Raw genomic sequence first — 72089 nt, forward strand, 5'->3', positions numbered from 1 at the left:
TATTCGAAAATTATTACATTGGTTTCTCATCCGTATCTGTTTAGGGATACCCATATTCGAACATGGAATATCCGGATTCGATCATATCCAATCTATTTATATCTCTATAGGGTATAGCAACCGACGTAAGAAGATATTCGGCATGGAATAATCCGAGAAAAAATTCATCATAAATCTTGGCTGGATGTAGGTCTTGGTTACAAGTCATGGATGTAAATAAAAATATTCAAAAATCACTACATTGGTTTCTCATCGACGTAAGTAGATATCCGACGTGGAATAATCTGGAAAAAAAATTCATTAGATAACAATAGATATCCAACTAATAATAAAAAATTACATAATAAGGAGACATGCCAAAAGGATAAAGTTAGATTAATACACCAAAATGTGCATTTTACATGATCCATTTAAAAGATATCCAATAATACTCATTAATTCCATGTAGGAGGTATCCAAATTACAACTTCATTGCTATATATACGAGGATACATATCAAAAAGATAAACCAAAGATAAATGCCACAAACTGCAATGGACCCAAAAAATACATAAAAGATATTGAGATGTGAATTCATGTTCTTGTTCTCCTTCCAATCATTGGTGTCTTGACGTGAAGTTTGTGGTTCATAAACACCACTTGCAAGCCTTACCAACCCCTCACGAGTAACATCTGGTTGATATTCATCAATCCAAATGAAACAGTTACGGTGATTGGCATTTGCAAGACAGCGGTAAAACCATCGACCAAAGTTCTTCTTTGTCTTAGCCATATAAAGTTGCATTGTTCCTTGCCCAGATGCACAATTTGGTCTTCGACTTTCTATCATTTGGTTTGCAACCTACACATTAAAACAAAAGATCAGGCATAAATAAGGGTAAAATACAAAGAGTCAGGTAGATTAAAATGTACAAGGGAAACCTCAAATAACAGTATGAAAATAGATTCCAACAAATTCAAATCATTGAAAGGGAAGCAGATGATTATTCCCATTAAGTTGATAAGTAATTCATTCATTCAGCAAAACACAACCCAAGACAAGCCTTATCCCAACAGTTTCTTCTTTGGGTAGATATAGATTTTCATCTATTTGACAGGGACTCTGTAAACCTCCAGAAAAACACATACATGCACATAAGAAGATTACTTAACAAAGTAAAAAACAGTTTGAACAAATTCAATCCTGGAATAATAACACAAATTCATACAGAATGGGTAAGATGAGAGCGAGTGAGAATGAGAATTTTTAGCTAAAAGATCAGACATAACTAAGGGCTTAATCATCAAATAGAGCATGATATGAATCAAGGAGTAAACCCATTAGAACAATTATATGTGAGAAGAACACTATGATTTGATGCTCCAAGGGGCAAATAACAGCTCCTAGTGAATCCCAAATGTGAAAAAAGTGAATACTATAGCCTATAGGTCAAACATTAACTCCTCAAATTGGAGGTCTGTTCCTTCCAATATAGGTACAAATTTCTATTTTCTAAGTGCTCTATTTCTATATTGTTTCCTTCTATTAGGTTTTATCAGGTTTGCTTAGATGCAGCAAGATTTGCAATCTTAGATGCGCTACTTACCTAATACCATCATCCAAAATGTCCATATTGTTGCGTGTGAAAACCTCCGGTACTTGGTTCGCCCGTGGATGAACCTGCAAAAACCTCCGGTACTTGGTTCGCCCATGGATGAACCTGTAAAAACCAAGCAATGAGCGCAAGAGGGCCGGTGTGGCTCCGGCCTAGGACTCTCCGATGCTCAAGTCAGGTCTTCAACGCGACAGCGTAACTGCGTAGTAAAAAGCAAGATGTGGAATAGAGCTCCATACCTGGGTATTTATAGAGTAAGGAGGAGATGAGACGGCTGGGAGAGTCCTAGTATGGTAGGAGTCCTTCTTTCGGAAGGTTCTCTCGCGTAGAGCGGAATGGAGAGTTATTTTCGGGGTCGGACTCTTATTAAGGTAAGAGTCCATGTAGAGTGTGATTCTGTGTTGCGCTGGGATCGTGGCTCGGTCCTTATCCCGTGATTCTCGGGATGTGCTGACGTGGCCCGGAGATCCCCGGTGGGGTGCTATGAGAGCCTCAATGGAGGAGGGGTCGGCCCGTGGGGTCGGTAATGGAGGTCAGCCCGGGAGGAGGTTGGTCTTGGCCATGAGGTTGGCTAGGAGTCTATGGCTGACCCGTATAATCCCGGCCTCAGCCACCGACCAGCTCGCTCAAACCAGGCTTTGTCAGGTGACTTATCGGATATGGGGTCGGCCCAATTTCCTGCTCGGCCCAACTCGGTTCTCGGACTGAGGTCGGGTCGGCCACGTGGCAGCCTCTGATAGGTGGGGTGTTTTATGCCTCATCACAGGCCCCCCCACTCATCAGGTGTCGGCTCGGCGTTGATGAGTGAAATTTCCTGGGCGCTTGTCTGGAAGATTCCTGCGGTTGGGCCGAGATTATTTATTGCTGCGGATTTGACGTTGCACGATCTGACGGTTGGGTGTCCGTGCCACGTCAGCAGAGTCATTATGGCGGGCTCGGGAATTCGAAACGTCCTTTGATCTGGGCCGTTGGATCATGCTGAGCTCTGGTCGGCCGTTGGATCAGTGAAACCCAAGGATTATAAATAGGCGACTCCTAACTATTCATTCTTCACTGCTCTAAGTTATTGACTTCTCGGCAAGTTTGGAACCGTCAACTCGGTAGATCTCGTCGTTTGCCTGCTCGTGATCGACTCGGCCGAAGCTTCGTTCGTGATCGACTCGGCAGTCGTTTCGTTCCCGCTCAGCTCTTCTTCAACCAGTAAGTCTTCTCCGCCCAGTATGTCAGTTGGTAGTAGTCCTATGGGCGAACTGCTCGCCAGGGCGGCAGAGGGCGCGAGTCCGAGCCGAGAACTCCCCGTCCGCTCTCCCACCATAGACCTATTGGGCTCGACCTCAGACGAGCCCGATGTAGTGGAGCTTCGTCAGGCTGAGGTGGCCGAGCCCCCGTTACCCATGGAGTTTGACCACGCGGCCCAATCCATTGCCGCAGACTGGGCCGAGAACTCCGGGTCGTCCTCATCCGATGAGGAATCAAGCGAGGGAGATTTGTCCGAGATGGGGGTTGGCTCGGTAAGCTCGTCCACCGACGCCCCTGAGCCCGAGGAAGGCAGTGTCGGCACCGTTCCGAGCACAATCACGGAGGCCGACCTCGACTATCTGAGGACGACCTACGCCATCCCCGAGGACATTCAGCTCCGAGTTCCTAATCCCGGGGAGATGGCCTGCTTCATCAGGCCCGGTGAGGTGGCTCTGTACGAGACGCCCTTTAAGTATGCGTTTTGGCTCCCCGTTCTCAGCCTGGTGGACCAGATCTTGGACCACTTCCACCTGTCTCCTGGTCAGCTGGTGCCGAACTCTTGGCTGGCTGTGTATGGCTTCTACGCCCTGTTCTGCGAGATGGGCCGAGGTGCGAGCGTGGCGCTTTTCTCTCGGCTCTTCTTCCTGAAGAAGTCTCCCGAGAAGAGGTGGTATTATTTCTGCCGCCGATCAGGGAAGAGTGCGGCTCTAGGCGGTCACAAGTTTCTGGTCGGCACGCCGACCTTCAACAAGTATTAGAAGCCCCGTTTTTTCTTCGCTTCCATTCCCAACAGCCCTCTCCGAACCGAGTGGAAGGAGATGAATCTGAACTATGTAAATAGAGTACTACCCCTGACCGAGAATGAGATGACCTCGCTCGACCTGATCCCCCAGCGTCCGCCCTTCGATGTTCTCCAGCTTCAGGACGAGGGGTTTCTTCAGAGTTGGCATATGACCCCTAGTAGGAACCCTTGCCGAGCTTATCTCAGTTGTCCGAGCCGACCCCTTTACTTAGTTTTCTTTTCCTTTTCTGACTTGTTTCCTATGTTTTCGGTTTCTCTTGCAGTGGTCGGCCACATTCCTCCAATGGACACAGCTCGGCTGAGGGCCGAGATTATCGCGCATAGGAAGAAGAAGAATGCCGAGAAGAGACCCCGGGGCGAGTCCTCCAAGGCCTCCAAGGGAAAGGGGGTGATGCCGGGACCATCGAACGCGGTGGTCGGTCTGGAGGCCGAGAAGAACACGGGTCAAGCCGGGTCTCCGAGGAAGGGGAAAGGCCGAAAAGGCGAGAGGAGCCCGCTGAGAGACATCAAACGCCAAAAGCTCTCGGTAAACCTGACGAGTGGCGGCCTTCCGCCCGTGGCCTCTCCCACCAACATCTCCCGATACATCCTGGGGAGGGCTTCGGCCAACAACGTCCCTGTGAGGCCGACCTGGCGCCTCTTCCCTAGGGACTCGGCCTTGACGTCGGCCGCTCACGCCAAGGAATGGCTGGATGCAGGTCGGCTCCCAGCCGACAAGGAGAAGCTCGAGGCGCTGTCCGACCCTGAGCTCCTCTCCACCCTATTTCAAGACTTCAATATGGTAAGTTTCCTTGTCGGCTCTTGCCTATGATCTGATATGTGTAGTTTATCCTGATTTTTTGTTCTCATGCTTTTTTGTAGGGGTTCGCCAAAGCAGTGGAGACCATGCTCCGCTTCGAGCGGCTCCTGACCGAGAACTATTCCTTGGACGTCCAGTGCAAGAAGGCTTATCAGGACGCCCAGGATGCCGTTCAGAGGCGTCGGGAGACCCAAGAGAAGCTCACCGCTGCTGAGGCCGAAGTGGAGAGCTCTCAGGCCGAGGTGGCCAGGCAGAGAGAGAAGGTCCGGGCTCTGCAGGCTCGGCTCGCCGAGGTGAAGGAGAAGGCCAAGGAAGATCTGGCCACGGCTCGGAGCACGGCGATCAGCGACTATCTCCAATCGGAGGAGTACGCCGATATCTGCCATGAGATCAGGAAGCCTCCCTTCGCCGAAGGTTTTGAAGCAGGCCGAGCTGAGCTTTTGGCCGAGATCAAGGCAGCGTATCTTGATCTCAATCTCTCCCGCTTTGACGATGATGCGACTACTTTTGCAGGGGAGATGGGAGATGAGGAGGGAGCCGAGGTCACCCAAGCTCAGCCCCTTGAGGCACTCCGCTCCACCGACGTCTTCCCCGGGAGCCGGACCTCAAGACCCTGCTGCCGAGCCCAATATCGTGGACGCCTCCGAGGGCGCCTCCAAGTCCCACGCCGAGGAGACGGAGATGTAATTTTTTTTTTTTTTTTTTTTTTTTTGTGGGTGTGGGGCCGAGCTGCCCCTTTTGTAACCGTGCCGATCAGTCGGCTTACAATGAATAAAACAACTTATTTTTGTCAGAATTTGTCTGAGTATTTGAACTCGGCGCCCTCAGCATTCTTTTCCTTGCGTATTCTGTTTTGTTTGTGGCCAAGCTGCCGAGTCGTTTCACTAACCGAGCTTAGGAATTCGTCTCTTTTTTATCCATGCCCAACGTTGTCGGCGGTTTCGGCCATTCAACGCCCGAGGTCAATGTGATCTTCGCTTTGGTTGGTTAATTGGCCTTTCCCTTCAGTCCGATTGGAGAGACTATCATATAAGCGGATGCGTGGCCAAATATCCTTCTTGGCCGAGCCTAATGCCTTAGCTTGGTTTTTGTACTTTGTTAGGCTCGGCCAAATAGGGATGTCGGCCCCTGAGAGGTCGGCCATGTCTATGTGGACAGGTCTTACGACTCGACTGCCGACCTATGAGGGTCGGTCTTTGATGTCGGCCTGGTCTATGAGGACCGGTCTTATGACTTGGCTGCCGACCTATGAGGGTCGGTCTTTGATGTCGGCCTGGTCTATGAGGACCGGTCTTATGACTTGGCTGCCGACCTATGAGGGTCAGTCTTTGATGTCGGCCTGGTCTATGAGGACCGGTCTTATGACTTGGCTGCCGACCTATGAGGGTCGGTCTTTGATGTCGGCCTGGTCTATGAGGACCGGTCTTATGACTTGGCTGCCGACCTATGAGGGTCGGTCTGTGATGTCGGCCTGGTCTATGAGGACCGGTCTTATGACTTGGGAGCTTGCCAATATGTTGAGTGTTGGAGAAAAGACTTTATTGAATCAAATGTCGGAACTGAAGCCGAATACAAGTATGCTCAATTATTGAAAAAACTTTTTCAAATTTTCCGAGTTCCAAGGTCTCGGTACCTTCTTGCCCCCCGGAGTCTGCAAGCGATATGTGCCAGGGCAAATTTGCTTGGAGACTATGTATGGGCCTTCCCAATTTGGTGCTAATTTTCCTTGTTGCCTCGGCTGGGATGCGCTGAGTTTTCTGAGAACAAGGTCCCCTTGACGAAAATGCCGCTCTTTGACCCTTGAATCATAGTAGCTTGCCGTCTTCTGTTGGTACGCCGCGTTTCGGAGTAGGGCATTTTCTCGGACTTCATCGAGGAAGTCAAGATTGGCTCTCAGCCCATCTTCATAGGTCTTCTCATTGAAGTTGAGCACTCGGTACGATGAAGCCATAACTTCAACCGGTGCGAGGGCTTCGGTCCCATAAGCGAGGCGAAATGGACTCTCCCCGGTTGGAGTTCTTACAGTCGTCCGATATGCCCATAGGACGCTTGGGAGTTCTTCCACCCATCTCCCCTTGGCCTCATCCAACCTCCTCTTAATGCCGGCAAGTAATGTTCGGTTGGACACTTCTACTTGTCCATTTGCTTGTGGATGAGCTACCGAGATGGGTCGGAAGTCAATGTGGAAATGCTCGCAGAATTCTCGAAAGGCCAGGTTGTTAAATTGCGCGCCATTATCAGTGATGAGAACTTTCGGTAGCCCGAACCGGTAGATGACCTTATCTCGGAAAAATTTTTCCATGTTCTTCTCACTGATGGTGGCAAGGGGCTCGGCCTCGACCCACTTGGTGAAGTAATCGATCGCCACTACTACGTATTTTCTGTTTCCCGATGCTGGGGTGAAATCTCCGAGAATGTCCATTCCCCACATAGCGAATGGGATTGGGCTCAGCATTGAGGTTAATTTTATTGCTGGTCGGCTTGGGATTGGCGCGAACAGTTGGCACTTCTCACATGTCTTCACGTATTTCATGGCCTCTTCTTGCATTCTTGGCCAATAGAATCCTTACCGAAGTATCTTGTATGGAAGAGCTTGGCCGCCCATGTGACTCCCGCATATTCCCTCATGTACCTCGGCTAATGCATACTCGGCCCCCTTCGGTCCCAGACATCGGAGAAGAGGGGCCGAGATTGCCCTTTTGTAGAGTACTCCGTCGATCATCGAGTACTTGGAAGATCGGATCTTGACCTTCCTTGCTTCGTCTCGGTTCCCCGGGAGCAGGTCATTCTCCAAGTAGTTGACAATGGGGACCAACCAGGTCGGCCCATCCTCTTCAATGTGCTTTATGCTTTCTTCTTGTAAGGATGGCTTCTCCAATATTTCTATGTATACCGACCGGCTCAAATATTGGAGGTCGGCCTCGGCCAACCTAGATAAGGAGTCCGCCGCGGCATTCTCTTTTCTCGGTATTCGAGTCATCTCAAAGTGTTCGAGCTCGGAGATCAGATCTCGGGCTCGACCCAGGTATGCTATCATCCTTTCGTCTTTTGCCTCGTAGTCTCCGTTGACCTGGTTGACCACGAGTTGGGAGTCTCCTCGCACCTTCAACTGCTTTATGCCCATAGCTTTGCTGACCCGAAGTCCAGCTAGAAGGGCTTCATACTCAGCCTCGTTGTTTCTTGAACCTTAGGGCATATTGGACCAGAAAGCCTTCGGGGCTTACAAGTATTAGGCCGGCCCCGCTCCCTCCGGAATTGCTTAAGCCGTCAACATTCATGGTCCAAATTGGGTCGGCCGTAGCCCTGACCTCCTCGACTGTCTTTTCTTCTCCAACCTCATGCTTGGGCCCCGTGCATTCGGCGATGAAGTCGGCCAGGGCTTATCCTTTTATCGCCGTCCTCGGTCGATAGCTTATATCGTATTCACTTAGCTCAACTGCCCAGGAAATCAGCCGTCCCGAAACGTCGGGTTTGTGTAATATCTTTTTGAGTGGCTGGTCGGTCAGTACCACGATCGGGTGAGCTTGGAAGTACGGCCTTAGTTTCCTTGCAGCCGTGATTAGAGCGAATGCTACTTTCTCGAACCCGGAGTACCTTGTCTCGGCATCAACAAGAACGTGGCTGATATAGTATATCGGCCTTTGAGTTCGACTCTCTTCCCTGATCAACACCGCACTGACTGCTACGGGAGTGGCGGCTAAGTAGACTTGAAGCTCCTCTTTTGGTGCAGGTCGGCTGAGCAGAGGCGGGTTCTCCAAATATTTCTTCAGCTCTTCAAAAGCTTCTTGGCATTCGGATGACCAGATAAAATCTTTTGGGTTCCGGATATTCTTTAGGGCCTTAAAGAACGGCAGGCATTTATCGCCCGATCTCGACATGAATCGCGCCAACGTCGCCACACGTCCGTTTAGCCTTTGTACTTCTCGGATCGTCCTTGGAGGACTCATCTCTTGGATGGCTTTGATTTTTGCCGGATTGGCTTCGATGCCTCTGATAGAGACCATGAAGCCGAGGAATTTTCCCGAGGTTACGCCGAATGCACACTTGGCGGGATTCAGCTTCATCTGGTTCTTCCTCAATACGCCGAAGGCTTCTTCCAGGTCGGCCAAATGGTGCTCGGCCTTCAAACTTTTCACCAACATGTCGTCCACGTAGACTTCCATGTTCTTTCCGATCTGCTCGCGGAATATATAGTTCACGAGGCGCTGGTATGTCGCTCCGGCGTTCTTCAATCCGAATGGTATGACCTTGTAGCAGAAATTCTCTTGGTCAGTTCGGAAGGCCGTGTACAACTCGTCCTCCTCATGCATCATGATTTGGTTGTAGCTGGAGTACGCATCCATGAAACTCAGCATCTCGTGACCTGCCGTGGCGTCGATCAAGAGGTCGATCCGAGGTAGTGGGTACTCATCTTTTGGGCAGGCCTTGTTGAGGTCGGTGTAGTCGACACACATTCTCCACTTCCCGTTCGGTTTAGGGACCATGACGACGTTAGCCAACCAGGTCGGGAATTTCTCTTCTCGGATGAATCCTGATCGGCGAAGCTTCTCCACCTCTTCTTTGATTGCAGTTTGTCGATCAAGTGCGTAGTTCCTTCTCTTCTGCCGGATTGGTTTCCGACCCGGATCCACATGGAGTCGGTGCTCAGCTATATGTCTGGGTATGCCCGACATGTCAGCGGCCGACCAGGCGAAGACATCGGCGTTCGCTTTTAAGAAAACTCCGAGCCGCCTCCTTTGATCTTCATTTAGTAGTGATCCGAGCTGGACCACCTTGGCTGGGTCGTCTTCGCTGAGATGAAGTGGGGTCAGGTCTTCCACGGGTCGCCCTCTTCTCTCGATAAGCTCATCCTGCTGATTCCTCGAACATTACCCTTATTTTGCTTGACGAAAGTAGCGTAGCACTCTCGTGCCTTCTTTTGGTCACCTCGGACCTCGCCGACACCATTCTCGGTGGGGAACTTTATCTTCAAGTGAGTCGGGGAGATGATGGCTTGGAGGGCGGTCAATGAAGGACGGCCGAGTATGGCGTTGAAAGCCACTACCGACCGTACCACCATGAATTTGACTTGGATCGTCGCCTGGCATGGAGCTTGCCCAATTGTGACTAGTAGATCGATCGAGCCCTTGATGGTCGCGGCCGCTCCCGAGAACCCGTGAAGCGAGGTGCCTTCGGGCTTGAGCGCTTCGTCGCCGAAGCCAAATTGTCGGTACGCTTCCAGTGACATAAGGTCCACGGATGCGCCGGTATCGACCAATACACGGTGTACGGGTCTGTTCGCAATTTCTACCTGCACCACTAAAGCGTCGTCATGAGGTAAACTTATACCTTCAAGGTCGGTTTCCGTGAAGGAGATCGTCACCGCCTGCTTTAGTTTCTTGGCGGGCATCTCGGCTACTCCGACGAAGCGAGCGTTTGCCTTAGCCTTTCGAGTACTCTCTTGCCCGGGCCCTCCAAGGATAGTGTATATGGGGGCTCCCTTGTCATTGTTCGGCCCGGATCCGTCCTCCTTCTTCTCGGCTCGGACTTTGTCATCATCTCTTTCAACTCGCCTATTTTCGGCCCTAGGCTCGGCTCTTCTTTGATCTCGGTCATCAGGCCGCCGACCTCCACGATCTTCTCGGCCTCCTTTGACATATCGCTTCAAGTGGCCCGCTTTTATCAGCTCTTCGATTTCTCTTTTCAGCTGATAACAATCTTCGGTGTCGTGACCGATGTCCTTGTGGAATTGGCAATACTTGTTGGGATTCCGAGATGACCCCGCTTGCATCGGTCGGGGTCGGCGGATGTACCCCCCATCTTGTATTTGCATCAGGATCTCCTTGCGAGATGCATTCAATGGCGTGTAGTCGGGGCTCCGAGCTCGATCCGACCTATCAGCTTGGCGATCCGTCCTTGGCCTTTTGTCTTCTCTTCGGTCGTCTGTTGTCGGCCTTTTCTTGTCAGTACGACCCTCGTTGCCCTTTCGGGCTTGGAGGACCTCGGCCATATTTGCGAACTCGTTGCACCTCTCCAAGAGCTCGGCCAGGTTTCTTGTCGGCTTCCGGGCCAAGTCCTTGATAAGGTCCATGTCAGCCAATCCGTTGCTCATAGCCGTATGGGCCGTGGCCTCATCCAAATCCTTGATATCTAAGGATTCCTTGTTGAAGCGGGAGACGAAAGCTCGGATCGATTCATCGGGCCTTTGCTTCACGCTGAGGAGGTTGACCGTGGTCTTCTTATGTTTCATACTACTCTGAAAGCGCTTGACAAAGGCTCGACAGAGTTGAGCGAAGCTTTTTATGGAATTCGGCGGCAACCAGGAAAACCATGAGGTCGCCGCGCCCTTGAGGGCTGCAGGAAAGGCTCGGCAAGAAACGATCTCGGTTCCCCCGTACATGGTCATCATCGCATTAAAGTAGTTGATGTGATCTGTCGGGTCGGTCGTCCCGTCATACCTGTCGAACGGGGGAGGTTTGAAACCGTGTGGTAGCGGCGCGGTCATAATCTCGGGAGGATAAGGGTGACGCCCGACCAAAGAGTAGGCATCCGGGATCGCCTGTTTCTTCAACCCCTCCACCTGTTCGGCCAAGTCTCGTAGTCGCTTCTCCAGCTCGGTTTCAGGTGCTTGGCCAACCAGCTCCTCGGCCAGGGGCCGATAGGGTCGGTCATCCCGTTGTAGTCGGCCATTCTGGTCAGCTCGGTCCTCCCCGCCCTTCTTTGTTCTTTTTTCTTCTTGGAAGTTGGACCCTCGGGGGCTCCCCTGTTGTTCTTCTCAGGGAGGTGAGCTCTGACCCCGGGGGGTATGACGCGATCCTTCTCCTTGTCTCGGCGCACGCCTTTCAACCGGGTCTTTTCTTTGTTCTCAGAATCTCCTCGGCGGTTCGTCCTCTCCGATCCGTCCAGAAAATACCGACCTCCTCGCTACCGAGCCGGCCGGCTCAATTTCCTGCCCTGTTCGCGGGCTTGGGCGATGCTCTTGTTCACCCCGCCGAGCGCCTCTACTGGGGCGCGGAGGTGGAGTCTTCTGACGAGACGGGTGCGAGGACGCAGCCCGACTCGGCTCGGCCCTACGCCGGCCGCCATTTTGCTGCCGGTTTCTTTCAGCGTGAACCGGAGCTGGAGGGGGCGCGGCCAGCGGCTGGCCCATCAGCCCGCCTCGGGCCATCTGGTTCATGAAGGCGCGCAGCATCTCGTTGGTGTGGAGCATCTGCAGCTGCAAATCCATAACCTGTCGATTATTGGCCGGGGCTTCTGGGTCCAAACTCTCCGGCAAGGGTGGCGGTGCAGGTAGGACATTCCCGTCCAAACTTGGCTCGGCCTGTACCCGGCTAGCCGCGGCCGTGGTTAGTGCACCTCCCCATTCCCGCTCTCGGAGGTGGAATGGTGCCGTGATGGGTTGCGCACCACCGCCCTAGGGGGTCTTGTTTATCCTCGCCGAGAGGCTTCGGGGCGGTGATCGTCTCGTCGGCACAACGGGTTGCGGCTCCTCCGACGGGAAGTAGAGCCGTGTGGCCCCGACCTCGTATGCACCATTATTATTGTTCGGGAATTGGCGTAAACGACGATGCTTGCCGATGTCGTTCCCACGACGGCGCCAAATCATTGCGTGTGAAAACCTCCGATACTTGGTTCGCCCGTGGATGAACCGCAAAACCAAGCAATGAGCGCAAGAGGGCCGGTGTGGCTCCGGCCTAGGACTCTCCGATGCTCAAGTCAGGTCTTCAACGCGACAGCGTAACTGCGTAGTAAAAAGCAAGATGTGGAATAGAGCTCCATACCTGGGTATTTATAGAGTAAGGAGGAGATGAGACGGCTGGGAGAGTCCTAGTATGGTAGGAGTCCTTCTTTCGGAAGGTTCTCTCGCGTAGAGCGGAGTGGAGAGTTATTTTCGGGTTCGGACTCTTATTAAGGTAAGAGTCCATGTAGAGTGTGATTCTGTGTTGCGCTGGGATCGTGGCTCGGTCCTTATCCCGTGATTCTCGGGATGTGCTGACGTGGCCCGGAGATCCCCGGTGGGGTGCTATGAGAGCCTCAATGGAGGAGGGCTCAGCCTACGAGGTCGGCCCATGGGGTCGGCAATGGAGGTCTGCCCGGGAGGAGGTTGGTCTCGGCCATGAGGTCGGCTAGGAGTCTATGGCTGACCCGTATAATCCCGGCCTCAACCACCGGCCAGCTCGCTCAAACCAGGCTTTGTCAGGTGACTTTTCGGATATGGGGTCAGCCCAATTTCCTGCTCGGCCCAACTCGGTTCTCGGACTGAGGTCGGGTCGGCCACGTGGCAGGTGTTTTATGCCTCATCACATATAAACCAACAGAAATTGTCCCAGTGCAACCACCCACAGAATATAGTGGATTTTTATCAAAAGATTTAGGAAAATTAAGGCAAACCCATATCAAATGGTGCATAAAGAAGATGAAAAATTCTTTACAATGGCACACTTTGGATTGTGAAAAAAAAAAAGATTTATTTAAATGTTTAAACATGTTTTTTAGGAGAATGTCTTCTTTGTATCTCTGAGGATCAGATCTCCTTAATCTTATCTGAAAGAACTGGTCAATTTACCATATGCCACATCTCATTGTCTAGACAATGAAATGCTAAGGGATTGAAGTTTTACATAATCCAAACGAAGAGGGGATTGAAACTCCAGCAAGAAAGATGAAGAATGAAAAGGAGATCCTTTATGCAGAGATGGTAATATGGAACCATAGAACAAATAATATGAATGACTTTGAAGCCACAAAATAGGATTTATGAGCAGATTCTAAGAACAACTGAATAAATTATAGAAAACGAATAGAAAACTAATACAATCAGAAGATCTCTAACAAGAATAAATCAGCCAATCTCTAACAAGAATGCCGAAAGAGATAATGAAATGCAAGGTATGAATAGAAAAAATAATCAAAATGGGTAAAGAGAAAAAAAAAAAAAAACCTCACTGAGTTCGCGAATCTCACCGCAGACCGAGAGAGGTTCGCAACAGGGTCTCACCGGCAAACCGAGAGAGATTTGCAAAAAATGGTACTGGTTCGCGGAATAGACCAGCAAGGCGAGAAAGGTTGGAGCAGGGTCTCGCTGGCAGAATGAGAGAGGTTCACAGCAGGGTCTCTCTGATGGGTTCTCCGACAGAGGAGTGGCTCGTCGCACTGCAGATCCTTGTACTCACACCGGCAACATCTCCTGCAATTTTAATGCCATTAGGGTTTTCAGATTGGTGAAGCAAAGGAAGGGTAAGGGATTTGGGGGGATCATGTGTGGAAAAGAAGATGAATGCTTGGTGAAGCAGAGGAAGGGAAAGGAATTCGGGGGATCGTGTGTGGAAAAGAAGATAGAATCAGATTTGGGGGATCGTGTTTGAAAGAGATGAAAAGCTCACCGGCTATGTGGATAAAAGAACAAGTAATGTGCTTTAATAAAATAAACGTTCTAGATTAGATGATAATAGTTTAACGGCTCAGATTGATGGAAAACTACTAACATTACTTTATAATGGCAGCGCTTGAACGCTTCGACCTTTTGGCAAAAAAACAGGAAGGTATTTTGACGGATATAAATATGGTCCACCTATGTCTGCATCGTACTCAACTCATTGATTGCATCGGTTGAACCATTGTAACGAGACCACTTAAAGTGGCTGCATGGGCCCGACAATATAGAATCCACTGAAGCAAGTCCTAACCAGGTGTGCATATTCTTTACCAAAAAAAAACCAGATGTGCATATTTTGGACCCAGACCTATCGGGCCCAGGATACTCTATGCCCATTAGTTTTCCCGCCAAATCCTAACATTCGTCTCTTTTTTTTTCCTTTTCCTTTTCCCAGAGGAAAAGCCCTAGATGCCGTAGAGAACTGAAGAGCAATCACTACGGCGGTACCTGCTTCGCGCCTTGGCCGGAGAAATCACCAGTATCTTTGGCCTCCAGGTAACTCTCTCACTCCTTCTCAATTCTGAAACTTTTTATTCTTCTTCAGATTAACTGTCTCGCCGTTCCAGTTTGTCAATCGGTAATAAGTGTTTTGCTATGGTTGTGGTTTTAATCTTCTGTAATTTGCATTTCTTTACCATTCTACCAAAAACTCGTCTTAATCCATCCTGTTTGAGGGCTTCGAAGAAACAACTTGAAAACTGTTTAGAGTTCAGCTTTGTAACTTCATGCTGTGTAATTTGTCATTTACATTTATCCTTTTCTTCTTGGTAAGGTTAAATGGAACACACAGATGTTGAGTGAGCCTTGTGCTCTAGTCATTGCTTTGAAATACATTTGGTCCAGGTAGAATGTTACCCATGATTCCATTCTGTTCAGTTTAATGATGACTTAAACGATTCCTTTTGGTACATTATATATATATTTTTACTTAATTCTTTATTTACTGTTTACCTTCTTAAATATGAACAGTACTCTATTTATTAGCAAAACTGAATAATAATTTGTTATTTGGATAGGTTAAGTTTGACAATATGGCCAAAGAAGAAGCCGAGTGTGGAAGAGATGACATGTTAATTGATGGGTGTGAACCTGGGCAGAGGCAACGAAATGCTGTTCCTGAAGGATTTAATGCCAATTATCTTAAATTATACTATGGTAGTTTTTAATTTATTTTTTCCCCTTTGGTTCTAATCCTTGATTTGGTGTTTTTATTTGTTCGAACATCCATTCTTTCCTTTGGAGTGCTGCCCGTAGAAAATTTTGTCTCTATTGCTGTCAATGTTGGGATAAATTAATTGGCTTTTTCTTGACGGACATGCCACTTTTTGAGTGTTATCCATCTATGTCCTTTTTTTCCTTTTGGAATATGTGTTTTATGACAGTGGAAGATCTTCTAAATGGACCCTCTACAGAAGATGGTGTCCTGCTTTTTTTTGGGGGGGGGCGGGGGGGTAGGATCAATGTGCCCTGATTTCGCATTGCACTATGGTTCATTATTTGATCTGTGACATTCCTATGATGAGCCAATTAGTTAATTATTTACTCCATTTATCTGGTACATCACCATCTCTTGGATAGTCATATTAAATTATGAAATTAAATTTGCTGATACTCTTTGTCATAAATCAATTAATGTGATTTAATAGGTTGTTAGATTCTTCCCTCTCTTGATTCAATTTTGACAGTGTCCTATTATAGTATTATCCCCATCTAAATTTGCTTATTAATTAGTTGACCTGATGTGCATGGGATGATCCAATGCCTGGATGATGGATGGGTTTTGCTTATGAACTTTCCAGTGTTAGGCATCGCTATGGGATTCTACCTTTGCCTTAACTTGAATTTATTTTATTTGTGCATGTGGTGGCTTGTGAATTGACTTCCTATAATTTGTTAGATTGTACCATTATTCTGTCTTTCTGCTGTTTGCCATTTGCTACATGTTATAATCAAGTCTGAGTTTCTTTTACAAAATGGTATATGTACTTATGGAATGCATCATTTTTGTCAGGAAAGCTGTTTCCACACATTGATATCTTTAAATGGATGTCCTATGGAAATGGTAATATAAGTTCCCTTTATTTTAATATTTAATTCTTGATTGGCTAGTTGAAGTTTCCTGAAGAACCTGCTTGTGCCATGTAATTTCTCTCCATTTTTTTTCTCTTTCCTTTCCTCCCTCCTTTGTTGTTTAATCTGTCTCTTTGCTGCTTGTAGATGGGAAGCACCCGGCTTGTGATCCATCTTACTTTGGCAGAAGAGAATTTTCCTTTACTCTGGATAATGATATATATTTGCGGTTCCAGTCATTCAACAATGCGGCGGAGTTGGAAAATTCCATCAAAGACAAGTGCCCATTTAAAATTGATATTGGGCCTGTGTACAGTGTAGATGTATGATTTGCATGCTTTTAATTTTCAAGCAAAGATTTCAATGCTTATGGCTGCAGTTGATTTTTTCATCAATAGATCATGATTCGAACAAGCTGACAAAGGGTCTAGGACAAATAAAGAATATAAAATTTACAGAAAATCCTTATAGGACATGTATGGATATGGAAAAGTTAAATGCTTCTGGTCGTTGTGATTCTGTTTGTAAAGCTCTTTAGCTCCTTACAAAATTTTGTCTTGATTTTATTGAAGATATTTGTTATGTAAAGCAAATATTTCTTCTTCAATGTGTAAAGCTTGATGCTGGTCTTTCTATCCCCTTTTATAAAGCATGCCATGTCATGGAGTAATTGAGGAAATAACTCAGTTACTCACAAGCTTGGCAGAGTTGTGGCATTTCAAGCGTAATCGAGTCTCTAGTGTACTGAGCTTTTCCACTATGCTTTCATCCAAGTTATCATTGTTGCCTATGAGTTCCACTAGTTATTGATGTGTTACAACTTTTACGCTTGTGCTACAGCCTGCTAAAAGACATGCCTATACACATTCTGGTGATAATGTTTTCACTCCAGTGGAGAGGGAGCTGATTTTTGATATAGTAAGAAATTCAGTTTCTAGACTTGCCAAACAATTATTTCCTACATGGAAATTCAAAAAATTAAGGATTGGCTGATGAGCATACTGTTAAACAGGATATGACAGATTATGATGATGTTCGATATTGCTGCTCAGGAGCTGATGTTTGCCTTGACTGCTGGCCGTTGATGACCATTGCTATTAAAGTGATTGATACAGCCCTTAGAGGTATGGATCACCCAAGTCTTTTATTATAATGATTCTTGTTATCATTATCATCATTATTAATTATTGCTATAGCTGTCAGGGAGATGCCTAAGTAATAACGTGGTCCTTGATGCCCAAGGCATCCATGGCTAGAAGATGAAGGAGATATATCGGCCATATGGAAACATTCCTGAAACAAGACAATTATACTCGGAATATGGTGCTCGTCTAGGAAGATCATGGCTGCTGGCCATTCAGTTGGTGCCATGGCAATTGTTGATTATTATTATTATTTTCAGCAACTAACTTTTTTCCCTCCAATAAGTAACAAATTTATTTAAAAAAAATGAAGAATGGAATCAACGCTCTCCCATATCAAACAGAACAATACAACAAACTATGGCAAGAAACAAAAATGCCTTTGTGATGCAGATAAATCACCAAAAGAGGCTTATTTTGATGGGAATAAGTCTAGGGTTAGGTGATGTTGAAATAGGTTACTTATCCCCTACCCGATTGGGGTAAGCAGTCCTAGACTGCCCCCTAACCAATTGGGGAAGTACCCCTAGTTAGATTAGGATGTTTCCTCTTTATTCCCTTTTATTTTTCTCTTTTATTTATCTCCTTTTTTATTGTTTATCTCCCTCAACCGAATCCTAGTTTGGTATTCCTAGTTGTACTAGGAATCTCTAATATGATTAGGACTGAGGTTGATTCCTATTTGTACTTGGATCCTTATCATTCTACTTAATATAAATACAAGGCCTGTGTGATCTAAGGATCAAATAAGCCTTACCCTAATTCAATTATCTCGACATGGTATCAGAGCTAATCTCGAATTAGGGACCATCTCCCACGATATTTCAGTTTTTTCTTTTTCTTTTTCTCTCTCTCTCTCTCTCGGTTTCTCCTTTCTCTTCTCCCTTGTTCTCTATTGTCACATAGGGCAGCACTGATGAGGTGATCTTTCGATCCAGTTGCTGCCCCCATTACCTCATGGATGCTACTACATAATTTTGCTCGATAGGAACCAGTACTTCCAGCTTGCGCCAATTGGAGCTTCAGTTCTTTGAGGATTGCTTCTACTTCTAATACAAGGAATCATCTCCTTTTTTGAAGACCAGAAACTGCAGCAGGAATATCTTATTATTGCTTCATGTTCCTATTCCAGATCTGATCACAGTTTCAAGACCTCCTTGAGATCGATATTTACCAAATCAGGGGTTTTTTCCAAACCCTAACAATTGTCGATCTAGGAGTTTGAGCTCACTATTGTATCTGATTTTTTGAAGGCTTCTTCTCCACCTATTTGGACCCATTCGACAGCAATTTGGGCTCCCACAGTTCAGTTTTATTGAAGAGGACCTTCTTGAGATCGATATTAGCAAAATTAGGGTTTTTCAAAACCCTACTTCTATCGGATTTGGAGCTACTGCAGTTTTTTTTTGGAATCTGATTTCAGGAAGATTTTTCTCCCATTCTTAAGGGCTCCTTATCCTCAGTTCAAGTCCATTCACTGCAGGATTTTTTTTTCAGCCCCTTGGATCCTTCATCGATTTCATCAAATTCAGGGTTTTTTCAAAACCCTGACCATATCGATATAGGGTTCTTATTGGCTGCTGGTTCTCATATTTGGGATTTCACTTGAAGATATTTTTTGGCATTCTCTGCTGTCAGTATGGGTGACTCTACCAACTCTACAGCTACCTCGGATCATGATAACAACAAGAAGACAGATTATCACAGTTTTTCACCTAACCCTATCAAACTGGATGGCTCTAATTACCTTCTATGGTCCGAGATCAGCCTCCTTTGCCATTGCTGGCCGTGGTCTCACGACCATATTGATGGCACTAGTGTGAAGCCCGATGATAAAGGCCCCGCTCGGACTAAGTGGCTTGCCAATAATGGTGTTCTCATGTCATACCTCATAGGCTCTATGACTTTAACGACAAAGATAATTTTCTTCTTCGAATACCGCCGACCAGATTTGGGTTGCTTGCAAGGAAACCTACGGGTAGCTTGGTAATGATGCCCAAGTTTATGAACTTCGAAAAAGATACTTCACACTACTCAGGGAGACCTTCTGTTTGAAATACTATGCTACTCTCCGCAGCCTGTGGCAACAGTTGGACCACTTCTCTGATTTTCACCCTACTACAGTTGATGACATTGCTTCCTATAAAAAGCATGTGGACAAGATTAGGGTCTATGACTTCTTGGCTGGCTTAAATGTGGAATATGATCAGATTCGTGTTCAAGTGTTGGGCCATAAACTTTTTCCCGCACTTGAACAATCTTATGCTCTGGTGTCCTCTGAGGAAAACCGTAGGGCTGCCATGTTGCACCCTCCTACTACAGATAGATCAGCTCTCAAGGATGCTGCCCCAGCCTCTTATGCACCTAGTGGCACTGCTTCTCTTGGTGATTCTACTATAGGGAATGTTGTTTGTGAGCACTGTTACAAACCCTATCACACCAAAGAGAGGTGCTGGAAACTTCATGGGAAACCGGCAGATTTTGAAGCTAAGCGGGCTACCAAGACAAAGATAAAGACAAAGCCCAAGGCACATCAGACTGCGACTGTTACGGCAGCCCCTGCTACTGAAACTGGTCTATCCCAGGATGATATACAGGCACTCCTACGTATGCTTAGGTCTTCTTCTGCCACTGCCTCTACTACATCAGCTACTGCCAATTCTTCGGCTCCTTCAGGTTCACACTTTGCCCGGTCAGATATTCCTTTTGGAGGTCATTGTGCTTCTGTGGCTTCCCATCCTTAGATCATAGATTCTGGAGCCACAGATCATATGACTGGTTCCTCTAGTCTGTTTCACAGATATTCTTCCACTTCTGGGAAAGATAAGGTCAAAGTGGCTAATGGTTCCCTTTCATCCATATCTGGAAAAGGAATCATACAATGCACTTCTTCTCTTCCCTTGACTTCTGTTTTGCACATACCTAATTTTACTACTAACCTCCTTTCCATTAGTAGTATTACTCGTGATCTTAACTGTAAAGTCACTTTTTTTCCTTCTCATTGTGTATTTTAGGATCTGGACTCTGGGAAGACGATTGGATTGGGTAAAGTGCATGGTGGCCTGTATCTGCTTGATGACGGTCGCTTCTCTCCACCACTACTACCATCTACGCTACATCAGAACTCCTTGGTCTCTTCTGAACTCTACTAGTGGCACTCTCGGTTAGGTTACCCCCCTTTTAGGCATTTGTGAGGCTTGTGTTCTGGCCAAACAGACACATTCAAATTATCCTATTTCAAATAAAAGAAGTTCTACTTGTTTTAATTTGGTACACTCTGATGTTTGGGGCCCTAGTCGTAAACCATCTATTTCTAGTCATCGTTGGTTTGTATCTTTCATTGATTCCCATTCTAGGAACACTTGGGTTTATCTTTTGCCCACTAAAAATCAGGTTTTCTCCTGTTTTCAACATTTTCATAAAATGATATAAACTCAGTTCCAGGCTACTCTCCAAATATTGAGAAGTGATAATGAAACTGAGTATACTGAATCGCAATTTCAGAAGTATTTAGCTGACCATGGCATTATTCACCAGACTAGTTGTGTTGATACCCCTGTCCAGCATGGCGTGGCCGACAGAAAAAATCGTCACTTATTGGAAATGGCCAGGGCTTTGATGTTTGCGAGGAATGTTCCCTCTCAATATTAGGGGGATGCAGTCCTCACTGCTGCCTATCTTATCAATAGGTTACCTTCTCGGGTTCTTAGTTCCCGTACTCCCTCTGATATTTTATTGGGCCATTCCTCCTTTATTATGCCTCCCAAAGTCTTTGGGTGTGTGTGCTATGCTAGGAATACCAGATCCCCTGGCAAACTTGAGCCTAGGGGGCTCCGTTGTATTTTCTTGGGTTATTCTCTGACCCAGAAAGGTTATAAGTGTTACCATCCCCCTTCCTGCCGTACCTTGGTTAGTATGGATGTGGTTTTTCATGAGACGCTTTCTTATTATTCTTCACCACCTCTTCAGGGGGAGAGTACAAGTGAAGATGTGCCTTTTGAGATTCCTCCACTGGAGGTTCCTCTAGCTGTTGCCAAGCCATCTTTACCACCACCCACGGCTGCTGTCCAGCCCCCTTTGGCTGCTGCCCAGCCACCCACGGCTGCTGACCAGCTTCCTTTGACTGCTGCCCAGTCACCTTTGGACATTGCCCCACCTTCTCTAGCTGTTCCTCCCTCACCTACTGGGAATCCTTTACAGGGGGAGACCATAGAAAATAGTGATGTTAATGTTCCTATTTAGGGAGAGCTGACTCTCGTGCAGAGAACTATTGGTGAATTTCAGAAGAGAATTGACAACTCCAACATACTCACCTACACAAGGGGCAGAACCAACAGAGGGCAGATGCAATCCACTTTAGCACCAATACCCATTCAATTGCCGACTCCAGATCTAGATCCTCCATCTCTTCATAATCCCTCCTCCTCCGACCTACCTATTGCTCATTGCAAAGGTACTAAGACTTGTACTTTACACCCTATATCTCGTGTTGTCTCTTATAGCTCTCTTTCTCCTTCTTTTCGTGCCTTTGTATCTTCTTTCTCTTCTGTTTCGATTCCTAAAAATTGGCAGGAAGCATCTACAGATGGAAAGTGGAAGGCAGCGATGTTGGAAGAAATGGGAGCACTGAATAAAAATAATACATGGGAACTTGTGAATCTTCCTCCAGAGAAAAAACCAGTTGGATGTAAATGGGTCTTTGTGGTTAAACAGAAGGCTGATGGTTCTGTGGATCGATATAAGGCACGTCTGGTTGCAAAGGGGTTCACTCAGACTTATGGAGTTGATTATCAGGAGACCTTTGCACCTGTGGCAAAGCTCAATACCGTTAGGGTGCTATTATCCTGTGCTGCAAATCTTGGGTGGGATCTTTAGCAGTTAGATGTCAAAAATGCCTTCCTCCATGGAGAGCTTGAGGAGGAGGTATACATGGAGGAAGGCATTTTTGACATCTAACTGCTGAAGATCCCACCCAAGAATTGCAGCACAGGATAATAACACCCTGACGGTGTTGAGCTTTGCCACGGGTGCAAAGGTCTCCGGATAATCAACTCCATTAGTCTGAGTGAACCCCTTTGCAACCTGACGTGCCTTATATCGATCCACAGAACCATCAGCCTTCTGTTTAACCGCAAATGCCTTCCTCCATGGAGAGCTTGAGGAGGAGGTATACATGGACATTCCACCAGGATTCTCTAATGACAGGACTAAGGGCAGGGTTTGTAAATTGAAGCGTGCCCTTTATGGTTTGAAGCAGTCACCTAGGGCTTGGTTTGGTAGATTTCATAAGGCTATGATCTTAGCAGGTTACAAGCAAAGCAATGCTGATCACACTTTGTTTATCAGACGACTTGGTAACAAGATTACTCTTCTCATAGCCTATGTGGATGATATTGTGGTCATTCGTAATGATGATGCTGCAATCAAGGATTTGAAAATTCTTCTTGGCCATCAGTTTGAGATCAAAGATCTTGGTTCCCTAAAATATTTTCTAGGGATAGAAGTTGCTCGATCTTCAAAGGGCATCTTTCTTTCCCAAAGGAAATATGTCCTTGATCTATTGACTGAGACAGAGCTACTTGGCTGTCATCCTTCAGATACTCCTATGGAAGCTACTACAAAACTTAGGGAGAAAGAGGGTGAACCTGTTGACAAGGGTGCTTATCAGCGGTTAGTGGGCAAACTAATCTACCTTTCTCACACACGTCCTGACATTGCAGTTGCTGTAAGTTTGGTGAGTCAGTTCATGCATGATCCCTATTCCTCTCATCTGGATGCGGTCCGTCGTATTTTGAGGTATTTGAAGTCAGCTCCAGGAAAGGGAATTCTTCTATCTTCCAATGGTCACTTGAATATTGAAGCCTATACTGATGCCGATTGGGCTGGTTCTCCTGACAGGAAATCTATCTCTGGCTACTGTTCCTTTGTGGGTGGGAACCTTGTCACATGGCGTAGCAAAAAGCAGAATGTTGTGGCAAGGTCTAGTGCTGAAGCCGAGTTCCGTGCGATGGCACAAGGCATTTGTGAACTTCTGTGGCTTAGAGGATTATTGCAGGATATCGATGTTGCTGTCCATCTTCCTATGCTGCTTTATTGTCACAATAAAGCAGCCATTAGCATTGCTCATAACCCTGTCCAGCATGATCGTACTAAACACGTGGAGGTTGACCGACATTTCATCAAGGAGAAGCTTGAAGCTAGCCTCATTTGTGTTCTCTTTGTGAAGTCTACTGATCAACTAGCTGATGTGTTCACTAAGGCATTGAGTAGCAAGCTGTTTCATCCTATATTAGTCAAGTTGGGCATGCATGATATATATGCTCCAACTTGAGGGGGAGTGTTGAAATAGGTTACTTATCCCCTACCCGATTGGGGTAAGCAGTCCTAATTCTATTAGGACTGCCCCCTAACCTATTGGGGAAGTACCCCTAGTTAGATTAGGATGTTTCCTCTTTATTCCCTTTTATTTTTCTCTTTTATTTTTCTCCTTTTTTATTGTTTATCTCCCTCAACCGAATCCTAGTTTGGTATTCCTAGTTGTACTAGGAATCCCTAACATGATTAGGACTGAGGTTGATTCCTATTTGTACTTGGATCCTTATCATTCTACTTAATATAAATACAAGGCCTGTGTGATTTAAGGATCAAATAAGCCTTACCCTAATTCAATTATCTCGACAGGTGATATGCATGTTGGGCCTTTGATCCCTTAGGTTTTCAATGTAATAGGCCACTTTTATGGGCCTAAACTATGGGTAATAAGGTTACATACAGGATTAGTTAGTAGATTTCTTTTTATTTGGTTAGTGGTCATGTAACTATTTAATTGTTATGTAAGTTAGGCTGGATTAGGACTCTATAAGTCCAGCCATGTTTTGAGTCTATTTCCTTTAGTATTTAAGTTTCCTAGTCAGTTTAGGTTACCAAATAGGTTAAGGATTGGGTTAGGCCTTTCCTTTTTAGTGTAGGAGTCTATTTTTGAGTCTTTTATATAAGGTTGTAAGGGGGAGGGGGCAAATATTGACCACGAATTTTGGTATTAATGAAAATTTTTTGCTGCTCTTCTTCTCCATTAAAGATATTTGTCTTGTGTTTGATCAAGCCTGGTGGGATTGGTGTTTGATCCGATTGACACCTTGCAGTGGGAAGCCTGAGTGGTTTGTTGTTGGGATTGCTGTTTGATCCAATCGACACCTTGCAGTGTGAAGCCCGGGTGGTTCTTTTAAAGATCTACTTTCAAGTTTCGATTTTTATTCAAGTTTCATCCTCAAAAAAGCTGCTGCCAAGAGTAATCTGCAACTACAGTAAGTTTGAGACATCCCCATCCTTCTTCTAATCCGCTACAGCCCCAACCCTAGTTTTCCCCCTTTGTTATTTTCAGTTTTCCCATACCCTAAATTCCCCATAGACCTAACAAGCCATCAGAACTTCATCAAACTTCAACCACAACACCCCATGCCCATAAGGAGAACTCGATCTCCTTTGCTGCCCATCCCAACCACTGAAACCCTAATTCCTCCCCCCCATCTCAAATCAAAACCCAAAACCCTAATTTCTGCCCAGCCCAAACCAATCGTCAGAACAGTCTACAAATCTGACTGATACCCTCCTAAGAAAACCATTCACGTTTGGTTAACTTCTGTCCAGCCAAACTCTAGAAATCCATCTTTTTCTCTTTTCCAAAACCCAAAACCCTAACCCTAACTTGCTGCCCATTCAAGTTTACACACTTCCATCCATTATAACATCTCAGGACCTTCACTGTTAGACTCCCCTACCTCAACTTGACATAACCCACACATCAAACCCTAACCCTAATTTCACCAAAAACCCTATTTTGACCTGTCTGATTCACCTGTTTATAACAGATCTTGGTTTTTCTAGCTTCTAGTTGGTCCTCTATTAATCTAGGACTACATTACTTTTGACAATGGAAAACTGTCCCCCAGACATAATTTTGGCCATAAGACACTCTGCTTTGCTTAGTCATCCACTATATCATTTGCAGACCTGTGCTTCCACTAGTATGAGTTAATCACTAGGGAACAAAGATGAGTGATGTGCTAATTTGGTTTGCAAGTATCCATTATCCAAGTCTATTTAGATTTTCTATGCATCCATCGAACAATAGTGGCATAATCCACTTCCATAATAAGATTCACTCCAAAGGTACTTATGAGCTCTAGAGGAAATAGCTACAATCAAGTTTCCTGCAAGAATTAGACCTTGGTAAGCTCTCAGAATCCTTCCTTCCCCATCTATAACTACTCCCTGACTCCAGAGGGTCCTGGGTTCCTAAGGGTGCAAGTGAACAACCATCAATGGTAGAGTTTAAGAGAGCCAACTGGGGAAGGAGTCCACTCGATTGTAAGTATAGTATGAGGAGTTTGAGTCTTCAATCTGAAACCAATCCTGAAAGAGGTACCTGAAAGGAATGTCCACAAACAAAGGTTCTGCAGAAACTCAATGAGCTACTCTTAGGGAGTTAGGGAATGCGCTGAATAAATGTCCTCTCATAAGAGAAGTAGCCCTAAAAAGTCTATCATCCCTCTCCTCTCAGAAGTCTCAACTAATGGCCAACATGGAAACAGTTGAGGAGAGAAACACCAGAGAATGATTTGGCTTGTCAGAGATGATAGAGGCCTTTCTTATTTATAATAAGGAGAAAGGTTGTAAATAAGGTATGACAGCTAGGGTTGAGTAATAGCACAGTCACTACCTTTAGCCCACATACAATGAATCTAGACGGTTACAATAACCTTTATCCTTAACACTCCCCCTCAAGTTGGTGCATAGACATCTCTCATGCCCAACTTGATTATAACAGGATGGAATGACTTAGAAGTCAGACCCTTTGTGAACATCGGCTAGTTGATTCTCAGTAGTAGCAAACAAGGTTTAAAGTATCGGTATCGGGTATCATATCGGTCGGGCGATTTTAAGAGACGTATTGATCGGTGCAGAAACGCATGAAAATGATCAAAATACACATGGAAATACATTTTTTGACACAAAAAACAATATAAACAAGCAATATGTGTCATATATCATGCATATACACTAAGAATTGTGAATAATGTATAACCAGACAAGTGCAGCATTTTGAAATTTTTATAAAAGATGAGATTTCTTACATGTTGTAATCGTCTATAGCCATGAAGAGTATTGGATGATGCAAAGGATGATGTTGTAGCACTCCTAGATTCATTTTTGAGTCCAAAAGGGAGAAAAACCAAGATTAAGCAAGGCTTTAGTCTCTTGGTTGAGAGTTTTCCTTCATTTTTCTGTTAGAATAGGAGTTGTATCGAGTCTGTGAGTGAAAATGGCTTTTTTATGGAATGTACCGGTACGTATTGGTATGTATCGAGTCGTATAGGCCAATACGTATCAATATGTATCAATACGTATTAAACCACCCACAGAACCCTTTACTGGATGTATCGATACGTATCGGTCATATCGTATTGTATCGGCCCATATCGGTCGATACATTTCGATTCAATCCGAGATAGTTCATTTAAAAAAAAAAAAAGGTGTATCGGTACCGGCCGATACGATACAATATGTACCGATACTTTAAACCATGGTGGCAAATGGTATGCAAATCAGTCCTTCGAGCTTCTCTTTGATGAAGTGGTGATCCAGCTCAATATGTTTGGACCTGTCATGCTGAACTAGATTATGGGCAATACTAATTGCAGCTTTATTGTCACAATAGAGCCTCATAGGTCCCTCAAATGTCACTCCCAGATCACTGAGAAGCATTTTCAACCAGATCAACTCACATACTCCTTGTGCCATTGCTCAGTATTCAACCTTTGCATTGGACCTTGATACAACTGATTGTTTCTTGCTTCGCCATGTAACCAGATTTCCACCTAGGAATGTACAATACCCAGAAGTGGAGCGTCAGTCGTCAATGAAACATGCTCAGTTAGCATCAGTAAAGGATTCTAACTTTAGATTGTTGTTGGAAAATAGAAGACCTTTCCCTGGTGATGACTTTAAGTACTGTACAACCTAATATATGGCCTTGAGATGAGGGGACTTTGGATCATATAGAAACTGGCTAACAATCCCTACAACATAGGCAATGTCACTTCAATAGGGGAATCTGCAGGCTTACACCCAACCATACTTGTTCTTCAAAAAGGTCCAGAACATACGTCCTTTGGGGAATGAAAATGCCTTTGGTAGAGCGGGCAACTTCAATCCCTAAGAAGTACCTGAGCTGTCCAAGATCCTTGAATTCAAATTCTGCTACCAACTGAGCCTTTAATAAGGAAACTCTACATCATCATTGCCTGTTATAACTATATCATCGACCTATACGATAAGTGCAGTGACTTTACCATCCTTGTGTTTGACAAACAAGGTGTAATCAACATGGCTTTAACTGTATCCAAACTTCTGCATAGCTTTTTAGAAAAGGCCAAACCAAGCCCAAGGAGACTGTTTAAGACCGTAAAGGGATTTTCGTAGTCTACACACTTTTCTAGCTATGGTTTCTGATGCAAAACTTGGAGGGATGTCCATGTAGCAAAGTAAACACATCCAAACACACAGGGAGGAAGATGAGAGGCAATAGAGGGGTCAGGAAGCTGACTTACTTTTTTTTTTGAAGTTGATAACACTTAATGGAACTCAATTGATAAGAAATGTTGCTGTAAGAACAGCATCACCCCAATAGAATTTTGGAACATGAGTGGTAAACAACAGATACCAGGTGACCTCCAGAAGATGGTTCTTTTGCTCCAGAATACCATTTTGCTCTGGTGTGCGAACACATGAGGTTTGAGAGAGGATGCCATGGGCATCAAGATACTGGAGGAAAGGATCATCAATGTATTTAGTCCCATTGTTGCTCTGGAGAACCTTAACTTGGGCATTGAATTGAGTCTGAATCATTTTGTGGAAAGTCTGGAAAAAGGAAAAAGCTTCGGGCTTAGTCCGGAGAAGATATACCCAAGTCAGCTGTGTACAATTATCAATAAAATTTATAAACCATTTATACCCACCCCGAGCAATAGTCCTAGAAGGACTCCATAAGTCTGAGTAAATAATAGAAAATGGAATAATGCTTTTGTTATCACAGGAAACATAAGAGGACAGTGTGTGCTTTGCAAGTTCAAGAAATAACACAATTAAAATGGTCCAAATTACAATGTTTAACTAAAGAAGGAAACAAACGATGTAAAATATTAAAGGAAGGGTGACCGAGACAATGTTGCCATTGACGCAGCTGACTAAAAGCACTGGCTTCTCGAGTAATATGAGCTGAAACTGGAGGAGCAGCAGCAGTGAGACCCAGATCCAAGTAATAAAGGCCATCCCATACCCTACCATAACCAATCATTGCCCACGTCACTAGATCCTGAAAGACACAATGGGTAGAAAAAAAGTCAACAGAACAATTGAGAACAGTTGTAAGATGGTAAATGGAAAGCAAATTTACACAGAGGTTAGGGACATGCAGAACATAGGATAACGAGATAGTAGGAGTGCAAGAGATAGAGCCTTTACCAGATATGATAGAGAGAACCATCAGCTACTAAGATTTTGTCCTTACCTGAACAAGGGTTATAATTGTGAAACAAGTTTGAGGAGCTAGTCATATGATCAGAGGCTCCAGGATCAAGAAGCCGCGAAGAACCAGAATGGGAAGAAGTAAGAAATATACCTCACTAGGCAAGATGGGAAGCAGGTAAGGAGGAAGGTGACATGGTAGGGGTTGCTGTGCCAAGTTGAGCCATCATACGCTGGAGAGCAACCAACTGTTTAGAAGAAAAAGGTGCAGGAGGGGGTACCCATAGAGTCTCAAAAAAATATGCTTGACGCTGAGAAGAGGGCTGTTTCCCACCACACCCACCTCCTTTGAGGAGACCATGAAGCTTCCAACAAGTCTCCCTTCTGTGGCGAGGATGCCCATAATAGTCATTTTACCAGAGCTCCTTAGTGGATGAACCGGGCTTAGTGGAAGAACCAGCAGAATCTGAAGCAAAAGAAGGAAGCCTGAGGAGTAGTCACGAGGGCAGAGCGAGGAGGGACAGTAAGGGGCATCATGACTGAACGACAGCGGTCCTCATGCTGAACAATATTATAAGCCTGGAGAAGCATGGGAAAAGTGTATCTGCTAGGTACCTGGACACGAATCTGATCATACTTGGGGTTGACACTAGTAAGGAAATTGTAAACCTGTTCCATTTCACGCTCCTTGAATGTCTCAGCATTAGAGGTGCAAACCATGGGAGCAAGGTGATAAAAGTCCAACTGTTGCCATAAAGTGTTGAGGGCAGCATAATAGGTAGAAACAAACAACTCCTTTTGATTGATTCTTATTTCGTGACTCATTTCATGAAATCAAAGAAAAATTGAAATAGAAATTATACCAAAGAGATCCCTATATGAGTTGTATAGGTAAAAAGAAAAAAAGACTGGTATCCAAAAGTAGCCACTTCAATTACGTAAATCAATTCCTAAAATGATGGTCATGTTTAATGGCGTCCTCGCCATTGAGGAAAATTCAATCAATGATTCTATTGAGCTCCTTGGGGATATATGACTGTATGAATGAGGCAAGTTGCTGACCTCTGTTCTTAATCTTTTCTGTAACTGGTGATCTGGAGAAGTTTATTGTGTCTTATGTTGTTTATTGGATCAAGCCTACAAGTTTAATCCAACACATCTTTGACTGCCTGATTGCAAGGAATTTCTTAAAAAAATACATAAATAAAAGCTAATCTCTTAAGTTGGTGCTTCTGGAAGAAGAATTTAATACTATAAAACAATCTGTAAGAGTTTTTCTTTGTTGTTTGTGATGTGTGCTTTTAAACTTTTAACTTGAACACATGCAAATAACAAGGTTCTATGGTGCTAGGCTTTTGTGCTTTTGTTGTGTATTATTGGGCTCAGCACATCTGTTTGGTTTGCATTAATTCATATAAATTTATAATTTTGTTTTTCTGTCAACAATTTAAATGCAGATGATTTTGGTTTCAATAACATTCTTTGGGTATATAGTGGTCGTCGTGGTGTTCATTGTTGGGTTTGTGATGGGAGAGCAAGAAGGTAATGCAGTTAATAACTAATAAGCCTCAAAAGTAATTTATTTCCTGTAGTTTCCTATCTTACTATTGAGGGTGGACCTTGGTGCAATGGTAAAGTTGCTCCATTGTGACCAAGTGGTCATGGGTTCGAGTCTTTGGAAACAGCCTCTCCGCAAAGCGAGGGTAAGGCTTTGTACATTATGACCCTCCCCAGACCCCGCAGTGGTGGGAGCCTTGTGCACTGGGTACGCCCTTTTTTTTTTTAGTTTCCTATCTTACTATTGTATTTTTTTGGGTGATAAGTAGATTCCTATTGAAAATTTGGAAGGTTGAACCATATTTCCATAATTTTTCAGGTTAAGTAATGACCAGAGGGCTGCAATTGCTGAGTATTTCCGTGTCTACAGGGTAATATGGTATTATTGCATCCGTCATTCGATATGTGCCATCTCATTTTTTTAAATGTTGTCTTATGGTAGTTGTTGGTTGTATTCTGTGTTTTAGGGCAATGAAAATAGTCATAAGAAGGTTTCTTTTCAAGGCCCTCTTCATCCTTTTCTAGTGTAAGTGTTGTCTGTTTTGTGTTTACGATAAAACTGACCTTATCCTTTCGTTGTTCTTCATGCATATTTTTGCTTTGCAGAAGATCATATACAGACGTTTTGAAGAATTTCTTTGAGGAGAAATTGCTTTGTGGTCAACAGCTGTTTGCAACTCAGGAGAGATTTGAAAAGATTCTAAATATGATTTCGGAACAATGTAAAAAGCTCATTATTTCATTCAAATGAAGCAATACCTTTTTCTTAACTGCTAGATCCCACTAACTCTTTGTTATGTTCTGCAAATTATCTACATAATAACATGGTTGACAGCATTGCAGCTATTGCTTCTGAGCTTTGGGACAAGTGGCAGGATAGCCGACGGACTTCTACCTCAAAAGAAGACATTAATGTTGTTCGCTGGGAGCAACTAAAACATCTCCTAAAGTCTGGAAAACATAAGGTGCAATACAAAAATTATTTAATCCCGGCTCTATTAAACACATCTTCAGCATTTTAATACAGTGGTTGATAGATGAGAAACCCACCTTAACCACCATCAAATAAGAGATCTTATTGAGTAATAATAAATGGCTGTGCTGCTGGACACATAGAGTATTATTACCTGATCCTGACCCTTAGTCTTGGTTGGTTCTGAATCTTCTGATCCTGTTGGTAAATTTTCAGAAATTGTTGTAAGTATTGTTTCATTGAATTCATTTTCAAGATGAAATGCAAATAACATGTCTTGTTGTAATGTATTTGAATGGTGGGTGTTGTATGGAGGTACGACAGAACATTTGAGGAAGATAGCAGTCATTGTCCTCTCCTAGACATGTTCTGCCTCCGGCTGTGAGCAAAACTGAGTATGTTTTCTATCGTCCATCCAAAGAGGTGCTACCTATTGGGTTTCCAACATCTCGCTGACTTGGTGTATATGCACTACAATATGAGGCTGAAGATCAACCCATACGAGTGGGTATGGAGAACAACACTAACCATATCGAGTCAGATGATGAGGATCCCTTGGTGGAGTGGGTGAGGGATAGAGGTGAGCCGATAATGGATCAGCCTAGGGGTAGGCTTGGCCCTCGATAACGAGTTAGATGGGTGCTGATGTGAATGATTACATGGCTTCAGAGGGTTAGATACACTCACAGACACCCCGACACTTTGACACCATACCTAGAAAGGATAATGAGGAGGACCCTGACAGGTCCACTTCCTTGGGTGCTTAGACTCGCATACCATCACCGTCTACTCATGGAGGTGATAAAACAACGATGATGATGATGAGGGTGGTGATGGTGATGGGGATGGGGATGGTGATGCAATAGTAGATTTCAAGAGCAGTATGACAGGGCAGAGGAGGTGCAAGAGCTGAAGTCGGAGCTGATTCGATTTACTAGGGAGACCTAGTTGAGCATGCCTGATGCAGAACTATCACCAAACTGGGCTTCATTTATTAGGAATAAGTCTAGGGTTGGGATATATACATGTTGGGCCTTTGATCCCAAGGGTTTTCTATGTAATAGGCCACTTTAATAGGCCTAGAATAGGGATATATAGGTTGCATACGGGATTAGCCCAATACTTAGTCTTATTTTTATATTTTTAATTGAACCGGCTTAAATTGGTTGCATCCAATTGATTCAATTGGTCTAATTTAAGTGAAACGTTCCTATTGGCTAATAGGTTCTTATATCCTATTGGCTAGTATGGAATCTTCACTTAAATTAGTTGTTTTAAGTTAGATTCTTTTATTTTAAGTTAAGTAGGGGTATTTAGGTCATTGCATGTTTTAATTACTTAAATTAGATTAGATTCTATCCCTTCCACGATTTGAGAAGGAGAAGAAGTTAGATTGTATTAGGACTTGGCCTTTGGCCATTATTATAAATAAAGTAGATCATGGAGGGCTCCCCCACAGAATTTTGAATTTAAAAAAAGACAGATATCGTGGCTGCTTGCTGCTGTTCCTTGCTCCCTTGTGAGTGTATGCATCCTTGTGGATTTCAAGGTGGAAGGGTGGGTGGATTCCTGCGACTGTTTAAGCCGTGACGGCTGGGAGGATCTCTCTTCGAAGGTGGTTTCATCCTTCAAACATTGAAGCTACTGCCGGTGGATTCCAGTGTGAGTGTAAATTTTAATTTTCTGTTTTTATCTTTCCTTCCCTTCCCCATTCGATCCCCTTTTCTTTTTCTGTTTTATTTTCATAAACCCTAGGAGGATCTCAGTTCTGTCCAGATCTGTTTATCCATCAGAAATCATCCAAACTTTGACCACAGCGTCCCCTCACCATTGTCTATACTCGATCCTGACTGCTGCCCCCATCCCTAGTTAAAACCCTAATTTCTGTAAAAACTCCATTAACCATTAAACCCTAAAAATTACAGATTCCACACTTCTAACCATCAAAACCCTCCCATATTTGGATCGAACCTCCCTCTCACAGTCCCCTAAACTCGATCGCAAGCCCAGCCCTATCCATCCATCTAAACCCTAGCTTTAGTGATTTCCCTAATTTCTAAAAACCCGAAACCCTAACCCTAATTCTGCAGGAATTTTAAACTGATCCAAATCCCAGTATTTTTATATCAAATTAACCCCCTAGGCCTGCTGATCATTACCATATATTACACTCACCCTTAACCCTAGCCTAAACCCTAGATTTGACCTAAACAGCCCCAAATCTAACCCAAACAGCAGGCTTAGCCAGAACCTGATTCTACTTGGCTCCTATTAGGATTATTTCCTATTCTAGGACTACATTAATGCCACACAGGATATGGATCACGGTGCGTGTCCATCCTCTTCACGAGAGGGCCTCGTCGCCTGTTCTGACCAGATTATCCAGTTGATTGTATGGACGTTGATAGCTTGTCTAGCACTCTTGGAGGCATGAGTTTGGGGGACAGCAGAGGAAGTGATCCTTTACTGGAGAGAGCGGTTGGTCGGAGTTCAGTGCTTATGGTCATTTCATTGGTGTGGGGGAGCATGCATCTTCTTCATCTGTTCCACTTTTGGAAGGTGGGCTGGGGTTGGGACAGAGACACTTGCCAACACCATCTTTTAAAAGTGGTTCAGTGGCTGGTTCTTCATATTGCGGTGACCTATACCCTATGATAGGTTACCTCTAGTATGTTGATGAGTCCATATATAGGGCAGTTGTGGAGGACTACATTCATTTCTTCCCGTACACTATGACGTGACATGCATTTGTCATGTAGTCGGAGGAAATGCACGTCGGCTCCATCGTACCATAGTTCTGCTAGTTTCTCTCCTTGTGGCACTAGGATTCTTCTTGATTTCTCTATTCTGTTATCAGACTTGGCCCAAATCCTGCAGGCTGATTCTGTTAGTAGAACAGATTATTGACTGAAGGTTGATCTGCTGAGATTCCTGAACTTTTTTATTGAAGTTCTCCAAATTCTAGTTTTGCTTCTCTGTTTTCTATCTTGTTGTGACTAATTTTCTGTTTTGGAAAGTGGTTTGCACTAGTACTCAACAGAAAATCAGACCATTCTGATTTCTCTGCTTTGAGTTATCGTATTTCTCCCTAAACAGGCCTGTTCCTTTGTTTTGGTGATCCTGGTTCTGATAGTTGGTTTTTGAATCTCTCTTTTGGACCGTATTTTCATTAATTAGATCTGGTGAACTAGGATGATGTCTTTGAGATGAATGGTTGTCAGCATAAGAAAATATTACATTTGAATGAACATATGAGTTTCCCCTGTAGTTGATAAAAAGGAGAGCTGATAAATGGTTTGACACTGCAACAGAAGGTATTGTAGAGAATGAGGATAGGAGAACCTTTTTTCTTTTCTTTGGGGTGGGGGGGGGGGGGTGTAGAAGATTAGAGCACTTTACTACAAGGTGACTAAAGAATGAAAGGGAAGCTAAAAAGGATGAGGACTGTGGTGGCAAGAAAGGTTTTCAAGTTGTATACTTCAGTGCAGACAATAAATTCCACTATTACTTTCCTAACTGTTGTTTATGCATGGTTAGACCCTCATCACAGAAATCTAGACACATGCACCCCCTTTGTTTTCCAAAACAAATCACCTACATTTAGTGAAGCATTTATTATAATCAGTTGTAATTTAAACATGTAAGACTTATACTTTGAGGCTTGCCTCAAGAAACAGCTCAAAAAATGGGCTTCAATATGAAGACTAGAGGCTTTAAACCCTAGAGTTTCATGCCTTCAAGTTTGACTTGCACTTTTGAGTTCTTTTCTGCATGCAGATTTACAGATGTAATCATAGAATGTCTCGTTTCATTAATTGAAAATAGGGTTGTTACTGGATTGAGATTTTGGTTGCTAAAGTGGAATGAAGGTGCCCCTGTGGTAATTATTCGTTATTTCAAAATTTTTAAAACTGGAATTTGACAAGTTATAATTTGAGATTTGAAAACTATTTTGAGGTTAAATTCCAAATTTGTTTATTATTATTTATAATAGATGTAAAAAGCAATTCAAGACCTCCTGCCTTTTCTCCAACTTCTTTGCTACTGGTTTTTTGCATAGGACATCATCTATTTTCAACATGTATGTTTTCTGAAATTTAATGAGCAACTGTAGGACTTAGGAGGACTGCAGGGTTTCTTATTTAGATGACCACTAGTATCTGATTAGGTACTTTCAGGTTCAAGGGCACAAGTGGGAATTTCATCATATTTGTCACTGAAAGCAGATGCTACTACATCCTTTAAGGGTCCTCTAGGTAAAGGACCCCCCGTAGTCCTTTAGACATTTCCGAATTTAAATCGTACTTGAGACATTTTTGCCAGATCCTAACTTTATTTTTCCTCTTTGTATGTGTTCTTTTCATGTGTGTTCTATTCTTCGACTAAGTTTTTGTTATTTTCTGACATTTTAATCTCATGCTAATTTTCATTTTGTTTTAAAGGCCAAAAGTTTTATGTCATGTAACAGTTTTGTGCCATGTTACGGGCTGACCTGGTAGATCTGGACCATATAAATTATGGGTGAACCCTCTGGATGAACCACTTTTATGATTCATTCTCCCTTTGCTGCCAACCCAGCTGCCATGCAGGACCATTTTGGAAACAGTAGTTGTCACTTATTAGGCCTAGTCTTCTAATAAAAATGTGGCTGAGCTTTGGTCTTGAGGCTTATGCTTCCCTCTTCTCAAGGTGCTGATGCCTCAATGATTTTGTCTCTTAAAATTCTGATAGTATACTTGTCTCTGCAAAATAATGTGACATCATAGTTTGTAGGTGAGTCCATGACTTTAATCATGGGTAGTTCCTGTTTTATCTGCCATATATTTTTATCATTCTAGTATAAGAATAGTTTACTAAATTACTTCAAAATAAATTTTATTGTTTATCTAAAAAGGGATTTCTATTGACCTTTGTTATGCTTTTCCAGGGGCTTCGGAAGTTTGTTGAAGAGATTATATTCACTTATACCTATCCAAGGATTGATTTGGAGGTATGTAGAGAACCCATTATCCATGGATGGAAGTATACTAATGGAAAAAAAGAGTATTTTTTTCTGTTTTTGTTTTTCCTTGTCATTGATCATGTCTGGTTTCACATAGGTTTCAAAACACATGAATCATTTGCTGAAGGCACCATTCTGTGTGCACCCAAAAACAGGTCAGTATCACAACTGGGCTAAGGTCTAGATCATCTTTAAACAGATGTATGAAGAAACAATTTCATGTTTGTTGCCTCTGGTTGTTTGTGTGTGTGTGGACTAGTCAATGCTGGATGGCTTTGTTGATTTTTAATTGCCTAATAGTTGTCCTCCACTATAAATAATATACCTCAAAACTGTTATGTTAAATTGTTAATCTCTTGTCTCCTAATAGAGGGTAACATCATTAAATAATTACCTCAAAACTGTATGTTAATTTTTGTCGTCTACTAGAAGTAACGTACCTCAAAACTGTTATGTTAGTATTTATCTCCTAATGGGTGACATCATTAACATTTATTTTTCTGTAATAAGTCAAGATAAATATATTAACCAGAAGTAAGTGGCCCATTTGACCAACTAAATCCCTGACAAAATTGATATATCAATTCATTAAGGGTTTTTGAGCATAGTTGTCAAGGCGTCGCCTAGGCAATGTCTTGGTGTCCTGGTCACTGTTTTTGCGGGGGCCTTGTTCGTGTCACCTTAGTTTTTGATCCCCCCTCGACCACCTTGGTTTGCCTAGGCGCCATGACAAGTATGCTTAACTGTGTGTGATGTGTCTGTATGTTTGTTTGGGGCAGGGGGGGGGGGGGGGTTTGAATGTTGTGGGTGTATGCATGTGTGTGTGTGTGTGTGTTTGCATGCTCAAATTTGGTTGCATAAGCAATGCCTCGTCATCACGTATTTGATGGCTCACTTTTGAATACTGAAATACCTATAGATCATGTTTCTGCCTTGACTAGATTAGCAAGATGTAGTAAAATAAAACCAAATTTGACTTAGTTTTTGCTCATACTCTTTCAAACTGCTTTTACAGACTTGAGTAACAAGTTGAGTTACTATGTTTCTTACTCTTGAAACAACGTGTTTTCTTAGATTGACTAGTTATTGGTGCCAAGCATCTTTCAAATTTTGAGTGATCAGGTGGAAGATGCTTCTCAATATAAAATAACTGACTGAGTTGTTGCTTGTTCCACCAGGCCATGTTTGTGTTCCTATTGACCCCAGACGCTGTGAAGAATTTGATCCTACAACTGTACCAACCCTTTCCACGGTGAGCATTGCCTAAACTGTTTCTGGTTCTCACAGTTTCTGTTTATCAGCAAATTTTTTGATTGCCAAATATGATATCGAACTATGGGTATGTAGGATGCCAGTACCATTCTTTGAAATGAATATATTAAATATATTTACCCCAACCCCGAGGAGGGTGGCTCAGTTGGTAAGGACCAACACCTCACAATTAAGAGTTCATGGATTCAACATTCCTTTTGGCCTAACTATCAATATACGTATATATAAGGGTAGAGGGTTGGGCATACCGGCAGCTTGCGGTAACCTAGCAGCATACACCAATCACAGGGCTGGACATAGGAGGGCAAGGGGGTCTTTTCCAAAGAGGGAGGAGAGAGGATGACACATACTGGGCACCCTGGCGGCGTGCTCAGCTTTTTTCCATATATATATATATATACCCTAAGAAATTTTCAGAAAACTCCATTGACTAGTGCGTTCTAATATATCTGCAGAAAAAAAAATGGAAATCTAGATATGGATGTGTAACTTAGAAATCGTCAAATCCTAAGATAATTTTTATAGGATTTATAATACTTGTCTGATTGGAGTTGTTGCCAACCCTCCCTTTCTCATTATTCTGGAGAGGCCTTTTTTGTTTGTTTGTTTGTAATTAGATGATACCTAGCTGATCCAACTGATTGTTTTCAATAACCTTTTGTCATGTTTATGGTATTCCAAACTCTGATCTAAAAGCAAGACCTGCGAGACCTATCATCCCCTTAGCATACATAAAGCTCATATATTACCTATACATGCGAATTTTCAAAAATAAAAGGAAAAAAAAATCCATCTCCAGTTTAGAATAAAAAAAATAAAATGCAAAACAGTAGTATCCTAATGTTTAAAACCATATTTTTCTGTCCTAAACATTTATATATTTATGTGCATAAATTATTAGTACTTATTAACTTATAAATGTACTAATATTTTGCATATTTATGGAATTTTTAACTGTTTTATCTTGTACTATTGGCTCATGTCTGGACATATACTGCACCTTATTTTCCTAATCTGCTGACTCTGAATCACCATAGCTTATACATTCTGCTTCAGTAGGGTTCTCTCTTCAGTCGTTCTATGTTTAAAACAATCAATAATTTAGTAAGATCCAAATATCAGATTGCATGGAGGAATCCTTAAAAGTTCTATTAGTAGTTTAATGAATGGTTTCAGATATTGATTCACCTTTATCTGTCAAAAAATTAAGAAAACAAAGTCAAATGTCTGTTAATAGCCTTCAATGTGATTTAATATGCAGCTTCTGGAAGAACTCAACATGGGCGGTTCAAGAGTTGAAATTGATAATGGTATGGTGATGGAAAACTGGCATACTATAGCATCTTCTATATTTTCGGAAACCTTTGTTGCTACCTACCTTACCTTTCCTTCTATGTTCATTGCCAATGTGGATGTGGCATAATTCTTTTAAGAGGTCACAAGGGATGACATTAACATTTTTCTCTTATACTTGATCGTAGAATTGGATAGAACTTCACTTGGCAAATCAATCAGGTTTTTCAGATCATCCTTCTTGGAGCCTCTACTGAAATCTTGCAAGGTTCACTTCATCCGCTTTCATTTTATTTCTGTATATCACAGATAGTCCTTTTGAGACTGTAAACTGTTGAAGAAAGCCTAAGAACTTTTAGAGTTCGCTTTTGCATGTTTCTGTCTGTAGTCCCTCTTTGTCAGTTTGAAAACAAGTAAATATCATTCAATGTGCAACAAATATTTGTCACTGACTTACATTGTGAATGATGTAGGAGGAGATGGAAACTTTATACAATGCCAAAATTCAGCAGTCCAAAAACTCGTTAAGCTGGTAATGTTTCTCATAAAGTTCCTCATCCATCTGTTCTACCTCTGAACGAGGGGAAGTTTTGATGTTTTATGAGGCTAGTAAACATCTCACAATAGTATGTAAATATCATGTATTCATCCCCAAAAGACATGGAAAAAAGAAACAGACCCTATTTGTGTTATCATACTTATTACAAAGTCCATGCTATTGAGGTAGATGAATTCTATGATGCACCATTTGATCTGTTCTTATATGCTTTCAGATTTTGTACTTTTAATCCAAATGAATGAAAAAACACCAGTAGTTGGGGTATGCTCAGTGATTCCAATGGGCATGTGCCACAGTGCTCAAAAGGGTTTATGAGAATTCTTTATTTTCATCCTTTATACTTCTGTATATGTCCTAAAGAGCGTCCCAATGCATGAGGTTCCTGATATTGCAGAGTTTGGGAGGGGCAAATGTATGCAGCCTTAATCTCCGCTTTGCTGTTTCCATGTGTTAAACCTGCAACCTGATGGTTCCAAGGCTTGCCCACTAATTAAATTTTACATACCTAGCTACTTTATGGTTTAAATTTTTGTTATTGACATCTGAATAGTTGCTTTTCATGTTTATGAACAGTTTTGCCGAACTAATTTTATGAGTATTATTTCTGCTATAACATTTGCCCTACTTATTTTGATTGTGGTTGTTATAACAACTGTAACAAGTGTTTTCCTCCATGCCGCCTGGTTCTAGCCTCAGTGTACATATTGATCTATGCATGTTTATTTCCAGCTGGATAAGTCTTTCAATCTTTTCTTGCTCTTTGATCCTTCCAAGAATATGAAGTTGAACAAGTGGAGACTGGAGCATTGCTGCTATTGTTACTCTGTGATCTGACAGTACCTTTAAATTGAAAGAAAAGGTTAATTAGTGGTTGCCACGATTTTGGTCTTGAGATCGTTACTGGATGTGCAAGCATGCCTGAGTCGTGGAGACCCAAGAAGAATGGCTTGATCAAGAACTCTGATCTAGTCTCTTCCAAACAAGTATAGATCGCCTTCCTGCCTCGGTTGCTCTAAGGAATATCAATTGATGCAATTTTGAATGACAATGAGAAATAAGGGGAAATGAAGCAGGTGAATGAAGATGTATGGAATTAATTTGATCATTCTCTGGAACGAATAGATAGATAGAAAATATTCCTAGAAGGGAATGATTATAGGAATAGATAGATAGAAAATATTCCTAGAAGGGAATGATTATACTGAATAGGCTAAGAACTGAAGCTAATCTAAATTACTCCCTACTCCCAAGGTAAGTAATTCAAGTTGTTGATTTGACGAAAGGTCCTTCATGCATCCTTAGTTCTTATTTATATCGGACAATCTTGCAATTGACCAACCCTACGTCCCACTGGCAGTAGTTATAACCTCTCTTCTGGTTCTACCAAAAAAAAAAAACCTCTCTTCTGGTTGGTTACAACTATTCATGTTAGAACTTGAACAACTGATCATAACAGCATCTGTCTGTCTTTTGGCCGGTTCTCAATAAACCGGCCAACTTGCCATTGTACTATTCTGAACCCATATTCTGTGGGCCCTGGTTCATGCCCGTAAGTGGGTACAAGCAATTGGATTGGTAAAAGGCTAGCTATGCTAAGACAGTAGCGTGGTATTTTGCCAAGTCAACTAATAATAATACATAAAATGAGTACTTGAAGCTTGAAACTCGAGACAGAAGATTGAGAAGTCAGAAATCATTGCATCCACAAAAAGCTTAGGGCAACCCTAGCAAGTCTTTTTGAGATTATATGGTCTTGTAGAGTAAGGTTTTAAAATTCGGGTTTCGATCAATTAGAAATAGAATACATCTCGGTTTCAATCATATTTCGATTGAAATCTGAAATTTTCTCTAGGCTAACTCGAATCTTGGTTTTGAGGTTTAAAAGTTGTTTTTTTTTGCCTTTATTCTTATTGTACTACCTATTTTTTACATTTTAAATTCAATCTATACATTTCTTTTTTTTGGTAAAAAAAGAAAACATTTACTGATTAAATATAAGAAAAATTACAAGATTAACCACTATTGGGTTTATCATTACAAAAGTATACATTTACTGTTTTAGTTAACAAAATTACCTAAACTCAAGTTTGGGTTTACAAAACTAACCAAAATAGTGAACCCACCACACTTTTTGACATTTTTGCCCCCCAATTCCTCTGTGCCTGGCTAGCCACCATCTCCGATGTATCCCTCCAAGACCACCACAGCACCATCAATACTGTCGTAACCACCGGATACATAGCTGCGGCATCATATCATAGGTCTCTCTCTCTCTCTCTCTCTCTCTTGTATTGGACCTGGATTCTCCATTCCGAATCACCCATGTTTCTTTTATATTCCATTAAAATAAGACGAACTCAAAAGACCAACCGTTTCATCCCTTGATCTGCAGGTTGAAGGTTCTCTTCTTTGCAAGCTAAATCTGTTTACCATAACTCAACCCTGACCCAACCCCTCTTAAGTCTTAACCCGTAGGAGCAAGATGGGGTAGGGATGCGCAGGGGAAGGGCAACGGAGGCTTGCAGCGGCAGCCTCAAAAACCCATTTTTTTTAACACAACACAATTGCATTAAACTTTTAAAAATTGCAACACCAGAGGCAATCATTTCATTCATTTCAATCCATGAAAGGGAAGCAGCCCCATCAGTTTCAGCGTTGAGAGATGCATCTCAGGGAACTTGGATCTAAGAAGGATGAGAAGGAGAGAGAGGAATGAAGGAGGGTTTGAGAGTTAGGGTGACTGATTCCAACGAAAACAAACTGATTTCAATCGGAATCAATGGAGATTGACCAGTGTCCACCCCTGAGTTTTAAAACATTGCTCTCAATTCAGAACCTTTGGGTTGGTCGAATTAGAATCGTTGAACGACTGCTATTCACGATTAGAATCTTCACCGTGCTCTGACACAGATTTCTTTGGTTTATGTTCATCGTGGTTAGCCGAATACAGGGGGTAGGGGTGGGATTGCAGGAAGGAAGAAGGGATGGTTAGGGCTTCTGTGGCGGCGGAAGGAAGAAGACGACCGACCCCCTTCACTACCCTCAAGGGTAAAATTGTCCCCAAAAAAAAGAAAAACACTGAATTGACATAGTTTTGTAAAATCAAATTCAATTTTATATAATTTTGTTAAATCAAAGAATAAATGGTTAGTTTGGTAAAGAGAAACCCAAAAGTGGCTAACCTCGTTATTTTCCCTTAAACATAATATGTACAATATCATCCAAACAGTCAGAAGATAAAGAGTTAACTCTAGCATATCAAGAAATCCTATCAACAGGTTCAATATAAGACCTAGGTTTTAATTTTATTACAGATCCAAGGGAAGCAATCAGGTGGGAAATAACATATAACCAAGTAATGAGCTGGTATGGCCAGGGATGGTCAATCGAACATGTAAGCCAATTCTTAATCTCCTGCGAATCAGTCCACACAATTACTTGTCGACATTCCAATGAAAGTGCCTTTTGGAGCCCTGCTTGGAGTCCTCGCAATCTATACATTAGTTTCATATAGAGAACACTAAGAATAATACTTGTGGTTTTGGTCTAAGTTTGATCCTGTATATTGTTCTTGGACATGATATCGAATAAGGTTTGATTGGAACATAACACCTTCAATATAAATCAGATTTAAGCAATCTTGGATTTGTTAGACAGTTTTGTTTTGATAGCTTTCCAACAAGTCCAAGATTGCTTAAATCTGGTTTATATTGAAGGAGTTATGTACCAGTCAAACTAAATTTAGTATGTGCGAATGCTGTCAAAATTGCTTTGAATGAAAATATTTTTTTGGACATCAAAACAAATGAATATTTTACCGTACTTTTGGGTTCTAGCAATTTTTTACCACATTTAGATTTATGGAATTCTTAAATTTGAAAAAAACCCCAGCATTTGAAAGTTGAAAATTGCACCTACCGATGAAAATCCATTTTTTTTTTTCTTGAACTAGGGGGTTGATTTTTTAACTATTTTTAATAGATTCAAATAGGGGGTATTTGCTTATTTATGAATAATATCTTAAGTAAATGAAGTACAAATACAAAAGTGTCTGTCCTGGTCACTGGCATATTTAAGTATCTGTAGTGGTTTTGAGCCAGGTTTCCTCAAGTTTCGATGGGCATAAGTGTCGAAACTTGTAAAATTACCAACATCTCGGTCAAAACTGGTCGAAACCATCAAATTTCGGTCCCCCTAGATTTTTTAAAATTACCCTTCAACTCGTCTTAGAAACCTGTGAAACCGAGTTGATTCGGTAGTTTCGATAGGTTTCGATCGAGTTCTTCTTCCATGTTGTAGAGTGAAGGCCAATAACATTAACATCAGGAGCATGGTTCATAATCTCAGTATCGGGATAAGATCAGTGTCTCAGATTGGATTAGTTGTCTCGGATTAGTATCGCCCAGCATCGAGCCAAATATCATGTATTTACCCTTGTTTTTGGTATAAAAAAAAAGTTAGTCTTTTATTACCTTATTACCCTTGTTCGTATGGGTGTATTGGATTGGTCTCAACCGATATCAATCCAATCCAGCCAATATCGGCCGATCCGATCCGAAATTACGAAAACAAGATCAGCAGTCTATTTTGCAAGAAGGCAGTTAAGGACCAAAACGGATTTAGGTGTATTCCTTGAGAGTGGAATGCCAGCTGGTCCATCTAGTCGGTTTGAAGCTTTGTCAAACATTACTGTCTCAGGATGGGTGAAAGTATTTAATAAAAAATACTGAAATTGATGAATCAAAAAATTACCAAAACAAGATCTTTTCTCAGAGAATAAAGTCCAGATTATGAAGAAATAGCATAAATCAAAATCAGGTGGACAGATGAACTCAAAACTCAGGTTGAGTTCTGTATTTATAGTATAGAACATTTGCTGAAATATCAAATCGATCCAAAGATTGGATCTGGAGTTATGAAGCAATACTAATGGAACTAGGGGAGGGGTATAATAGTAAATTCACTACTCAAATTAAAACTTAGAAAACAGAAATATAATGTCCAATTAATTATGATCATGACCTAAATATCAACAATAAGAAATTCATAGAAACAGTAATTCAATTAGCAATTAAATCGATGGTATTAAACTATTATATCTGGAAAAAATAGGAGCAGAATAGGAGGCTAAATTATCTCCAGATCAGCAAGTCTGATCAGCTAAAAATTCTGGTTGAAGACCTCCTTTAGGTCTAAGGACTTCTCAAAAATTGTTTATCTGATGGCCAGATTCCCTCAATTGAATTTCGGGTTACAAAAGAAGACGTGCATATGAGTTCCCAGATCATAATGTGAATTGCAAAAAACGAGAAAAATTGATTAATAGAGAGAGAGAGAGGAGGAGGAAGAAACACAAGGGAACACAAATTTATATAGAAAACACAAAAATAGACTTGAACACTAAAAAGTAAAGGTTTGATTCAATCCTTAGCTAATTAGGTAACATAAACTAACTAGGAAACTGACTCAAAATAGGATAGTACTTATATAATCGTAATCCAGCCTAGCAAAAAACTTAATAAGAATGAAAATAAAGACATGATTTCTATTTCTATTTTAGATTGATTTCATGAAATATTCAACAAATAAATTTTTGGTCAAGAAATTAAAATTGTTTTGGGTGCATCAATCTAAAATATTTCAAGAGTAAGAAATCCATTTGGTAGTTCAATTTCTGAGGATATATTCTCTATCTTTCTTTGGGAGAGGGTGGTGGTGATAGGGGTAGGGGCGGGGAGGGGGGTGGTGGTGGTGGCAGTGGTGGTGGTGGTGGCGATGAGGTGGTGGTGAGAAGGGTGGTGTTTTTATTTTTAACATGAAATTATTGCTTTGCCCATCAAATTAATCATGTATTCAGTAAAGAGCAAGAGTGAAATTAATTTCAATTTCAAATTAATCAACTCAATTATTTCAGACTTTCTATTCCATTTGATTTCTAATTTTTTTAGAAATAAGGTGCAAAAATCAAACCAAACAATTTTTGAAATAGAATTCACCCCATGAGATTGAAATAGAAATCATACCAAGAAGAAATAAATTTGAAATAGCTGAATTGTTTCAATTTTGAAATTGATTTTACTCTTGCTCTTTAATGAGCTCATGATTAATTTGATGGGCAAAGTAATAATTTCATGTTAAAAATAAAACACCACCCCTTCTTCCCCCAATAGTCTCACCACCACCACCATGCCGCCAACAATTTCATGTTAAAAGTAAAACACCACCCCTTCTTCCCCTCATAGTCTCACCACCACCACCATGCCACCAACAATTTCATGTTAAAAATAAGGGTTTTTTTCATGTACCTTCCCTGAGGTTTATCTTAATTACAAAAATATCTCCCAATTTTGGAAAATTTTGTGTGACCCTGAGATTCTTAAAAGTTAACACATGCCCCCATTTCATTAGTGTAGGACTAACAATGTTAAAAACAATTCATCCAAAAACAAAAATGTTAAAAACAATGGATGGATTGACAAAAATGCCCTTACAAGAAGAAAAAAATAAAAAATCGTGCAACTCATCTTCCCCAAATTGATTGGGGAAGATGAGTTGCAGGTATCCTTGTAGGGAACACCATGGAAGCCGAGATACCTCAGGGGAGGAAGAAACAACAAAATTAAAGTAGACCTCTCTCTCTCTGCTAAAGCTTAACCCTTACTGTAACCCTGTCATGCCATTTTCAGTACTGCACAGCCATTAAACAAAGCCTTCTTTTCAGACCTCTCACCCTTTTCCTCTTCTCATAAGCCGACCAGAACCCTCCTCTCCAATCCACTACGTTCTAACTCTTTCTCTATCCCTCTTGCTCTGCTGGCTCTACCAACCATGGAAGCTTTCAATTTGCTCACTTATTGGAGATATGGGGGAGTTGCAGGAAATAATGAACGTACCATCCCTGGCACTACTACCATATCCACCACTCTTCAGAATCAACCTGTGGTGGAAACAGATGATGACGATGTGGATGATGGTTCCTTCTTCGACTAGGAGTTTACGGTGCCTGACAATGATGATGGTGAAGGCGGAGATGACAATGATAGTACGTAGTAGCAGAGTCGATGAGGAAGATGATAGCGCGTCATTGGCATCAGTGGGAATCGTTGGAGAGTGAGAGTTCAATTTCACCTTGTCTTCTGGGTCGAGCAATACTAGAACACACACGGACCCTTCGCTTTCCCCTTCTAACGATCTGTTTTTCAAAGGAAGGCTTGTGTCGCTTGAGCCTTCGTCTCTCATATTCAACCATTCTGAGCGAAATTCCAAGCCTCAGTTCCCTGTCTCCTTGTTGAAATCTACAACCAAATTTCTGTTGGATATGTCTCCATCAAACCCAGTTTAATAATAAAATGTTTATTTTTTTTTACACATGACATGTATCTTTATTGGACTTGTAAGTTGTTCCATGGGTTTTCACTCAAAATGGTTCTCGATTAGGGACAGGATTAGACATCTCGTTCATATGGTCGTCACATTGTATGTTACTAGAAATGAGTTTTCGGAGCATCAATGTGGGTATACATACTATGTGTGTATAGAAAAGATATGTGCTACTGCCAGTTGTTTGAGAACGAGATTCGTACCTGTCATTTAACTTTGACCTGAGAGATCCTATTCGTTGCAATGCTGGGTCATTTGTTTGGTAAGCCAATGGTTGACGTCCTACGAACTATATATCGATGCACTGAACACGTGATCACGCATTATTAATGAAAGAGGTGGTCAGCATGGAATCCACCATCGTTAATTCAGGAATTTCAAGGAGAGAGAAAGTTTGTGATTGATTAGACCGAAATCTGGTATCAGTGTCGTTTTTGTAAATTGTTTATAAAACTATTTTGTAATATGAAAAATAATTATTTATGTATTTAAAATTATTTAAAATATTTTCGGACGTCCAATCACGATCATAGAATCTCTGAAATGGACTGTACAATGAGTTAGAGGTCGACAATATTTAATTACATGCCCTATAGCTCATTATGGGATATTGGATTAGTGGAATATCTTATATGCAAATTAAAGAGTTTAATTGTGCATGACAATATTTGAGAATAATAAATTGGTTAATTATGTTTTTGCTTATGACAATAAATAAAATATAATTAGATTATATGGTTTGTCATAATTAAAGAGAGAACAATCTCTTTAAGATTCTACCTCTTCTCATTTTAGAAGCAAATATGTTGAGTAAAATAGAAAATGAACAATTCTCATCAAGTTGGCAAGTTACGATTTTGAAAACTTCACTTGCATAAGGCAAAAAGGCAGGTTTAAGTTTTAGAAACTAGAATTTGCTCAAAGTAGGCCCACTAAGGGGAATTATATATTAAAGGGAAGGGGAGAGAGATTTTCAACGTTTTTGTGCTTTCCCCTCTCTCTTTTCTCCAACGTTTTCTCTCCCTCCCCCTCCATTATGTGTGTGAGTGCTTTTGGGGTTTATGAAACTCTAATTGTGCGGTAAGTTGGAGCATTCAAAGAGTTGAACAAGCCGATCCATCTTCTGCTCTAATATGGAAAAACTATTATCTAGAAGAGGAGCTTCGATTGCAGCTCTAAGGTAAAGCTTTCTCGTATTTTTTTGGGTTCACTGTTGTTTTCTGAATATGAATGCAAAAACGATGTTCTTCGATCCGTTTTCGTTGCGTCATTTGTTTGAAACCAACAACTGACATCAGAATGACGTTTGTCTATTCATATTCGGATTCGATTTGATGTACGTAGGGTTCTCCATGATTACCCATCAATGGTTCATGGAAGAATATATTTTTTTTTTAAATTTTAGGGATTACAATTTATTTTAATCCTTGCAATAAAAAAAAAGAGGGATAAATATGCATACCCCCCTAAGTGGACCAAATAAGACACATGCACCCCTAATTTTTTGATAATTCCACCTAGACCCCCCAAAATTTCAATATACACCCCTACTTTACAACATAAGGCCATTTCAGTCCATTCTGTTAATTTTAGACGGAAACTGCTAAAAACTTTTTTTTGTTGACCAAACTACCCCTTCGTCTTACCACTCTTATATGTTGAAAACACCTTATTGCCCTGACATATTTGTTCATAAGTGAAAAGACTATTTTGCCCTACCCTATTTGTTATTAAAGCACAACCAAACTAATATGACCGTTGCATACCTAGTTGGAGAGAGAAACCAAAAACGAAGAGTGCAGAGCTCCGTGACGATTTCCTTCTCCGGTGAACACTTCTTGCTTCGTCGGCAACCACCTGTCCAAGTAACTTCTTCTCCTTCTCTGTTTCTTCTCTGCTCCTTCTGTGCTTCTTTTTCTTCTGTGCTTCTTCTGCTTCTCTGCTTCTCATCAAATCGGAGGAGGTAAAAAACATGACCCAATACATTAGGTCTTTCCTCCTTGGTGTGTGCTAAGAATTTCATAAGATTTTACTTGAACATGTTATCTTTTGATGCCTATTTTTTGCAGATCCTTAATTGGTTATTAATCCCAAACTACTTTTGATGCCTATTTTTTGTAGGGAACAATGTCGATTGATAGTGTGAATGATAGGACTAATGATGGCTACATCAAGTATGTGAGCAAGAGTCGTCAGTTTTGTCGTAGAAAAGCTATAATTAAGGTTTCAAGATCTAAAAAGAACCCAAACAGACTCTATTATAGTTTCCCAGAGATGATCAGAGAAAATAAATGCAAAGAATTCCTGGAGTGGTGTGAACCCATGACTGAACTCAGAAGTGTTTCCACAGGTGCACCACTGGTCAATCCTATCTCTCATAACTTGTGACAATCGGAGGAGATGCACAGTTTGAAAACTAGAGTGAAAAAGTTGGAGAAGTTTAATGCCTCACTGATGTGTACTGGTCAAGTTGTATGTGTGACTGTTGTTGTAGTCTTTATGAGGATGATGACTTACAAAATGATAGTGTAGGGTGCAAGTTGGTTGTAATGGTTATTCTAATGTAATGAGAGAACAATGTACTTGCAATGAATTAGCCTTGCATTTATTATCTTGCAATTCTTAATCGCGGTGTTAATTTTTCAAACGGAAAACATTTCTCCTAAAATAGGACAATTATACACCTGTAAATAACCATACCATTTAATTATCACATAAAAATAACATCAACCTGACAAACATTTAGTTCAAAGGTGAATCAAACACCTGAAATAAAACATCAAACCAACTGCAACACTTCAAACATATTGTTTCATCTGGATCATCCAACTGTCTTATGTCATACTGTGGTGGAGAAGCCACCGAGACATACAAACCCACAATTTCATTATTCTAAATAATCGAACTATGTCAGTCCTATCCTAGACAGAAACTCATGTCCTCAGCAATTGTAGAACCAGCAGCAACTCATCCCCCTCAACATAAAGCAAACCAGCAAGCCATCATGTCCATCTTTTGCTCCTTCAAGCTCCCTTTAACTCAAGTCCAGCACCTGATACATATAAATCAGATATGTCAGTCCTATCCTGGGGCAAAGAATCGAATGTAAATTTATAAAATCACTTATGTTGGCCTGCAACTCACCAGATATCAGTTCACTTAGGTGGTTGTGCTTGTGCTTTGAGTTTCTTGGTAGCCTTTTTTGCCATTTTTTTCATCACATGATCTTACTCTTTTGAATCAATTTTAGTTGTACAAGAATTTTGTGAGGATCTGGTTACCCTCTGGGAGGAGGTGATATCATCATCTATTTCATTCCTTCTCTTTCTCTACAAATGTATGAACAAAACATCAAATATGAAAAAAGTTGTATTTATATAAACATATTTGGAAGCAAATTAAATCACACTGTCTTACCTTCATACCAACCCCTTGAAGATGATTTGTCCTTAACTGGATCACCTTTACAAGTCCTGATGTTATGGCCAATCCATTTACATCTAGGATAAATATTCGATTTTGTTTGACTGGCTCATCAAGTTCCCTCCTCCTATCTCTTTTTGGTCTCCCAGATTTCCTCCTCAATTTAGGTGGAAGCAATGGAGTACTCTCTAAACTGTTGATATCAGGACTTGGTTGAATCATCTTGTCATTAACCATGATATATGTGGATAAATAGAAGTACAGGGGTCACAATAGTCCTCCAATTCTCCCCTAATCTCACCTATACATGCTCCTGCATATCTATAAGGCAACCCAAAAGCTATCCATACACCACAATCATAGGTACGATCTGTAAGATTCACTACATATCTCATACCACTACCATCCAATACTTCAAACTTATTTCCACCTACAAATGTCACTCTACAAAATTTGACATTTTCCTATAATGCATCCAACTTCTTCTTAAGTCTAGGAGTGAGTCTAGTTCCTTGTTCCTTGCATGCATTCACATACCTTAACTGCAATCTTTTCATCAGCTTATGCCTGATTTGGTCCATTAAGGTCATAATAGGCTTGGCTCGTAATGATCCAATCCGCTGATTGAATGACTTTGATATGTTGTCAGTTATTTGGTCACACTTAACCCTATGATCAAATGCATGCCTCACCCAACTTGATGGTGGATTCTTCATCAACCACTCATGTGCTTCTTTGTGTATAGTTTGTAATCTATTCATTGCCATGTCAAACTGTAACTTCTTGTAAGTTTTGCTAGGAACTCAAAAGTAAGACCTCAGCTTAATTCCACCACCCCATTTTGACTTGAAATTGCTGTATAAATGACGAGCATAATGCCTATGGTTGGCCTTTGGGAAAATTATACCCATTGCTTCGATAAGTCCCTATAAAAGTATAAAAATATACATTTCAAATCAGCTATAATACCTATTTAGATTAGACAACATATAAATTAAAAAAACAAAATCCAAGTTAACCGCTATAATACCTTCTGTTTGTCTATCATAAAAGTGAATAGGTATCCTCCAGTTATAGCAGTGGCTAAGTTTGTCTGAATACACTGTCGCAATTCATACAAGAAGAACAACCAACTATCTTTTCCTTCAGATTCAATAATACCATAGGCAATGGGAAATATGCCATTGTTTCCGTCAATTGAAACAACAGATAATAAAACTCCACCATATAGGCCTTTGAGATGGCAACCACCCAGGCCTATGAATGGTCTGCATCCCTTTAAAAATCCATCCTTACATGCATCAAAGCATGCAAACACTCTCTTAAGCTGTGGCTGCACTATTACATCTCCATAAGCATCCATACGTCCATATATATTCCCATTCTTAAATTGAATCCCAAATGAAGTCTCAGGATTTTTTTTCTACCACCATATCCCTACATATACATAACTTTTGATAAGACTTGCAATAGGTTCCTTCATTTTCTTCCCTAGCAAGCCATATTACCCTGTAAAGCTGTTTTGGGTGAGCATGCACTCCATACTACTCATTAAGAATCTGAAACATAGACTCATTACTCAAACCTGGATCTACTCTAAGTTTAGGTCCAAGTTTTTTGGCTATCCAAACAGAATTTATGCTCTTCTTACGTGGACCACCTGTAAATGTGGTTTGGACCAAAAGACTTGATCACAAGTGTAATCCCATCTGAAATTACTGAAGCATGGATCCTCCATGGACACCCCCTTTATTCACATATTCCTGTCAACCTTCTCTTCTCATTTTTCTGTTTCAAAGTATGAAACCCCTCTTGAATCTCATAATCTTAACACTTCCCTCAAATGTTTGACTAATCTAAATTATTGACCAACACATAAATTGATCTTATGGTCAACACCCCCTTCATCAGGATCTCCCTCTACATCTGATCTACATTCTGATTCTTCATCATCTGTATTAACTTTTCTTACCTCCTCATCTTCCACTGCATTTTCTTCATCTTCACTCTCTTCCATATTGCTTGAACTCTCACTGAGTTCATCTGATTCTTCAGCCACATAATCACTATCAGATGAGTCACTATCTGCATTTTCTTCATTGATTGGATCAGCATCATGCACATGTGTTGGAGTTGGAGTTAGAGTTGTAATTGTATCCTCTATATATGTATTACGTTGAGTAGAAGCACTAACAAAACTAAACTCTCCACTACCCACTACTCTACTAGAAGTGCCCACATCACCAAATGACTTACCACTGACATTCATCATTGCCTTAGTTTAATTGTAGAATGTTACTCCAGCAGGAGTTCCTGTACCCTGCTCAAGAACAACACTTTGATTATAGCTAATCCTCATAGTAGTAGGACTCCTCATAGTAGGCTGACTCCTCAAAGTAGGCTTACTTCTGACAGTATGAGGACTCATCAAAGTAGGCTGTCTTCTCACATTATGAGGACTTCTTACATTAGGACGCCTCACAATATTGGTAGGACTCATCTCAGTAGTAGTAGGTTTCACATTTTGGCTGCTTTGGCTGTCACTTCCCATCCCTGTACTGCCATTTAAGGTTGGCAATATTGGTATATGTTGAGTTAGGCTACTTTACCCGATAGGGGTAATTTAGTCCTTTTGTGTTAGTTGATTTATGTTTACTTTTTATTTCTTTTCTGTTATTTTCTTTTCTGTATTTTTTCCCCTATCCGATCTCTATTTGGGATTCCGAATTGGAGTGGGAATTCCTAATAGGAATAGGACTAGGATAGATTCATACTTTGGCTATGATTTGAGGTAATTATAAATAAGGGGCTGGATGATCGATTCTGGTCATTCAAGTCTTAATTCAGTTCTGGTTTTGGTAACATGGTATCAGAGCCTTCTTCTCTGATCTAGGGTTTTTTCAAAACCTTCCCCCTCCATCGATCTTCTCCACCACCCTTCTCCATTGATTTCTCTTCTCCTTCTTCTTCTCCCTTGCTTGATCTCTTCCATCCTTCAAGGGCAGCACTAATGAGGTGATCACAGTATGATCTAGCTGCTGCCCTTCATCTCACCTCAACTTATATACCCTAAATTCTGTTCGATAACTCCTACCTTCATCTACCTGCTATTTTGGACTGCTCTTGGTTTTTTGGAAAATCAACCCTATCGAATGGGAGGTTGATTATTTTTTGGAAGACTTCTGGACAGCACCTATCACTGCTACATCAGCATATTTTGAAGACCTTCAAGTCCAGCCCCTCTCTTCTCTTATCGATCTCAATTGTCAGGGTTTTTAAAACCCTAACACTATATCGATTTCAGTTTTTGGGCTACTTGCTTGGGGATTTTTTTTGAGGGACTATTTCCCTATCACATTGCTACACTCGACCTGCTTATCAGCCTCATCTACTGCAGTTTTTTGAAGATCTGATTCTTCTTCCTTATTGGATCGATTTCTGCTTGGCTGAATTATGGGTGACTCAGAGATGACTACTGCTACATCTGGAGGAGATGGTCAGACTAGGAATGAGTTTCTTCCCTATACTGCTGCCATTAAACTTGATGGTACAAATTATTTCATTTGGGCCAGATCATTATCCTTGACCGTGGCTAGTAGGGGACTCACTGGCCATCTTACTGGCACCACCAAACAGCCTACTGAAGAGGGTGTTGCCCATACTAAAAAGGGTTGCCAACGATGCTATGGTGATGTCATTTGTTTTGAATTCTATGACCACTGACCTCTCTAGTCAGTATCTCCTCCTTGACATTGCTACTCAGATATGTACTGTTGTCAAGGGAACTTATGGTCGATCAGGTAGTGGTGCTCAGGTTTACAAAATCAGGAAGACACTCCAAAATACTACTCAAAAAGAGATGTCTGTCACTAAGTACTATGCTGCCCTCGAATGTTTATGGCAGCAATTGGACCATTATGCTCAGTTTCAACCTACTACTACTGTTGACATTACTGCCTATCACTCTTATGTAGATCAGTTTCGGGTCTATGATTTCCTAGCTGGTCTTAATGATGATTATGATCCTATTCGGGTACAAGTTCTTGGTCGAGTTCCTTTCCCCACTTTAGAGGAGACTTTTTCTTATGTTCACAGTGAAGAGACACGAAGGGCTGCCATGTTGATTACTCCCAAAGTTGAGAGATCAGCCTTACAGACTACTGGCTCCACCCAGATACTTCCTCTGACAGTGTTACTGCTACTACTACTGCCAAAGAGCCAGTGAAGTGTGATAATTGTCACAAACCATATCACACTAAGGCTCAGTGTTGGAAATTACATGGAAAGCCTACTGATTTTGAGGCCAAACGTGGTTGTGCTAAGTCTAAAAACAAAGCCAATCACTCTGAAAGTGTAGCTCCAACTCCCACTGTTGACACTGGTTTCTCTCAGGAAGAACTCTAGGCTCTCCGACGTCTTCTGAACACCTCTACTGCCTCTACTACATCTGTTGCCAATTCAGGTTCCTTCTTTGCCCGTATAGGTAATTCCTTTGCTGGTCATTCTGCATCAGTAGTTTCCACTCCTTGGATCATAGGCTCCGGTGCTACTGATCACATGACAGGTTCTTCTAGTCTTTTTAATACATATTCTCCTGCTTCTTGTAAGGATAAAGTCAAAATTGCTGATGGGTCCCTCTCCTCTATCTCAGGGAAAGGATCCATTGTTGTTCTCCTTCTCTTACACTATCATCTATGTTGCATATTCTAAAATTTATAACTAACCTTCTTTCCATTAGCAGTATCACCAAATCCCTTAATTGTAAAGAAACATTTTTTTTCCACTCACTGTGTTTTTCAAGAACTGGTCTCGGGGAAGATGATTGGATCGGGTAAAGTGCATAGCGGATTGTACCTGCTTGATGGAGATCCTACACCTACACGGGCTTTACCTTCTAGGCTCTGTCACCCGGCATCTTTCTCTTTTGAATTACACAAATGGCACTCTCGGCTAGGCCATCCCCCTTTAGGTACTTTATCAACTTTATTTCCAACATTAGTTAAAGACTGTAATAAGGAAGATTTTTTTATGAGCCTTGTGTCTTGGCTAAACAGATATGTTCCAATTATCCCATTTCTAATAAAAGATCCTCTTCTTTATTTCATATTGTTCATACTGATGTGTGGGGTCCTAGTAGGAAAGCTTCCCTTTCAGGTCATCAGTGGTATGTCACTTTTATTGACTGCTATTCTAGATTCACTTGGGTCTACCTTATGCACACAAAAAATGAAGTTTTTTCATGTTTTCAGCACTTTCATCAGTTGGTTAAGACCCAATTTAATGCCATTCTTCAAATTTTGAGGAATGACAATGGGACAGAGTATATGGAAGGTCAGTTCCAAAAATACCTTACTGCCCATGGAATCCTCCATCAGACCAGCTGTGTCGACACTCCAACCCAAAATGGTGTGGCTGAGAGAAAAAACCGCCACCTCTTAGAGGTGGCTAGAGCTCTTCTGTTTGCTCGCAATGTCCCTACCCTATATTGGGGAGATGTTATCCTTACTGCAGCCTATTTAATTAATAGGCTGCCCAGTCGGGTTCTTCATTCCAAAACCCCTATTGAGCTATTACTTGGCTCTTCTACCTTTATAGTACCACCTAAGGTATTTGGCTGCGTTTGTTATGCCAGGGATACAAGGTCCCCTGGTAAACTTGAACCCCGTAGTCTCCGCTGCATTTTCTTGGGTTACTCTGCTACACAGAAGGGGTACAAATGTTATTACCCTCCTTTCCGCTGGACTTTTGTTAGCATGGATGTCGTCTTTCATGAAAGTGTTTCATATTATGTGTGCCCACCTCTTCAGGGGGAGAGTGTAAATGAAGATGTGCTGACTATTGACTCTCCACCTCCACTTCAGTCTGTTTACCACGAGTCTGAACCAGTTCGGCCTGCCCCTAGTACTCCCCCTGAGTCAGGGGGAGAGGTTCCTATACAGGGGGAGACTATCTCTATTCAGGGGGAGCAACCTACCCCAGTCCAGACTCCTATCCAGAGGACTATTAGTGAATTTCAGAGGAGGATTGATGCCAATAATGTGAAGACCTATGCAAGGAAACATAAGCAAGTTCAATCAACTGTTGCTCAAGTACCCATCCAATTGCCAAACCCAGATCCAGAATCTGCCTCTCCACCAGGTAATGTTCCTTCTCCTGACTTACCTATTGTTCTTCGCAAAGGTGTCAGGACTTGCACTCAGCATCCCACATCTCATATTGTTTCTTATGACTCCCTTTCCCCATCCTTTCGTGGTTTTGTTTCCTCCCTTTCTTTTGTTCGTATTCTTAACAACTGGAAGGAAGCTCTATCAGATAGAAAGTGGAAGGCAGCTATAATGGAAGAAATGGAGGCCTTGAAGAAAAATAACACATGAGAGCTTGTGGTTCTTCCACCTGGAAAGAAAACCGTTGGATGTAAATGGGTGTTTGTGGTGAAACAGAAGGTAGATGGCACTGTGGATAGGTATAAGGCACGACTCGTGGTCAAGGGGTTCACTCAGACATACGGCATTGATTATTAGGAAACTTTTGCACCTGTTGCAAAGTTAAATACTATTCGTGTGTTATTATCTTATGCAGTCAACCTTGGATGGGATTTGCAGCAGTTAGATGTAAAAAAAGCCTTTTTAAATGGAGCACTGGATGAGGAAGTGTCTATGGACATTCCACCAGGGTTCTCTTGTGCCAGAAACCAAGGAAAAGTGTGTAGGCTGAAGCGTGCACTATATGGGCTGAAGCAGTCACCTCGAGCATGGTTTGGCATGTTCCACAATGCCATGATTTATGTGGGCTATAAGCAGAGTAATGTTGATCACACACTCTTTATAAAGAGGGTTGGTGAAAAACTCACTGTTCTTATAGTCTACATTGATGACATAGTGGTTACTGGCAATGATGGTGATGAGATCAGACGGTTGAAGATTTTCCTTGGACAAGAATTTGAGATTAAAGATCTAGGGAAAATATGATACTTTCTTGGGATTGAAGTGAACAGATCTTCTAAAGGTATTTTTCTCTCCCAGAGGAAGTATGTCCTAGACTTATTGGCTGAAATAGGGTTGTTAGGCTGCCATCCTTCAGATACTCCTATGGACCCTACTATTCGACTCAACGAGAAAGAGGGTGAGCCTGTTGATAAAGGCCGGTACCAAAGACTTGTAGGGAGGCTGATTTATCTCTCACACACTCGTCCTGACATTGTTGTCACCGTGAGTACTGTGAACTAGTTTATGCATGATCCCTACTCTTCTCATATGGAGGCTGTTCTTCGTATCTTGCACTATTTGAAGTCAGCTCCTGAAAAAGGAATTCTTCTGTCTACATATGGTCACCTACGGATAGCAGTATACACTGATGCTGATTGGACTAGTTCTGCAGATCACAAGTCTATTTCTGGGTATTGCTCCTTTGTAGGTGGAAATCTTGTCACATGGCGTAGCAAGAAGAAAAATATAGTTGTTCGTTCTAATGCCGAAGCTGAGTTTTGTGCTATGACACAAGGTATTTGTGAGTTACTCTGGCTTAAAGGTTTGCTACAAGATATTGGTGTTCCTATTCGTCTTCCTAAGATGTTGTACTACGACAACAAGGTTGCAATCAACATAGCACACAACCCAGTACAGCATGATCGTACCAAGCATATTGAGGTGGATAGGCATTTCATCAAAGAGAAGTTAGAAGATGGGCTGATTTGCATTCCCTTTGTGACATCTGCTAATCAACTTGCTGATATCTTCACCAAGGGATTGTCTGGGAAATTGTTCCATCCCAATCTAGTCAAGCTGGGCATGATCGACATCTTTGCTCCAACTTGAGGGGGAGTGTTGAGTTAGGCTACTTTACCTGATAGGGGTAATTTAGTCCTTTTGTGTTAGTTGATTTATGTTTACTTTTTATTTCTTTTATGTATTTTTTCCTCTATTCGATCTCTATTTGGGATTCCTAATTGGAGTGGGAATTCCTAATAGGAATAGGACTAGGGGGGATTCATACTTTGGCTATGATTTGAGGTAATTATAAATAAGGGGCTGGATGATCGATTCTGGTCATTCAAGTCTTAATTCAGTTCTAGTTTTGGTAACAGTATACTACCACCACTCCTTTGGAACTCTTCAATTTGATGTTAAATGGGATGCACAAAGGGCTTTGATTTACTTGGTCTTGTAACAACAAGATATCACCATCCAACACTCCCGATAAATGACCATTGATGGTAACATTGGCAGTGGGTTCACTTACATCTAGGTTATATATAACCAAGTGTATGCAATCTGAGTCCTTAAAAATAGTAAACAATCTCACTACATCAACATCAGTCATCACTTCCTCATCTATATTATGGTGAGATGTCTTGTATCTAACATTGAATCTCACAGTCCTTCCCTTAGGCATAAAGTCAACACTGTATTATAGATGTCACCTATCATGTCCAAATACCCAAACTTTTCCACATCTATGATTCTACAATGAAGATTATTTGCATAGTGATACCATATTGTGCATACTTCCATTCTATAGAAAATAGGATAACAAAAGGAGCAATTTAATCACAACAGTACATGTCTCATCAGTTTCAAAGTACAGATAATAAAAAACAACAAAAACTCACACATTTAAATGGTTTTACCAGGGAGGGGAAGATACAAGAATGGACAGATTAACCAAGGTATGCATATAATTGTTAACAACCTTATTTAATTGGATTTGGATCAAATGAACAGATCCAATCATTTATCAAATTTCCTTATTGATTCTATCATGGTTGTTTCCCTTCTCTTTCTAAATTCCCTTATCATACCAAAGGGTCCCTTGCATCCAATTCCATTATGTGCACAGCTATCCAATCCACTGTGAATATCATAAATGTTCTCTCTTTTGGGTTTAAGAAGGCTTTCTAACCATTAAACAGGGTTCACAAGTCTTAATCTATAGCTTAGTACCAGTCACTTTTCTTTCACGGTCTGATACACTAAAGCATTAGCTGTTTGGGCCCTCCAAAAGAATGAGATGTTTCTCATTTGATTGTTGTGCATCTCATACAACATGCAATAGAGAAACTTATTGATGAGTAAGATAATGCTTTGGGTAAGGATGGAATACAGCTTAATCCAAACCAGGACATTATCTAAAGGGTGTGATGGTTCTAGCTGTCTAGTTGCCATTCATCAAAGCCAATGGTGGAAGTTAGAAGTTAAAAATTTTCCTTTGCTACTCTGATTTTGCACCAAGTTATTACCAGACAAATGGGGCTTTTACACTATTGGTTGAATTAGGAGCTGAAGTTCTCCTTGCTTCAGATTTGCAAATTCCTAGTTTTCTAACAACAAAGTGTTCTTTGCTGCGCAGGTGCTCAAGTAGAACATTTCCTAGACCCAACTTCTTGAACTCATTCTATTGCAGCCCCAAAATGGATAAATCAAATTAACAAGGAAAAAATCCAGATCGTACAGAGAGCGAATGAGAGATATAGAGAGAGTGTAAAGTGCAAGATGCTTACTTGTGCTAGGGTACACTCCGACGAGTAGCAGTGCTACCGAACTCCAAACCTCCACCAATTTGACAGATCGGAGAAGATGAAGGGGGTGCGCCACTGAACTCCAGGTAGAGTTTAGGGATACAGGAATGTCCCTGTTCTTCTATCGTGAAAGGCTTGCATCGTCGTCGTCAACTCCAAACTTCTACCAATTTGAATGAACGAAGAAGATGAAAGGGGGGGCGCCACTGCTGAGCTCCAGGTAGATTTTACAGTACAGATCGCGAAAGGGAATGTGAGAAAGAGAAAGGAAGAAAGGGAAAAAAAGAGAAGGGAGGGTGTTTTGGGTATTTTATATTTTCACTTTTCTTGTTTTTTGTTTAACAACTTAAGGGCTAATTGGTAAAGGGTAAAATTATACATTCACTTCATCCCGTTAGTAGTTTCTGTCTGAAATTAACGGAATGAACTGAAATGGTCTTATGTTGTAAAGTAGGGGTGTATATTGGAATTTTGGGGGTCCAGGTGGAATTGTCAGAAAATTAAGGATGCATGTGTCTTTTTTGGTCCACTTAGGGGGGTATGCATATTTATCCCCAAAAAAAATTATTGGGGGCTGAGCAGCATGCTACGCGCCACTGCGGCTATTTTGCCCACTTGCACTTTGTTGCCCTGCAAGCCGCTTACACCTTGCTGCCCAATAGATGCGCAAAAGGCCATTTTGCCCACTTGCACCTTGTTGCCATGCTGGCCGCTTACACCTTGCTGCCCAACAGATGCGCAAACGGTAGCAACCTACTTGTGGGTGGGGCGTGGCAGTGGCTGCAATTGTAGCTACATGTGCACGAAGGCCACAACCAGCACACACAGGAGCGCAATCGATGAGAACAAATGCCTCTGCCATTGCTATCCGCATGTGGGTATTGGTTGCCACTATGCAGATGGGCCTAGCAGTAATGTACCTGCAGTAATTTAAAAAAAAAAAAAAAAAAGTTGTTAATATGGATCATTAATGAGAGGAAAAAGGTGGGCAAAGGAAAATTTTCTTCATCCGCACTTGTGAGACTTGTAAATTAAGGTGTTTGCACACAAATTGGCTTTCACTTGTTGTGGATTAGTTTTGCTAATCATTAAAGTATGCGTATTTCATGTACATGAGATGTACACCTTAATGCACATAAGATGTGCAACATCCTATTTTGATTAAAGTCATAGAGATCCTTATATTTTCATATAGTAGTGGTTTTGGAATGGATTTAATTTTTTTTTTTTAAATCTTTGTGGATGGCCTGAAATATGAAATTTTATGTGTTGTGCTCTCTCTCCCTCTCTATCTCTCTCCTCCCCCTTCTTTTTTATAAAATCATGTACACCCCCTTGGGCAGCCCAAATGGTGGGTTGGTTTCTCCAAAGAGGATTTCTTTATAAAAAGAAAGTGCATAGACATAAGTTGTAATTTATTTTTCGATGTAATTTCAACCGGTAGAGATTTGATGGCGTACGAAAAAGTGGAGGATTGCATACGATGACGCTTAGAGATGGAGATTCGCATGGAGATGCTAATTATGGAGTTTGCTCAAATTGTGTATCATAATGATGCATAAGATGCATAGTTTTCATATTACAAAAATTAATTTAATCTTCTATTTTAGTGGGATTAATAATTCGTTATTATTTCCACTAACCTAGTCATCTCATAACCACAATTAATTGTTAATTTAGTTAACATGCATATGATGTGTGATGTTGTATATGCAGATGATAGATGAATGTGCTTTGCAATTGTCCTCAATTGTTAAAAAGCATGTATGATATGGATGAATCTTAACCGGTAGATCATATCCATGGCCCCTTATCAATAGTGGATGTAGAGGTTAATAGTACAAACCCCGCAATAAAGCCAATAGAACGTTGTCAGGGTTTTAATTGTCAACAATCTACACTACTTTCCATTGGATAGAAAATGGACACAGGTAGTGAGGAGGCACTGCGATAATGGGCCATCTCTCATGATAATGTTATTTAGTCCAATTTGATAAGAAAACAAATGATTTGAGTGTGTATCATCCGATAGGATCTGGACATGACACTCAAGTGGCCAATGATATTGGAAGCCTTGGAGGCGGATAGCATAGTCCACCCAATCACCGTATGTGCAATGATTTCCAATAGGGTAACTTGTCTGTGCAAGGATTGGTTTGTTCCAATTTTGAATTGTGAAAAACCATTGTTTTTGTTTCGCTCGCTGAAATTCGATGGTTTCGTTTTTATGTGTATGCATTTGATTATATCTTGTAAATGTTTAGATATTTGTTTGATGATGGCCTCCGTTAACTCTACCCTCCTGACCCTTATTAATGACTACAAACTGAAATAACCCAATTATAATGATTGGCATCGGAGTATTATGTTACTCTTGACTGCGGAACGTCTGTCTACAGTTCTTGATGAAGTGACCTCTCAGAAACCCGCTGATGATGATTATGATCAACATGAAGCCTACAAATACTTTCATTCATGTGATTCAAAGGCTAAGTTATCCATCCTTGGATCGGTTGATAAATCGATCACTAACTCTATGAAAGGCATAACCTTTGCCAAGGGTATGATGGATAAGCTCAAGGAGCTTTTCAATGAGACTGATGTGAGCCTCATGAGCTCGTTGATCTTATCCATAATACCAAGATGAAAGAGGGAACTCCAGTCACCGATCATGTCTTGAAGATGAAAAATTTATTCGAGAAACTAGAAACCCTGGATACTTCCCTCACTCTTAAGTACAAAAGATATGTGATCTTCAACTCTCTCCCCACAACATATAACCCTTTTATCTGCAACTTTAACATGAATAGATTGAATGCTGAGCTGACTGAGGTGGACAATATGTTACAAGAGGTGGAGAAAACACTTAAGAAGGAAAAGGGTGAGGTCAATGCCACAGAAGTCAAAGATTCTAATTCCAAGAATAAAAGGAATTAGAACAAGGCCAACAAAAGTAAGACCCTTAAGGGCAAGGGTGGAAAGATACAGAAGAAAACTGTAGAACCCAAGGGAAAATGTTTCTTTTGTGAAAATGATGGTCACTAGAAAAGGAACTAACGAGCTTACCTGGCTATTAAGAAGAAGTTGGATGAAACCCCTAAAGAAGGTAATTTTACCACTCTTGTTGTTTATGAGTTAAACTTGTCTTTTCAGCAATCTAACTCTTGGTTGGTGGATACTGGATCCACTGTCCATATCTGCAATATGTTGAGGGGTTCGAAGTGACAAGAAGACTGGACAGGAATGAAGTGCGTCTAAGGATAGGCACTGGAGCTGAAGCCATGGCAATTGTTGTTGGAGATTTTAGTTTAGAACTTGATTCTTGTACTACTTTGGTAAAGGATTGTTATCACATTCCTTCTTTTAAGAGGAACATTATTTTTATCTCTAAACTTGTTAAAAACGGTTATAGTTTTTCCTAATGTTTCTCTAACAATGCACTTGAACAATAAATTCATAGTTTCTGAATATATGAAAATTGGTTTGTATTTTCTAAATTCCCTTGTTAAAAAGAATGAGGTTTCAAATGTCGATTTGAAACGTAAGAGAGTTCCAGTTAGTACTACATACTTATGGCATTTCAGGTTAGGTCATATTAATTTATATAGGATTAATAAGTTGGTTAAGGATGATGGACCATTATAAATTCTAAAAGTCGAACCTTACCCAACTTGTGAATCGTACTATAAGGCAAAATGACTAAGAAGCCCTTTAGCAATAAAGGCAAGAGAGTTAGTGGTCTGTTAGAACTTATACATACTGACATGTGTGGACCCATAAATATTCAAGTGAGATATGGTTTCGAATACTTTGTGAATTTTACTGATGACTACTCTAGGTATGGTTATATCTACTTGATGCGCAAAAAGTCTAAAACTTTTGAAAAGTTCAAGGAGTTTTAGGTAGAGGTTGAAAGACAGTTAGACAAGCGCATCAAGTCCCTTCAATCAGATCAAGGAAGAGAGTATTTGTCAGATGAGCTCAAAGGATATCTCACTTCAAAATGAATTGTGTCACAATTGACAAATCCCAGTACACCACAACAAAATGTTGTGTCAGAAAGGCGCAATAGGACCTTCTTGGACATGGTTAGGACCATGCTCACTTTTAGTAAGCTACCTTTATCTTTTTGGGGGTATACTCTAGAGACTGCGATTTATATTTTGAATAGAGTACCAACCAAATCTGTACCTAAACCCCCATTTGAATTATGGTATGGGTGCAAACCTAGCATAAATCATTTTAGGGTTTGGGGTTGTCCTACGTATGTTCGCAAGCAACAGACAGATAAGTTGGAACCCCGCACTTCTAGATGTTTTTTCTTGGGTTACTTAAGGGCACAATAGGTTACTATTTCAGCGACCCCATTGACCAAAAGGTCATCGTTAGTAAGCATTTTACTTTCATTGAGGAGGACCTAATCTCTAAAAGAACTGAAACAGTGATTATAGAAGATGTAATACCCTGACTTTGGACTAGGGGTAATTTGGTCTTTTTACCTAATATAGGACTGGCACAAGTTGAAGTGTAGGATCTTGGACTTGCTAGGATGTACACATGATAGTAAGTAGTGTACCCTAGTGTAACACCCTTAATTTGAATTATTCTTTGTCTAAGTATAGAATTAAGGTTTTATTTATAAAATATATAATTTGATTTGGCAAATATGTCATAGTTAGTAACCTAGCTTAGTGCTTAGACATTTAATTCAATTTGTTAGAAGTCTAAGGTTCTATTCTTTAGAGGTGCAAATAAATAATTTATGTTTTATAATTTTAAAGGGCTTAAAAAGGGGCTTCCACGATTCTAGCTTGGGAGGTCTTTGGATTTTGTAAGAATTTAGTTAGGAAAGTAGGTCTTTGAATTTTGTAAGAATTTAGTTAGGAAAATATGGATTGATAAGGAAAGGTGAGGTGGCAATCTCCAATTGGCTGGAAACTCAATCTTGGAGAAAAAAAGTCTTCATAAAATAAAATCCCAACAAAAAAGGAATTTAGCAAAAATTAAACTACCTAATCTAAAATTTTAATTTAAAAATCTTAAGTCAAGATTCCTTTTAAAATATTTTCATTGGAGGAAAAGTAAAGAGATCTAGTTAGAGACTAATTAGAATTCTTCTCATCTCCTTCTCTTTTGTTAGAATTAAATTCCAATAACCAAATCCCAAACTCCATTTCCTTTATAATAAATTTGAGAGAGAGATAGAGAGACTAAGAGAGGAAAATTCGTAGACTATAGAGAGGAAGAAGAAGAAGAAGAAGAAGAAGAAGAAGGAAGGAAGGAGAAGAAGGATATTCGGATTGTACAGAACCATCCACTTGACGTACAATTTCAACCCTTTTTAAAGCTGAATTGAGAAAATCTTATTTCATGATAAAACATAGCATCATCTCTTATCTTCATAACCCAACATAAATCAGTCTAAACGAAGATTTGAGTAGAGAGATATCGCTGATTTACTGAAGGTAGGTCATTTTGTCAAAAATCTGTGTTTCCCAAATCTGAGTTTAAGCAATACCTTGAGGTTGATTTCATCATTATCTTACTCATGGGACTCCATTAAAGTGATTCTAAACTAGGAAGAGGTAGATCAACATCATTGAAGCATTGATTTGAGGTCACCTATAGAAACCCTAGTCGCTTCACACCAGGTGAGTAGATCTTCAACCATTATATTTGATTTTTTTCTTACATATAAAATTTATTTTGAAACATTATTTTAAATCTGAAATTTAGTTTTAGATTGTGATTTATCATGCCAAAAACATATTTCATTCATGTTTTTACTCAATTAAATTGTTCACATATGATTGTTTGCAAGGAATGGTGATTTTCTTATGATTTAATCTACATATGTATGTGCAGAATTTTTAATAATGTCATGTTTATAGATTAATAAATCCAATGTTTATTTTTTGATAGTATGATGAAGGATTATGAATGATTCTTCATGATTATAACCTAATGCATGATGTTTTTGGATGATGCATAAAAAATTCTGATTTTGTTTAGAGTTTATCCTTTAATTTTTATTGATGTTATTGTAGGATAAGTGATTGCGAAGATTTTGCCCAATCTTCCCTATTATTGTTCTTCACTTTATGCATCGATATGATGATAAAAGTTACTGTTTTCAAACTTTATTTTCATTCTTTTCAATAGCATGTGTTAGGGTGGAATTGGGGAGTCATAACCCCTAAGTTCCAAACTTGGATATATAGCTTTAAATTATAAGCAAACCCTTGATTGTTATTTTGTTGTTTACCTTACCGACATTGGTGAATATATTGGGATAAAGATAACTTGGGGAGTTTTTGAACTACGGGTTTACCCTTATTGGAGCTATACGGACTACTAGAAATAGGGAGATGATAAAAAAACTCTCTAGGAGGGCATTGTTGGTAAAACCTTCGAGGGCTTTGACTCGATCTGGGGCAAGTTTGGTCACTAGTTTCTCCATTAGTTTCTTGTTGTTGAGAGGGGACAGTGGTGTTGTAGTTGATCATAGCTGGAGTTCATATGTCGCTATCATGAGAGCCTTGACCAGTGTATGGTAACTAGTTCACACTAGTCCATTAGGGAGTGATGTGTTTATTATTTTACGGTCTTTGAATATATCTTTTGTTAATTGTTGTCATATATACTTTTCATTACGATAGTGGTGATAAGCAAATATGGCTATGATCTTTTTTCTTTTTTTTTGATCTATATATACATATTATTGTATGTCTTTACATTTTGTATTACTTGTGCATGTTTTCACACCTGTATAGTTGTTGTGGATTTACTTGCTAAGTTTTTCCCGAAGATACCTAGATATGTGGGGAGTGTGTTTATAAAATTTTATTGAACTTAGAATCAAATTGATAAGTCAAATAATTAGTGAAACCCAAGATCTACCAGAACCTGTGAGATTTCGAAGTCTGAGGAAGATGGTATTAGCATAAGAACTTAGAAGTGAAATTTTAATCTGAAAAGTTTACAGTAGCTTTCTTAATGAGTATACTTTCGACTATAAAAAAATTGGAATCTATTGAATTCAGGAAGAGTACTTTACACATTGTTTATCAGGGTTTGGTCAAAACTTGCCAGAAACAAAACACTGATTTTGGAGGGACTAGAAACCTAAGTTAGGAAAACATTCTTAAGGGGATTTTTAGGTATGTTTTAAAAATATAAGTTAGGTTTCATAAAAAATTATTTTTCACTATATTGGACTTCCATAAATTTTAATTCCCAATTTCTACTATGAATGGACAGAATTGGAGAAGACAAAAATTTTAATGAGTTGGAATTTGGGTGTGAGTTGTTGATCTTTTGTATTTAGCCATAATGCTTTCGTAAAGAGCAAGACAGAGTGATGAAAATCTTTCACCACCACCAACTAGGGATGAACATTGATTTTTGAAACCACATGAGAATTATTGGAGATGACTTTTAGTGAATCCTGAACTTAGAAACTTGTGGCATAGTATTTTGAGCATAGAGACATTAAACATAGGTTGAAACTCTCTAGTATTTTATAGTGAACTTGAGCTGTGGAGTGGGAGTGATATATTTTCTTTACCATTTGAGGATTTGAGGAGGCTTTTGTGGAAGACACTGTATATTTGTCTTGTCAAGTATAGATAGAAGATGGAGTTATGCCGGCAGATTTGATCTTTTTTTTTAAGTGATCGATTTTGATGTTTTACTTGACATGAATTGATTATCCTCCTACTATGTTAGTGTTTATTGTTTTTGAGGGAATAATTTTATTTGATACGGAGGACAAATTAAGACCTAGACTTTTGGGACCCTCCAAGATTGAGGAACACATAATTTCGATGACGAAATATTTTTAAAAGAGATGAGGATGTGATACCCTGAAAATTTTTAAAAACTTATTAGTGGAACATGCTAAGGTAAAAACAATTTGACTTATATTGTGAGGTGCATGTATGCAAGATTAGATGATTTTTTATTCTGGTTGGTTCACACAAAAGAACTTGAATGGTTTGAGCTTGAGTGATTCTATATGGATAAATATCGAATGGTTGAGGATCAAATCAATTATGGGTCAATTTATTGGTTAGTCCAACTCAAGTGTGAGTGGTTCAATTATAGAAAAGTTTATTTTGGACCTTTGATAAAGACTATGATTGAATAAATAAAGATATAGAGATAATGTCCAGGAAGTTTAAAGACTTATTTGGCCAGATTTGCATATTACATCAGTGGTTCAAGAATAATAAAATTGATTTTGGTTCAGTTTAGTGATACAACGTTTTAACCAAGAACCAAGTTACCATGTTAGATATTATTTATATTGGTCAATAGATTTAGTCTGATCAAAGTCGAATTTTTTGAGTCTGATTTAGTAAATTGGTTAAATTTCTAAACATAATGTCTTGACCAATAATTGATAGGCAATCAGAGAGAGTGACTCAGATTTCGTGGAAACACCTATTTGCTTTGGATCGCAAAGGGCAAGTCCTATATAACCATACTATTTCAATTGTGACGATTCTCTGGAGGAATCATGATATTCAAAGGATTGTGAGAGAAAGAAGATGAAATGCGATCCAAGTATCCGCAACTATTTAGAGATCTTAATATGTAAATTTTGAGGACGAAATTTTGTTAAGGGGTGGAGAATTGTAATACCCGGATTTTAGACTAGGGGTAATTTGGTCTTTTTACCTAATACAGGATTGGCACAAGTTGAAGTGTAGGATCTTGGACTTGCTGGGGTATACACATGATGGTAATTAGTGTGCCCTAGTATAACACCCTTAATTTGAATTATTCCTTGCCTAAGTGTAGAATTAGGGTTTTATTTATAACATATAATTTGATTTGAAAAATAATTCGAAGTTAGTAACCTAGCTTAGTACTTAGACATTTAATTCAATTTGTTGGAGGTCTAAATTTGTATTCTTTAGAGATGCAATTAAATATTTTATTTTTTTATAATTTTTTAGGACTTAAAAAGGGGCTTCCACGATTCTAGCTTGGGAGGTCTTTGAATTTTGTAAGAATTTAGTTAGGGAAGTATTATGGATTGATAAGGAAAGGTGAGATGGCAATCTCCAATTGACTGAAAACTCAATCTTGGAGAAAGAAAATCTTCATAAAATAAAATCTCAACAAAAAAAGAATTTAAAAAAAATTAAACTACATAACCTAAAATTTTAATTTAAAAATCTTAAGTCAAGATTCCTTTTAAAATATTTTCATTGGAGGAAAAGTAAAGAGATATAGTTAGAGACTAAATAGAATTCTTCTCATCTCCTTCTCTTTTGGTAGGATTAAATTCCAATAATCAAATCCCAAACCCCATTCCTTTTATCATAAATTTGATAGAGTGAGAGAAAAAGAGGAAAATTTGTGGACTACAGAGAGGAAGAGAAGAAGAAGAAGGAGATTCGGACTGTACAGAACCAGCCACTTGACGTCCCATTTTGACTATTTTTAAAGCCAAATTAAGAAAATCTTATTTCAAGATAAAATGTAGCCTCATCTCTTATCTTCGCAATCCAACTTGAATCAGCCCAAACGGAAATCTGAGCAGAGAGATATCGCTGATTTACTGAAAATTGATCATTCTGTCAAAAATTTATGTTTCCCAAATCCGAGTTTAAGCAATACCTTTGAATTGATTTCATCATTACCTTACTCATGAGACCTCATTAAAGTGATTCTGAACTAAGAAGAGGTATATCAACATCATTGAAGCATTGATTTGAGGTCACCTATAGAAACCCTAATCGCTTCACACAAGGTGAGTAGATCTTACTTGATATTTTTCTTACATATAAAATTTATTTTGAAACATTGTTTTAAATCTGAAATTTAGTTTTAGATTGAGATTCATCATGTCAAAAATATATTTCATTCATGTTTTTACTCAATTAAATTATTCATATATGATTGTTTGCAAGGAATGGTGATTTTCTTATGATTTAATTCATATATGTGTGTGCAGAATTTTTAATAATGTCATGTTTATAGACTAATGAATCCAATGCTTATTTGTTGATAGTATGATGAAGGACTATGAATGATTCTTCATGATTATAACCTAATGCATTATGTTTTTGGATGATGCATAAAAAAATCTGATTTTGTTTAGAGTTTACCCTTTAATTTTCATTGATGTTATTGTTGGATAAGTGATTGCGAAGATTTTGCCCAATCTTTCCTATTATTGTTCTTCACTTTATATATTGATATGTTGATGAAAGTTACTGTTTTCAAACTTTATTTTTATTCTTTTCAATAGCATGTGTTAGGGTGGAATTGGGGAGTCATGACCCCTAAGTTTCGAACTTGGATGTATAGCTTTAAATTATAAGCACACCCTTGGCTGTTATTTTGTTGTTTATCTTACCGACTTTAGTGAATATGTTGGGATAAAAATAAGTTGGCGAGTTTTTGAGCTACGGGTTTACCCTTATTGGAGCTATATGGACTACTAGAAAGAGGAAGATGATCAAAAACTCTCTAGGAGGGCATTGCTGGTAAAACTTTTGGGGGCTTTGACTCAGTCTGCGACAAGTTTGGTCACTAGTTTCTCCATTAGTTTATTAATATTGAGAGGGGACAGTGGTGTTGTAGTTGATTATAGCTGGAGTTCATACGCCGCTATCATAGGGGTTTTGACCAGTGTATGATAACTAGTTCACATTAATCTATTAGGGAGTGATGTGTTTGTTATTTTACATTCTTTCGTTATATCTTTTGTTGATTGTTGTCATATATACTTTTCATTACTGTAGTGGTGATAAACAAATATGGTTATGATCATTGTAATCTGCTTTCTTTTGATTTCTCTTATAGTTATTATACATTGATGACTAGTTCTAATGTTCTTTCTTGCTTGTATGATATTTAAAGATGCATTAGGGTACCTGGAAACAATTGCAGCTTCTTTCTTTGGGGGGGATGTTAGAGGAGGAGGGAAGGGGAATGGGTTAATGGGAAATAATACTACTTTGTTTCATTGTATTGCTTTCATATAATCTGTTATGAACTAATTATTGATTTAAAAGAATATTCTTTGTTACTCTTGTTTAAATGAGTTGAATTGAATATATACAATGCTGTACATCAATGAATGAAATACATGAATTAGTTGTATTTCATGTTGAATGTTTATGTCTTATAATTTACACTTTAGCAACTGTACATCAATGATTGTATTACATGAGGTTGAGTACAATTGGTGTATGGTAAAGGGAAAAAAAATTGTTGACAAGGATACACATGGCTACTTGGACATAGTCTCGGACATATACAATGGAATAATCAAATATGTCCTTATAGGCCATGATGTGACCTTCAAGGTGAAAGCTATACTCCCTAATAATAAAGAAAAGGAGTTGGCAAACGATGCAGAGGTCTATAGTATGTTTGATGAATTTGAGGTGAATATGATTAGAGCTTTTGTTTATGGTCTGAAACATAGCATGTCTAACACTGAAGGCTTCTATACAATCAGTGGGCACCCCAATCACATTGTTTACAGAGAAGAAGAACCTTGGTCAAATAGAATGGAAAACCAGCAAGTGGGAAGGGGTCCAACTGTATGTAGGGCTACTACCAGTGCCACTAGTAGTGGTACTGGTACTGCTACTGCTACTGATAATGCAAGGGCTAGTAGTGTTATCATTGGAAATACAGGGATTCTTAATAGAAGTGGTGCAACTCCCATGTGGTTGAATGAAAATTATGAGGTTGGTAAGAATGCAGCATGCAGTAGCAGAGGTTTGACCAAAAATATTGATGTTGGTAGCCAGAGTGATGGTACTAATGATGAATGGGTACATAATGGGATGAGGAAAGTGAAAAAGAAGATAGTTCGAGTGATGAAGATGGTTTAGAATGTTAAATGGAAGGGGAAATGAGTGATGGTGATTTGGATGGGTATGTTTCTGAAGAATTTTATGGACAGTTTGTCAATCAAGATGTAAGTGAAGATGAAGGAAAAGTAAACTTGCAGTTAGGTTAGGTATATGATAATGTGAACATGTCTAAGGTTGCCCTCCAAGATTTTGTGGTTCAAGAGGGGTTTCAGATGCAATTCAAGAGAAATGAGAGAAGTAGAGTGACTGCTGAATGTGATGCAAATGGTTGTATTTGGAGAATTCATGCATCATTGATTGTTGATGGTGTGACATACAAGATAAAGTCTTGTGCAAGTAAGCGCCTATGTGAATGGAAACAGTCAATCAAACATCCTACAATTCGCTAGGTTGGAAAAAAAATTGCTCATCTTATCAAGGTTGATCAAGAAACGAACCCCACAACCATTAATGAGTTTCTGCGTAAGAAATATCATGTTCAACTTCCTTACCAATGGGTGTACATGGCACGTAGGATTTCTCAAGAAATAAATGAAGGTAGCTATCAAAATCTTATGCTTGGCTACCTGCATATGGTGGGTTGGTTCTGGAGAAAAACCCAGGGAGTAAATTCATAATAGAGTATGAGAGAAGACAAGAGCATGAGTTGGACTAAAATCTTGTGTTTTTGAGAGTGTTTATT

General features: G+C 40.5%; 3 protein-coding genes across 3 annotated transcripts; 2 read left to right on the forward strand and 1 right to left on the reverse strand.

Annotated features, from left to right (window-relative positions):
* The first annotated feature begins 14866 nt into the window (after positions 1–14866).
* Positions 14867–39304, forward strand: LOC122653925 (DNA primase small subunit-like). Its single transcript, XM_043847889.1, has 16 exons — positions 14867–15005; positions 15862–15912; positions 16068–16243; positions 16761–16838; positions 16933–17044; positions 30046–30130; positions 30465–30516; positions 30613–30671; positions 30752–30867; positions 30989–31110; positions 36046–36108; positions 36218–36275; positions 37299–37372; positions 38654–38702; positions 38874–38953; positions 39159–39304. Exons 1-16 carry the CDS (start codon positions 14882–14884, stop codon positions 39219–39221), a joined length of 1362 nt encoding a protein of 453 aa, XP_043703824.1. The 5' UTR covers positions 14867–14881; the 3' UTR covers positions 39222–39304.
* A 12604-nt stretch (positions 39305–51908) lies between these two features.
* LOC122655296 (acidic leucine-rich nuclear phosphoprotein 32 family member B-like) lies at positions 51909–52316 on the reverse strand. Its single transcript, XM_043849500.1, has one exon. The coding sequence runs from the start codon at positions 52314–52316 to the stop codon at positions 51909–51911; it is 408 nt and encodes a 135-aa protein (XP_043705435.1).
* Positions 52317–61926: 9610 nt separating this feature from the next.
* On the forward strand, positions 61927–62498 carry LOC122655297. The gene is made up of 2 exons (XM_043849501.1): positions 61927–62163; positions 62205–62498. Exons 1-2 carry the CDS (start codon positions 61927–61929, stop codon positions 62496–62498), a joined length of 531 nt encoding a protein of 176 aa, XP_043705436.1.
* The last annotated feature ends 9591 nt before the right edge of the window (positions 62499–72089 follow it).

The sequence above is a fragment of the Telopea speciosissima genome, chromosome 3 (genome assembly GCF_018873765.1).
Source record: "Telopea speciosissima isolate NSW1024214 ecotype Mountain lineage chromosome 3, Tspe_v1, whole genome shotgun sequence".
Lineage (NCBI taxonomy): Eukaryota > Viridiplantae > Streptophyta > Magnoliopsida > Proteales > Proteaceae > Telopea > Telopea speciosissima.

Excerpts from the sequence above, each read along its gene's own strand:
- LOC122653925 (XM_043847889.1), top strand. The coding sequence starts at position 14,882 with ATGGCCAAAGAAGAAGCCGAGTGTGGAAGAGATGACATGTTAATTGAT. Across the intron at positions 31,111-36,045 it reads TAAAGTCTGGAAAACATAAG|GGGCTTCGGAAGTTTGTTGA; the intron begins GTGCAATACAAA and ends ATGCTTTTCCAG. Across the intron at positions 36,276-37,298 it reads CTGTGTGCACCCAAAAACAG|GCCATGTTTGTGTTCCTATT; the intron begins GTCAGTATCACA and ends TTGTTCCACCAG.
- LOC122655296 (XM_043849500.1), bottom strand. The coding sequence starts at position 52,316 with ATGAATGTCAGTGGTAAGTCATTTGGTGATGTGGGCACTTCTAGTAGA.
- LOC122655297 (XM_043849501.1), top strand. The coding sequence starts at position 61,927 with ATGTTACTCTTGACTGCGGAACGTCTGTCTACAGTTCTTGATGAAGTG. Across the intron at positions 62,164-62,204 it reads AGCTTTTCAATGAGACTGAT|ATGAAAGAGGGAACTCCAGT; the intron begins GTGAGCCTCATG and ends CATAATACCAAG.